Raw genomic sequence first — 72,089 nt, forward strand, 5'->3', positions numbered from 1 at the left:
CTTAATATTTATAAAAAAATGTAAAATTTTAACATATTTAAAATATACAAAAATATTTATAATAAAATATAATAGATTTAAAATATCTCATAATTTTGTTATAATAAATAATTATTTATATATTTAATTATATTTTAACAGGCCCAGGCAGGCCTGACAGGCCAATAAGGCTAATTAGTGAGCCTGGGTCTGGCCTATTAACGTATTAAAGTTTTTAAAAGAGCTTGGGCCTGTGCCTATTTTATAACAGGCCAGGCCAACCCAGGCCAAATATAGGTCAGGCTGCAGGCCTCTGGCAAGTCGCTTGGCCTTTTTCCACCCCTAACCCTAACCCTAGCTCAATCTTGTATTTATTATGGAAAAACTGAAATTGGAACATGTATATGAATTAGGTGTAGATTATGTGGGTATATATGCATTGGAATTTAGTTGGGAGTACTTGAAGGCTTATTGGTGATCAAGGCATGTTTTGGGGCTGTTTTAATTAAGCTTGGAGGGGCTGTGATTTGTATTGTGAGGCTGCCTTGGGTGACACTAAGTGATCGGCCAAGGTATGGTTTAAGTTTCGCACGTTTAATATTTACGGTGTTGCGAAAACTTAGGTTAGAAGAACCATAGGATAAGTTGAATTATTAATTGCATTTAATGAGTAGTTTTGTAATATTGTTGGAATAAGTTGTTGATCAACATATATTGAAATTATGACGTATTGTGGTTATTAATTTATGCTCTTGGACTTGCTTATAATGGGTTGTATTGATGTTGATATGTTGATGGATTATGGTTGGTGTTTGTTAATAAAGAGTTGTTATGTGAAGGTGATGGATTAATATGTATGAAGAGTTGATTTATGTTAATGGCATTTAATTGGTATATGTTGATGGAAGATTGATAAATACATGATGACGGTTGGTATAGGTGAAGAGTTGATATAAACAAGTGAAGGATCATTGATGTATGAAGTAAATGTGGATAATTATTGATGATCAAGGTTTGTTGAGTTGGTTAACGGTTATATTGGCAATGGTTGTTGATGATTTGAGTTGATATGGTATCATAATGTAAGTTTTAATGGTAAGAAACTTAAGTCGATGAAAATGAGGTTTGGTTCGGAATTGGTTAAAAATTAGTTTTTGATTAACTTTGGAATTCCATAAATTACTCCTCAAATTTTGGATTGAGTTGTGGTTTGTTGCAAATGAAAGATGGTTTTGTAAATTTTTAAACAATATCAATTTTGCGAAAAATGGAATTTTGAGGAGAAAGTTATGGATAATGGAAATTTGATATATGAAACTATGAAGCAGGGGTTAAAATCTGGTTGCTGCAAGCTTGCAAAGCATTCTGCCAATTTTTTTTTTAAAATGCTCATCCACGCGTACGCGTGGCATGGAATTTTGGTGACGCATGCGCGAGAGGCATGCGTATGCGTGCGTGCATATTCACGCGTACGCATGACTTACGCGTACGCGTGGATGCTGCCTGCTACAAAAACTGGTTTTGACTATTTTTAAACCAATTTACCACTTCTAAACCTCCATTTTCTTCCCTTTAAGGCTTAGAGTATGGTTTTAGGTCTAGTAGATAAAAGAAGCTCGGAAAATAAGATAACTTGAGGGTGAAAAAAGTTGTAAATAGTGGCTTTTATGAAGAAAATAAGAATATTAACAATGTTTAACGCTAAGGCTTGATATTTGATGATGTATCGATAATAATTGCCATGGCTTATGAATAATGATATTTGAGATACGAGTTTTTCTGGGTAAAAAACTGTGGCTCGCCACCACGTGTTCCAAGTTGAATCTCGATACACTGTTGACCATACGTCGTAAGGGTGACCGGGCACGTATAAATTTCCGGTATGGATAGCCCCCATTGAGTGATTATATGATGAATGAATGTGAACTCTATGCATAGACTCTTGGGGATGCACGACGGGGGACAGTCTAAGGTTTTCAGACTTGTCGGGTTGGCTGGATAACCGATAGATGGGCCCCATCAGCCATAGAACAGGTATGCATCATATGCATTTCTTGGGTTTTCCTAATTGATATATATCACCTTCTACCTGTTATACTTGCTATTTGTATTATCTTCTCATTACTTGAACGTAAACTTGTTTGGTTGCTTGTTTCTGTTACATTAAGGATGATGAAGGGATGGAGGAAATGGAGAAATGGTTTGGTGTTAGGTTAGGATTGAACTTGAGTAAGTTAGGTAGATTTAGAATACCTACCCCTGTTTATGGCTTCTGTTTAGTACTTAAGTTGGATAACTAAATAACGGAGTTCTATGATTGCCTATGGCATTCTCAGGACCTTATTTATTATACGTGTGGCACTTTTACCATGCTGAGAACCTCCGGTTCTCATTCCATTTTGTATTATTGTTTTTCAGATGCAGGTCGAGAGGCTCCTCGCTAGGTGTCTGGATCCTGGGAAGCGAAGTAGTACTTGGGTGTATTTTGGGTTTTCTGTTTGTATATATGTATATATGTATTTAGCTTACTCTCCAAGTAACTTATGTATGCTGCTCCTCTTAGAGGTTGAGGGAGAGATAGGAGTTTACTTTGATATTTTGGTATATTTTGGGAATACTTATTTATGTTTATATGTATATATATATCCTCCGGCCAGCCTTAGCTTCGCAGGCTGAGTCAGGGGCTATTTATGCTATTTCCTTGGCTTTCCTTTATTCTTTTGCTTATTTCTATCATGTTCCTATGAGGTTTCTTAACACGCAAGTAATTCTTTTCGTTGAGCGTTGTGCTTTTTCATTTTTGCAGAATTTGTTTATTGTTTTGTTTCAAGGCTCCTAGTATATTATCCTTTTCTCTATTATGTATTTATTTTCCTGTTTAGAGATCCGTAACACCACACTACTTCTGTTCTACGACTTAAGCGTAAAACTCTATGTAGTAGGGTGTTACATTATTGTATCAGAGCAGTTCGTTCCTATAGAGCCTGAGGGACGGACTGGTTATGCCTCTGAGCATACTCTGGGTATCTACACATGTTATTTTGGGTATCTAACTGATATAAGTAGCATACATGTTCGTGAGCATGCATTTGGCACTGGTGCGCGAAATTGTGAACTATACTTTTTCACAACTCTCATAATCCCCGGTAATGGCTCCAAGAACTTGGTGGCTCAATACCATGGCATTACACAACTTCGCACAACTAACCAGCAAGTGCACTGGGTCGTCCAAGTAATAAACCTTACGCGAGTAAGGGTCGATCCCACGGAGATTGTTAGTATTGAAGCAAGCTATGGTCATCTTGTAAATCTTAGTCAGGCAAACTCAAATGTATATGGTGATGAACGAAAATAACATAAAAGATAAAGATAGTGATACTTATGTAATTCATTGGTAGGAACTTCAGATAAGCGTATGAAGATGCCTTCCCTTCCGTCTCTCTGCTTTCCTACTGTCTTCATCCAATCCTTCTTACTCCTTTCCATGGCAAGCTCGTGTAGGGTCTCACTGTTGTCAGCAGCTACCTCCCATCCTCGCAGTGAAAGCTAATGCACACACTCTGTCACAGTGCTGCCAATCACCGGTGTGGTTCCCTCCCCTACTGGAATAGAATCCAGTGATTCTTTTGCGTCTGTCACTAACGCCCAGTAAGTTACAGGTTTGAAGCACGTCACAGTCATTCAGTCATTGAATCCTACTCAGAATACCACAGACAAGGTTTAGACCTTCCGGATTCTCTTGAATGCCGCCATCAGGTCCTGCCTATACCACGAAGATTCCGGTTAAAGAATCCAAGAGATATTCACTAGAGCCTCTTATGCTTGTAGAACAAGAGTGGTTGTCAGTCACTTTGTTCATGGGTGAGAATGATGATGAGTGTCACGGATCATCACATTCATCAAGTTGAAGAACAAGTGATATCTTAGAACAAGAACAGGCGGAATTGAATGGAAGAACAATAGTAATTGCATTAATACTCGAGGTACAGCAGAGCTCCACACCTTAATCTATGGTGTGTAGAAACTCCACCGTTGAAAATACATAAGCATAAGGTCTAGGCATGGCCAAATGGCCAGCCCCCCAATGATCTAAGATCTAAAGTGATCAAAAGATATAAAGATCCAAAGACTTCTAATACAATAGTCAAAGGTCCTACTTATAGAAAACTAGTAACCTAAGGTGTACAGAAATGAGTAAATGACATAAAAATCCACTTCCGGGCCCACTTGGTGTGTGCTTGGGCTGAGCAATGAAGCAAATTTCGTGCAGAGACTCTTCTTGGATGTCTACTTTCCAAAGCCGTTGAGAGCGCGCCAATTGGGCTTCTGTAGCTCCAGAAAATCCACTTCGAGTGCAGGGAGGTCAGAATCCAACAGCATCTGCAGTCCTTTTTGGTCTCAGAATCAGATTTTTGCTCAGGTCCCTCAATTTCAGCCAGAAAATACCTGAAATCACAGAAAAACACACAAACTCATAGTAAAGTCCAGAAAAGTGAATTTTAACTAAAAACTAATAAAAATATACCAAAAACTAACTATATCATATCAAAAACATACTAAAAACAATGCCAAAAAGTATACAAATTATCCGCTCATCACAACACCAAACTTAAATTGTTGCTTGTCCCCAAGCAACTGAAAATCAAATAAGATAAAAAGAAGAGAATATGCAATGAATTCCAAAAACATCTATGAAGATCAGTATTAATTAGATGAGCGGGGCTTTTAACTTTTTGCCTCTGAACAGTTTTGGCATCTCACTCTCTCTTTTGAAATTCAGAATGATTGGCTTCTTTAGGAACTCAGAATCCAGATAGTGTTAATGATTCTCCTAGTAAAGTATGATGATTCTTGAACATATCTACTTATTGAGTCTTGGCTGTGGCCCAAAGCACTCTGTCTTCCAGTATTACCACCGGATACATACATGCCACAGACACATAATTGGGTGAACCTTTTCAGATTGTGACTCAGCTTTGCTAAAGTCCCCAATTAGAGGTGTCCAGGGTTCTTAAGCACACTCTTATTTGCCTTGGATCACAACTCTTATTTCTCTATTTCTTTTCGTTTTCTTTCTCTTTTTTTCTCTTTTTTTTTCGATTTTTCTCCTTTTTTTTTTTTTGAATAGCTTTTTCTTGCTTCAAGAATCATTTTTATGATTTTTCAGATCCTCAGTAACATGTCTCCTTTTTCATCATTCTTTCAAGAGCCAATATTCATGAACCACAAATTCAAGATACACATGCACTGTTTAAGCATACATTCAGAGAACAAAATTATTGCCACCACATCAAAATAATTAAACTGTTATAAAATTCAAAATTCATGCACTTCTTTTTCTTTTTCAATTAAGCACATTTTTATTCAAGAAAGGTGATGGATTCATAGGACATTCATAACTTTAAGGCATAGACACTAAGACACTAATGATCACAAGACACAAACATGGATAAACATAAGCATAAAATTCGAAAAACAGAAGAATAAATAACAAGGAAATCAAGGAACGGGTCCACCTTAGTGATGGCGGCTCTTCCTTGCTCTTGAAGATCCTATGGAGTGCTTGAGCTATGACCTCATGAACCTCTATTTCTTCTCCAATCATGATGCTATGGATCATGATAGCCCGATCTATGGTAACTTCGGACCGGTTGCTAGTGGGAATGATTGAGCGTTGTATGAACTCTAACCATCCTCTAGCCACGGGCTTGAGGTCATGCCTTCTCAATTGGACCGGCTTTCCCCTTGAATCTTGCTTCCATTGTGCGCCCTCTTCACATATGACTGTGAGGACTTGGTCCAACCTTTGATCAAAGTTGACCCTTCTAGTGTAAGGATGTTCATCTCCTTGCATCATAGGCAAGTTTGAACGCTACCCTCACACTCTCCGGACTAAAATCCAAGTATTTCCCCCGAACCATAGTGAGATAATTCTTTGGATTCGGGTTCACACTTTGGTCATGGTTCTTGGTGATCCATGCATTGGCATAGAACTCTTGAACCATCAAGATTCCGACTTGTTGAATGGGGTTGGTAAGAACTTCCCAACCTCTTCTTCGGATCTCATGTCGGATCTCCGGATATTCACCCTTTTTGAGTGAAAAAGGGACCTCGGGGATCACCTTCTTCAAGGCCACAACTTCATAGAAGTGGACTTGATGCACCCTTGAGAGGAATCTATCCATCTCCCATGACTCGGAGGTGGAAGCCTTTGCCTTCCCTTTCCTCTTTCTAGAGGTTTCTCCGGCCTTGGATGCCATAATGGTTATGGAAAAACGAAAAAGCAACGCTTTTACCACACCAAACTTAAAATGTTTGCTCGTCCTCGAGCAAAAGAAGAAAGAAGAGAGTAGAAGAAGGAGAAAGGAGGAAGAGGGAGATGGTGGTGTGTTCGGCCAAAGAGGGGGAGAAGTGGTGTTTAGGTTGTGTGAAAATGAAGGGTTGAAGAAGGGTATATATAGGAGAGAGGGGGGTAAAGGGTTCGGCCATGATGGGTGGGTTTGGGAGGGAAAGTGGTTTGAATTTGAAGGGTGAGGTTGGTGGGGGTTTATGAAGGATGGATGTGAGTGGTGAAGAGAAAGATGGGATTTGATAGGTGAAGGGTTTTTGGGGAAGAGGTGTTGAGGTGATTGGTGAATGGGGGAAGAAGAGAGAGAGTGATGGTAGGGTCCTGTGGGGTCCACAGATCCTGTAGTGTCAAGGAAAAGGCATCCTTGCACCAAATGACATCAAAATCCACGTTTTGAGCCATTTCTGGCGTTAAACGCCGGGCTGGTGCCCATTCCTGGCGTTTAACGCCAGGTTCTTGCCCTTTACTGGCGTTTAACGCCAGTCTGGTGCCCCTTTCTGGCGTTAAACGCCCAGATGGGTGCCAGACTGGGCGTTAAACGCCCAACTGCTAGGCTGACTGGCGTTTAAACGCCAGCAGCATCTTCCTCCAGGGTGTGCTGTTTTTCTTCCTGTTTTTCATTCTGTTTTTGCTTTTTTCATTGTTTTTGTGACTTCTTATGATCATCAACCTACAAAAAAGATAAAATAACAAAAGAAAATAATTAATTATAAAACATTGGGTTGCCTCCCAACAAGCGCTTCTTTAGTGTCACTAGCTTGACAGAGGACTCTCATGGAGCCTCAGAAATGCTCAGGACCGTGTTGGAACCTCCCAACACCAAACTTAGAGTTTGAATGTGGGGGTTCAACACCAAACTTAGAGTTTGGTTGTGGCCTCCCAACACCAAACTTAGAGTTTGACTGTGGGGGCTCAGTTTGGCTCTGTTTTGAGAGAAGCTCTTCATGCTTCCTCTCCATGATGACAGAGGGATATCCTTGGGCTTTAAACACCAAGGATTCTTCACTCACTTGAATGATCAACTCACCTCTATCAACATCAATCACAGCCTTTGCTGTGGCTAGGAAGGGTCTGCCAAGGATGATGGATTCATCCATGCATTTCCCAGTCTCTAGGACTATGAAATCAGTAGGAATGTAATGGTCTTCAACTTTAACCAGAACATCCTCTACAAGTCCATAGGCTTGTTTTCTTGAGTTGTCTGCCATCTCTAGTGAGATTTTTGCAGCTTGCACCTCAAAGATCCCTAATTTCTCTATTACAGAGAGGGGCATGAGGTTCACACTTGACCCTAAGTCACACAAGGCCTTCTTGAAGGTCATGGTGCCTATGGTACAAGGTATAGAAAACTTCCCAGGGTCCTGCCTCTTTTGAGGCAATTGCTGCCTAGACAAGTTATCCAGTTCTTTGGTGAGCAAAGGGGGTTCATCCTCCCAAGTCTCATTTCCAAATAACTTGTCATTTAGCTTCATGATTGCTCCAAGGTATTTAGCAACTTGCTCTTCAGTGACATACTCATCCTCTTCAGAAGAAGAATACTCGTCAGAGCTCATGAATGGCAGAAGTAAGTCCAATGGAATCTCTATGGGCTCATCTTGAGCCTCAGATTCCCAAGGTTCCTCATTGGGGAACTCATTGGGGGTCAGTGGACATCCAGTGAGGTCTTCCTCAGTGGCGTTCACTGCCTCTTCTTCCTCCCAGAATTCGGCCATGTTGATGGCCTTGCACTCTCCTTTTGGATTTTCTTCTGTATTGCTTGGAAGAGTACTTGGAGGGAGTTCAGTAATTTTCTTGCTCAGCTGACCCACTTGTCCTTCCAGATTTCTGATGGAGGACCTAGTTTCAGTCATGAAACTTTGAGTGGTTTTGATCAGATCAGAGACCATAGTTACTAAGTCAGAGGTATTCTGCTTAGAACTCTCTGTCTGTTGCTGAGAAGATGATGGAAAAGGCTTGCTATTGCTAAACCTGTTTCTTCCACCATTATTATTGTTGAAACCTTGTTGAGGTCTCTGTTGATCCTTCCATGAAAGATTTGGATGATTTCTCCATGAAGGATTGTAGGTGTTTCCATAGGGTTCTCCCATGTAATTCACCTCTTCTATTGAAGGGTTCTCAGGATCATAAGCTTCTTCCTCAGATGAAGCTTCCTTAGTACTGCTTGGTGCATTTTGCATCCCAGACAGACTTTGAGAAATCATATTGACTTGTTGAGTCAATATTTTATTCTGAGCCAATATGGCATTCAGAGTGTCAATCTCAAGAACTCCTTTCTTCTGACTAGTCCCATTGTTCACAGGATTCCTTTCAGAAGTGTACATGAATTGGTTATTTGCAACCATTTCAATCAGTTCTTGAGCTTCAGTAGGCGTCTTCTTCAAATGAAGAGATCCTCCAGAAGAGCTATCCAAAGACATCTTGGACAGTTCAGAGAGACCATCATAGAAAATACCTATGATGCTCCATTCAGAAAGCATATCAGTGGGACACTTTCTGATCAATTGTTTGTATCTTTCCCAAGCTTCATAGAGGGATTCTCCTTCCTTCTGTCTGAAGGTTTGGACTTCCACTCTAAGCTTACTCAATTTTTGAGGTGGAAAGAACTTTGCCAAGAAGGCATTGACTAGCTTTTCCCAAGAGTCCAGGCTTTCTTTAGGTTGAGAGTCCAACCATGTCCTAGCTCTGTCTCTTACAGCAAAAGGGAATAGCATCAGTCTGTAGACCTCAGGGTCAACCCCATTAGTCTTGACTGTGTCACAGATTTGCAAGAACTCAGCTAAAAACTGATGAGGATCTTCCATTGGAAGTCCATGGAACTTGCAATTCTGTTGCATTAGAGAAACTAATTGAGGCTTAAGCTCAAAGTTGTTTGCTCCAATGGCAGGGATAGAGATGCTTCTCTCCATAGAAGTCGGGAGTAGGTGCAGTAAAGTCACCCAGCACCTTCCTTGCATTGTTGGTATTGTTGTTGTTTTCGGCTGCCATGTGTTCTTCTTCCTTGAAGAATTCGGTCAGGTGCTCTAAAGAGAGTTGTGCTTTGGCTTCTCTTAGCTTTCTCTTCAAGGTCCTTTCAGGTTCAGGATCAACCTCAACAAGAATGCCTTTGTCCTTGCTCCTGCTCATAAGATAGAGAAGGAAACAAGAAAATATGGAATCCTCTATGTCACAGTATAGAGATTCCTTTAGGTGTCAGAGGAAAAGAAGAGTAGAAGACAGAAGTGGAAAACTCGAACTTAACAAAGAAGATAGAGTTCGAATTTTGCCTTAAGGGATAGTGTTAGTCCATAAATTGAAGGATGTGAGAAGGAGGGAAGTAATTTTCGAAAATTAAGTGGAAAATTTAAAAAATATTTTTGAAAAACATTACTTAATTTTCGAAAATGAAAAGGGAAAAGAAATCAAATGATTTTCGAAAAAGATTTTGAAATTAGAAATCAGAAACATTTGATTGAAAACTATTTTGAAAAAGATGTGGTTACGAAGATATGATTGGTTTTAAAAAGATGTGATTGAGAAGATATGATTTGAAAACAATTTTAAAAGATATGATTTGAAAACAATTTGAAAAGATATGATTTTAAAAATTAATGACTTGCCTAACAAGAAAAGATATGAATCAAACATAAAACCTTCCTCAACAGAAAAGGCAAAAAATGTTCAATCAAATCATTAATTGTTAATAAGTATTTTTGAAAAAGGAAAGAAATTGATTTTGAAAAAGATTTGATTGAAAATTGATTTGAAAAAGATTTGATTTTGAAAAGATTTTGAAAACTTAGAAAAAATCTGATTTGAAAACAAAATCTTCCTCCCCTAGCCATCCTGGCGTTAAACGCCCAGAATGGTATACATTCTGGCGTTTAACGCCCAAAATGCTACCCTTTTGGGCGTTAAACGCCCAACCAGGTACCCTGGCTGGCGTTTAAACGCCAGTCTGTCCTTCTTCACTGGGCGTTTTGAACGCCCAGCTTTTTCTGTGCAATTCCTCTGCTGTATGTTCTGAATCTTCAATTCTCTGTATTATTGACTTGAAAAGACACAAATTAAAAATATTTTTGGATTTTTAATAATAAGGACAAACCAAAATGCAACAAGAATCAAATGACAATGCATGCAAGACACCAAACTTAGCAGTTTGTATACTACTGACACTAACAAAACGAAAATGCATATGAGACACACAAAACACTCAAGTCAATAGAATTCAAAGATCAGAATAAGGAAATCATCAAGAACAACTTGAAGATCAATGAGGACACATGCATGAATGCAATAAGAACAGAAACATGCAATTGACACTAAACTTAGGATGAGACTCTAGACTTAAAAAAGAAATATTTTTGGATTTTATGATTTTATAAATTTTTTTGGATTTTTCGAAAACTATGTAGAAAAAGAAAATAAAGGTATCAAAATTCTTAATGAGAATTCCAGGAATCATGCAATGTTAGTCTAAAGCTTTAGTCTAAAGAAATTAGACATGGCCGGCCAAGCTTCAGCAGGACATTGCATTCAAGAGCTAAATTGATGAAGATCAATCAGCTTTGGTGATGATAAGAACATCACCTTGAAACACTAGAATTCATTCTTAAGAGCTCTGAAAAAAATACCTAATCTAAGCAACAAGATGAACCGTCAGTTGTCCAGCCTAAACAATCCCGGGCAATAACACCAAAAACTTGATGTTGTTGCCGGATCTTGGCACTGATGTTACCAAAAGCTTGCTCAAAACTTGAACAATCCCCGGCAACGGCGCCAAAAACTTGGTGCGCGAAATTGTGAACTATACTTTTTCACAACTCTCATAATCCCCGGTAATGGCTCCAAGAACTTGGTGGCTCAATACCATGGCATTACACAACTTCGCACAACTAACCAGCAAGTGCACTGGGTCGTCCAAGTAATAAACCTTACGCGAGTAAGGGTCGATCCCACGGAGATTGTTAGTATTGAAGCAAGCTATGGTTATCTTGTAAATCTTAGTCAGGCAAACTCAAATGTATATGGTGATGAACGAAAATAACATAAAAGATAAAGATAGTGATACTTATGTAATTCATTGGTAGGAACTTCAGATAAGCGTATGAAGATGCCTTCCCTTCCGTCTCTCTGCTTTCCTACTGTCTTCATCCAATCCTTCTTACTCCTTTCCATGGCAAGCTCGTGTAGGGTCTCACTGTTGTCAGCAGCTACCTCCCATCCTCGCAGTGAAAGCTAATGCACACACTCTGTCACAGTGCTGCCAATCACCGGTGTGGTTCCCTCCCCTACTGGAATAGAATCCAGTGATTCTTTTGCGTCTGTCACTAACGCCCAGTAAGTTACAGGTTTGAAGCACGTCACAGTCATTCAGTCATTGAATCCTACTCAGAATACCACAAACAAGGTTTAGACCTTCCGGATTCTCTTGAATGCCGCCATCAGGTCCTGCCTATACCACGAAGATTCCGGTTAAAGAATCCAAGAGATATTCACTAGAGCCTCTTATGCTTGTAGAACAAGAGTGGTTGTCAGTCACTTTGTTCATGGGTGAGAATGATGATGAGTGTCACGGATCATCACATTCATCAAGTTGAAGAACAAGTGATATCTTAGAACAAGAACAGGCGGAATTGAATGGAAGAACAATAGTAATTGCATTAATACTCGAGGTACAGCAGAGCTCCACACCTTAATCTATGGTGTGTAGAAACTCCACCGTTGAAAATACATAAGCATAAGGTCTAGGCATGGCCGAATGGCCAGCCCCCCAATGATCTAAGATCTAAAGTGATCAAAAGATATAAAGATCCAAAGACTTCTAATACAATAGTCAAAGGTCCTACTTATAGAAAACTAGTAACCTAAGGTGTACAGAAATGAGTAAATGACATAAAAATCCACTTCCGGGCCCACTTGGTGTGTGCTTGGGCTGAGCAATGAAGCAAATTTCGTGCAGAGACTCTTCTTGGAGTTAAACGCCAGCTTTAGTGCCAGTTTGGGCGTTTAACTCCCATTTGGGTGCCAGTTCCAGCGTTTAACGCTGGGATTTCCTGAGGTGACTTTGAACGCCGGTTTGGGCCATCAAATCTTGGGCAAAGTATGGACTATCATATATTGCTGGAAAGCCCAAGATGTCTACTTTCCAAAGCCGTTGAGAGCGCGCCAATTGGGCTTCTGTAGCTCCAGAAAATTCACTTCGAGTGCAGGGAGGTCAGAATCCAACAGCATCTGCAGTCCTTTTTGGTCTCAGAATCAGATTTTTGCTCAGGTCCCTCAATTTCAGCCAGAAAATACCTGAAATCACAGAAAAACACACAAACTCATAGTAAAGTCCAGAAAAGTGAATTTTAACTAAAAACTAATAAAAATATACTAAAAACTAATAAAAATATACCAAAAACTAACTATATCATATCAAAAACATACTAAAAACAATGCCAAAAAGTATACAAATTATCCGCTCATCAGGCACTCTTAAGCACTAAACTTGAGATATTGAGACTGATCACCTTAATATGAATTATTTGGTATGAATAGGGACCAAATGTCGACTCGTAGATCCGAACGAGGCAACTGGAGGAAAAATCCTAGGACCGAACCGATGCGAGGATCCCGAGATCGAAGCTCGGGTGCTGGTACGAGCAATATAGGTCAATACTATAGGTCTATGACCCTTACTAATTTCCTCAAGAGTGGCCCACCTCGGTTTAACGGAAACGCCAATGCGTTAGAGGCTGATCGGTGGTTTCGAGACGTGGAGAGATTCTTATACACTCAGCACATACCGGAAGTACAGTCGGTGGAAATAGTGACTTACATGTTGGATGGGGATGCTCAGAAATGGTGGCAGAAGTTATATCACACCTTGCAGATGGAGTTAACAAATATTCCTTGGAGAAATTCAAGATGGAATTTTACGAGAAATATTTCTTACATGCAATTTTCATTGCAAAAGAATTGGAGTTAATGCAACTGAAGCAAGAGAATATGTATGTTGCTGACTATACTCGTGAATTCGTCAACTTATGTCATCTCTCAAGAGTTTGTCAAGGAAATCCACCCGACTATGACGCGTGGAAGTGTGTTCAGTATGAGAAAGGGCTTAGAAGAGACATCTTCAACTGCGGGAGTCGGCAAAGCTTAACGAATTTTCTTGAATTGGTTATAAAAATTCAATTTGCAGAATGTTACTCCATGAAATCAGCAATGTTACAGGAAGGCTCTGGAGAGACTACTCCAGATGAGCCGCATAGAACCGGACTAGGCGTATGTTAAGTGTGGGAAGCCGGGGCATATAGCTCGAGACTGTCCACACAAGAAACGCCGGGATGTAGACGAATCCGATTCTCAGACCCGAAGTAACCATGAACTAGCAATGAGTTTTTAGCTACCTTGTATATGATTAATATATAATATCCAATTGTAAAGCATGACAAGTTTTGATGATCATGGAGTCCGAGCCGATGGTTAGCCGAAGACTATTAGTGGTTAAGATGGAGCGATACTTAGCTAACTTAAATGAGTGACTAGGTTCTTAAAGGATGAGAATCAGAATGATACAGTGGAAGCAGGGTGGATTATACCTAAGGGACTGGAACTGTCAAGAGCTATGCGGAGTTACCGTTTGAAATCCAGTAACGTTAAAACTTCGAGGAAGAGGAATAAAGTGAATTCAACCTTCAGTTGCTAATTAATTAAGAGACGAGTCAAGGTAAGACCAAATCCCTATACAAGAGTTTTCACGAGACCATTCTTAAAGATGTACCAGAAATTCCACCATAAGGAGAACATGAATTTGCGATAGACTTGGTGCGAGTTTGCGATAGACTCAGTGCCGGAAGTTGGATCAGTGTTGATTGCACCACAAGTAAAGACAACATCATAATCATTGAAACTCAGGACCGAGTTGAAGGGAGTACTGGAAGGGAGAATCTAAGTGTTTCTTTGCGAGAGCGCACCAAATAATCCTCATGACTTAATCTAACCTTTCTCTTATAGCTTACATTGAAAACTCTATCTTGAGTCTTTCCTGTAAAAGCCCAACTCGTCGTTCTTCTGATTCTATTCCTTACTCATATAAGGCTTGTCTCTTTTGGAATGAGCCTGAACTCGTCCTAATGAAATCACGTGACCCCTGAATTTTGGAGACCTGCGGTGCGTGGAGTTGCTCTCTTGTGGAAATCACATTCCTTTAAAGTCAATTAGAATCTATTCAATTCGACTTGTCCTATTCTTTTTATTCAAGCTTTGATTCGAACTTCTTCTTTGAGATGCAACTAGGTTTCTTTTCAGGTGTATTCCATTAGTTCTGTACAACTCTGGCTAATTATATGCAAGACTCTCTTTTGATTTCTTGTAAACACAGTTCATGTACTCGTTCATCTCTTGAAACCTAACATTTCTTTGAAAAATTAACTCGTATTGGATCTTGCAACACGCGTAACTCTTAGATGCAATTATTAGAGTGTGAATCCTTTAGAACAAGACTTTTGAACATGAAAATGAACCAATGACATTACTAGGAAATTTAGAGCCTTAATTCTCACAGATCATATCGCTCGTGACTAAATAGATGCAATGAGGTGCATCGTGTGACTGAAATACTAAGATACGATGGAAGCCTCCGAGCCATAGAAAGAAGATTGATCTTTATGCCAATGCTTATATCACTTAAGCCTAACGAACCATTTAGGGAATGACTACGAAGTACTATTAGAGGACGTAAGATGCGTACTGATGCAACATCGTGAGGTTATAGTAGACGCCCTAAGCAAGGAGTTTCTAAGGGATTCTTGGACATTAATTTCAAAGGAGGAAATGTTAGATGAGTTAAAGTTCTGAGTTAAAGAATGAGTGTGTTGAGTGGAAATGTCGGACTAAATCCATTATCAGTTTACAACATGGTAACGACAAGATACGAGACGCGTAACGAGACAATAAGGAGCCACTAAAAATATCAAAATATGGTGAACAAAGGGGAACTAAGAAGAGATTTATATGTCTAATGTCGAAATCAGAAGATAAAATGAGAAACTATTGCCCGAAACTTACAAGAGAGGATTTTCGAATTTACCTTAAGATTTCTAAAACCTACCACGAATCCAAGAAGATATTTTGAGTAGCCAGAAGTGAAGAATGAAAAGAAAATCTATATAATTATAAGTTTGACATATGAGAAAGAAATAAAAGACCACCAGAAGCCGTTCGAAATGCTACAACCGTCGAAGGTTCTACATTAAAAGCAAAAGGGAAATAGCTATCAATTTCATAATAAATTGCCAAGGTCTCGGACAACAGGTGATGCTGTTAGGAACTCATGGATCAAGTGATCAAGTTCGTTTGCCCATCAGAGTAAACTACTTATTGAGGATATCAACGAGATTATACATTAGGGAGGAGGTGAGACTTCACAGTACGCTAAACACTTCTGAATTAATCGAAAACTGAAACATCGAACGTCTTAATTCCTAAATTTGATAGCCAAAACAACAGAGAAAAAGTTATGCAAGTTTGAGTTAAGATTCTCGAGATGAAAGTCGACAAAGAGCTAGGTAGAACAAGAGGAAGACTTCTCAAGTTGGAAGGGAGAGGATAAATGCTTCTGAAGATTAAATCAACGAACTAGAATCGGATGAACAATCAAAAACTAAAAAGGTTAAACCCCCGTTACATTGGGCCATTAGGAATCCTGAAGGAAATTGGACCAATGGCATATAGGATCGCGCTACCACCACATCTTTTGAACCTGCATGACGTGTTACACGTATCGTAGTTTCGTAAATACACTTTTGATCCTAGTCATGTCCTAGAGCCGGAATCAGTCCAAGTGAGAGAAGATCTGACGCTTCCAGTAACTCCGGTTAGGATTGATGATACCAGCATCAAGCGTCTACGCGAAAAGGAGGTTCCCTTGGTGATAGTAGCTTGGAGTTGGGCTAGTATTGAAGAATACACCTAAGAGCTTGAGACAGAGATGCGGAAGGACTACCCACACCTATTTTCAGGTAACTTACTCTAAATTTTGAGGACAAAATTTCTAATTAGGTGGGTAGGATGTAAACTCCGCTAAAATCGGTAAATAATTAGTCAATAAATCGAATTTTAAATAGGAAAATTAGAAATACAAAACTAATATCAAAATAAGATAGAGTTCGTCAAAACGAGAATTTTGACATCAATTTCGAAAATTTGACCCAAAATCAGACCGGAAGGGCCAAACCGGTTGAGTCAGAGCCCAAACTGGGCCCGTGGATCCAACCGGACCCATAATATAAATGACACAATAGCTCTCTTCTCCCTCATTAGTTGCTGCAATGCCATAACAGAAGGGGAGAGGAGGAGAGCTCCCTAACCCTAATAAAATATTCCAACCACCATAACTTCCTCGTTTGAGCTCCAATCACAGCACCGTTTGCGGTCACGCGTCCATCACGTTGAGCTCTATGATTCTGTCAGGTCATTTTCACTGGTAAGCTTCATTTTTGTTTCAGAATCTCTATCCCTTTTCTTTCATGAAATTGAAATCTTATAGTGAAATCTTGTCCAATTTTCTATTTTAAGCTCAATTTAGCTTCCGAGACTTTTGGGCTCAAGTTATTGAGCATATGGGTATGGTCAGGGCACCCTAACCCTAGCTCAATCTTGTATTTATTATGGAAAAACTGAAATTAGAACATGTATATGAATTAGGTGTAGATTAAGTGTGTATATATGCATTGGAATTTAGTTGGGAGTACTTGAAGGCTTATCGGTGATCAAGACTTGTTTTGGGGATGTTTTAATTAAGCTTGGAGGGCTGTGATTTGTGTTGTGAGGATGCCTTGGGTGACACTAAGTGATCGGCCAAGATATGGTTTAAGTTTCGCACGTTTAATATTTACGGTGTTGTGAAAACTTAGGTTAGAGGAACCATATGATAAGTTGAATTGTTAATTGCATTTAATGAGTAGTTTTGTAATATTGTTGGAATAAGTTGTTGATGAACATATATTGAAATTATGAGGTATTGTGGTTATTAATTTATGCTCTTGGACATGCTTATAATGGGTTGTGTTGATGTTGATATGTTGATGGATTATGGTTGGTGTTTGTTAATAAAGAGTTGTTATGTGAAGTTGATGGATTAATGTGTATAAAGGGTTGATTTATGTTAATGGCATTTAGTTGGTATATGTTGATGGAAGATTGATAAATACATGATGAAGGTTGGTATAGGTGAAGAGTTGATATAAACAAATGAAGGGTCATTGATGTATGAAGTAAATGTGGATAATTATTGATGATCAAGGTTTGTTGAGTTGGTTAAAGGTTATATTGGCAATGGTTGTTGATGATTTGAGTTGATATAGTATCATAATACAAGTTTTAATGGTAAGAAACTTAAGTCGATGAAAATGAGGTTTGGTTGGGAATTGGTTAAAAATCGGTTTTTGATGAACTTTGGAAGTCCATAAGTTACTCCTCAAATTTTGGATTGAGTTGTGGTTTGTTGCAAATGAAAGATGGTTTTGTAAATTTTTAAACAATATCAATTTTGTGAAAAACGGAATTTTGAGGAGAAAGTTATGGATAATGGAAATTTGATATATGAAACTGTGAAGCAGGGGTTAAAATCTGGTTGCTGCAAGCTTGCAAGGCATTCTGCCAAATTTTTTTAAAAGACACTCATCCACGCGTGAGCCACCACGTGTACACGTGGCATGGAATTTTGGCGACGCATACGCGAGAGACATGCGTATGTATGTGTGGATATTCACGCGTACGCATGACTCACGCATACGCGTGACTTGATTTACGCTCCACGATGCGCGTGGCCTACGCGTGGATGCTGCCTGCTGCAAAAACTAGTTTTGACTGTTTTTAAACCAATTTACCACTTCTAAACATCCATTTTCTTTCCTTTAAGGCTTAGAGTATGGTTCTAGGTCTATTAGATAAAAGAAGCTAGGAAAACAAAATAACTTGAGGGTGAAGTTGTAAATAGTGGCTTTTATGAAGAAAATAAGAATGTTAACGAAGTTTAACGCTAAGGCTTGGTATTTGATGATGTATCGATAATAATTGCCATGGCTTATGAATAATGATATCTGAGATACGAGTTTTCCTGGGTAAAAATTTGTAGCTCGCCACCACGTGTTCCAGGTTGAATCTCTATACTCTGTTGACCCTACGTCGTAAGGGTGACCAGGCACGTATAAATTCCCGGGTATGGATAGCCCTCATTGAGTGATTACATGATGAATGAATGTGAACTCTATGCATAGACTCTTGGGGATGCAAGACAGGGGACAGTCTAAGGTTTTCGGACTTGTCGGGTTGGCTAGATAACCGACAGATAGGCCCCGTCAGCCATAGGACAGGCATGCATCATATGCATTTGTTTGTTTTGATTGATATGCATTTCCTGGTTTTGCCTAATTGATATATATCACCTGCTACCTTTTATACTTGCTATTTGTATTATCTGCTCATTACTTGTGTGTGAACTTGTTTGGTTGCTTGTTTCTGTTACATTAAGGATGATGGAGGGATGGAGGAAATGGAAAAATAGTTTGGTGTTAGTTAGGATTGAACTTGAGTAAGTTAGGTAGATTTAGAATACCTACCCCTGTTTATAGCTTCTGTTTAGTACTTAAGTTGGATAACTGAATAACGGAGTTCTAGGATTGCCTATGACATTCTCAGGACCTTATTTATTATACGCGTGGCACTTTTACCATGCTGAGAACCTTCGGTTCTCATTCCGTATTGTATTGTTATTTTTCAGATGCAGGTCAAGAGGCTCCTCGCTAAGCATCTGGATCTTGGGAAGCGAAGTAGTACTTGGGTGTATTTTGAATTTTCTGTTTGTATATATGTATATATGTATTTAGCTTACTCTCTAAGTAACTTATGTATGCTACTCCTCTTAGAGGTTGAGGGAGAGATAAGAGTTTACTTTGATATTTTGGTGTATTTTGGGAATACTTATATATATATATATATATATATCCTCCAGCCAGCCTTAGCTTCACAGGCTGAGTCAGGGGCTAGTTATGCTGTTTCCTTGGCTTTCCTTTATTCTTTTGCTTATCTCTATCATGTTCTTATAAGGTTTCTTAGCACGCAAGTAATCTTTTCCGTTGAGCGTTGCGCTTTTTCATTTTTGCGGAATTTGTTTACCGTTTTGTTTCAAGGCTCATATTATATTATCCTTTTCTCTATTATGTATTTATTTTGCTGTTTAGAGGTCCGTAACACCACACTACTTTTGTTCTACGACTTAAGCGTAAAACTCTGTGTAGTAGGGTGTTACAGTAATAGCAAATATTATTAACCACAAGATTCAAACATTTGTATTACTTTGGCAATTATTTGTTTAGGTTGATCAAATTGACCTTTATGGTCATCGTGATGTTGAGGCATGTAGTCCTGAAAGGAAAAAAAGGGAAAGAGAAAAAGAGAGGATTCTATTGAAAATGTGACTTGTGTGGGTATTGCAGAGCTCCTGATTTTTCTTAGGGTCTCTTTTTTGCTATTTTTCAATTCCTAGAATAAATTCTTATACAATATGTCACTATTCTAAAATGTTGATTCCTTGATTGTAAGATTTAAATGTTAATGATCTTTCATTTAGAGTTTGGAGTGCCTACCTTAATTACAATTCTCAAATTGTAATTTAACGGATTCCTTTGCATGAATCAAAATTTATATTTTTTTCATCCAACCCTAATAACTGTTAGTCTGTTACTTTATTATGGTCTTTTATCCTTTCTGTCGCACATGCTATATTTTATCCAATCACAATCATAAATTGTTTTTATCTTGATGCAAAGATACATAATAAAATTACCAAGCTCACTTTCACTCTAAAAATATCAAAATTAGGTCAATAAATTACTATAAAATATCCACTACTGTATTAATCTCTAAAAATAAAAATTAAATTACAGTCTTGAATGTATTAAAAGTTATTGTGCTTATAGATTTAATATTCCCTTTTTAGTTGTTTGTAAACAAATAAAATTTCAATTTTGTAAATATAAATACTATTATATTAATCTCATCAGTAGGTTTTTTAAGATATTTATATACAAAAAGTTTAAAAGAGTTGAAAATTATTATTCTTTTATTTCTCTTTGCATCATAGTTAATTATTTCATCTTGTATGCACCATTTTTTTAATAGAATGATTTTTACTACTTGATCTGTTACTCAACTTAAAATCTACTTACAATTTTTAGATTGGGATTTAAAATATTTTTTCTTAAAAATGCATAAATTTTACACTAGCCAAAATACTAATGCACCTAAAAAACAAATATCATTTTTGTCACGTCCATGTTTTAATTTCATATTTTTCACAAATTCTTTTTCTCTTAATATTGGCTTGGAAGTTTCTTGTCATTTCTTACTTGCTTAACAAAAGTTAAAAATAAAAGAAAATGCCTTATATTCCCCTTAATAAAATTAGAACTTTATCCAAAAGTAAAAAAAAAAATATTCATAAAATATTCTCGAAATACATTTACTTTGTTGAAGCTATCATTTATTTTTTTTAGATTTTTATGTATGCAAGTTTTTTTTTAAATTATATGAATTTTTATTAATAATTAATCTTTCAAACTAAGTTTAGAATCAAACTTTTTAGTATTCCTGCCTTTTGAACCTACTGTGTTGTTGCGAGAGGCCAACAGGCAAAGGGTTAATGTACTTTGTTCCAATTGGACTAATTTTCATTAAGGTGTTTATAATTCTTATGTTATTGTACCAGTTTGAGTTTTTATTATTCTGATTTATATATTGACTAATCAGATTTTGGACAAAGTTTTTTTCTTTATAAATTCAGGGTTTGAATTGAATATCTGATCTTTTATTTAATTTGTTTGTGTAATAGATAAAATTTGATTTTTTTTTTAAGGAGATTTACAAATAAATTAAAATTCGAATCTAGAATATTATCTATTAAGTTTTACAAATAAATTATGATGGATGAATATTATTTTTGAAATTTTTCATTTTATTCAAATTGATCAGCATAAAGTCAATATATACTACTTTATAGTTGTTATACTTCAAATACAATTTTCTAATGTCAGTAATGTTCAATTAATAATTTATCTTACTAGATTTTTCTCTATATAAGGAGACTAAATATATAATAACTTAAGTTCACTATGTTAGTAAAATTATGTATTATTAAACTCAAAAATATTATGTTTGAAAAATATTAAAATAGTTTTGGTGGTTATTTTTTTTATTTTCAAATAATATATATATATATATGAAATTTTAAAGAATTAGTAGTGTAAAATTTATTCTCTTTTAAAATTTGTATTATTAACTAAGATTCTAATTATCATCTGAGTTGATCAACTAATTTAGTTGATCAATTTATTTAGTTAAAAATTTTGTATAATAATTATATAGTAAACCTAAAAAATAATATATAAAATTGCGTTAAATAACAAAATTTATCTTCATAATTATTTTATTTTTTAATTATTAATATTAATTGTATTGTTCATATTTTTCAACAAACTTGTATGATTGTTGATGAGAATGAGAAGTTAAGTAATGTTGCAGATCTTAAATAGTATTTACTATTATGTTTGTTTTGTTTACATGAATAAATTTGGATATTGCTGATTTTCAGTTATTGTTACGGATGATCCAATTCAATTAAATATATTGATGGATGTAATATTAAGATATCATATTTAGTTGAAAAATATGTATTTTGTTTGAGTTCATGATAACATGATAATTTTTAGTTTTTATCACAATTTTGCTTTAATTTATCTTTTTTGTATTTGTATAAGTATATACTTTAAAATTATCTTTGTCATTTTTTATTAATTAATGTAATCAGACGGTTTATTTAGAATCTTAGGTGAATGTTATATTAAATAAACGAGTTAAGTATTTTTTTCGTTCCTAAAATTTTGGCTCAAAATCAAAATCGTCCCCGATCTTTTTTCATTATTAAAATCATCCTCAACATTATAAAACGTTATAAAATCATCATTTTGTCCAAAAATAATATTTTTTGGACAATTTTACCCTTAAACAAAAATTAAAAAAATGTAACCAAATACAGATTCCTTTTCTCTTCCTTTCTCACTTACAACAATAACCCTTCATCTTCTTCTTCTCATAACAACCCATCTTCTCATATCTTCTTTCTTCTTCATCTTCTTCTTTAGTCTCCACACAAATCTTCAATAACAACAATATCAAGTATTTTTTTTATTTAAAAAAATCAAACAGAATCAACAGTAACAATATATCCAAATTCAAAAATCCATAACAACAACACCACTAACTATTTTTTTAATTCCAAAAAAATCAAACAAAACTAACACAGAATCAACAACAACAACATATTTAGATTCAAAAATCCATCAACAACAACACTACATTCAAATTCAAGACAAAAAATTCAAAAATCCAATCCTTCAAACTCAAGAGAGAACGCAGAAAAGAGAGAAGAGAGAACAGAGAAAAAAGAGAGAACATGAACCCCAGAAGTTCCATATATGAAGAACAAGTCTTCTCTTTTTCATCTCCTTCTTCCCAGAGGTTCCAGATCCACATGCCACATGAACCCCAAACCCTCTCTATCCCAAGAAACCCTCTTCAAGCAGAGAATATGAACACAACCCTCGATCTCTCTCGCTGAACGGTGATCATGAAAGAAAGCATTTGCTAGTCCTCACCGGAACCTCCACCGTAACTCGTGACTCGTGACCGAAGCAACGACGAAGACGACGGACAGCTGCAGCGACTCGTGACTACCTGGCTCATCTTCGCCAGAACCTCTACTCATGACGACAGAAAGCTTCCTCCCCTCCCGTATGTTTCCAGTTCCACTCCGATTTAGTTCTTGCGGACAGATCTGAACCGTTATAACTTCTCCAGATCGAGTCTCCGCTTCGAGTTAAGGCTCCATAAGAGCTCTACACGGCGGTGATTGGCGCCGATGACTCAACACCGACTATTGCTCTGCTTTGTTTCCTTCTTCTTTATTTCCTTTTCTTTTTTCTTCCTTTTTGTTTCTCTCTTCTTTTATTCTGCGTCTTTTGGTTTCTTTTTTTTTTTGTTTCTCTGTTTTCGATGGGAGGGATGAGATGTGGTAGTTTATTTTTTTAATATTTTTTGTTTTTGTTTAAGGGTCAAATTGTCTAAAAAATATTGTTTATGGACAAAAAGATGATTTTATAATGTTTTATAACGTTAGGGATGATTTTAATAATAAAAAAATAAAAAATAAATTTAATTTTCAGCCCAAAACTTAGAGACGAAAAAAGTAATTAATCCTAAATAAACTAAAGATTTTTCATTCATTGTGTAACTAATATGCATACATTGTGCTGTATTTTTTTTGGATTATTTATAAATGCATGAAATAAAATTTATTTTATTTCAGCTAATCCTATTTATTTACTCATTCTAATTACATAATCAAGTTATTTATCTTTAATATCATGCAATAAAATCGTGTAAAATGCACAGAGCATAATTTAATTATAAATTACATGCATGCCTATCTACATGTATATAAACTATTTTATATTTTTTTACAAGAATTATCAGCTAATTATAAAAAAGACGGCTTTGAAATCTTTAAATTTTTTTGTTGTTGCATAAGACGAAATTTAAATTTCTAATGAATGAATAGACTATTTAACCAAATCAAGTTGGTTTTGGAATTTTCAATTTTATTAGAAGGGCATGATGATGAGCAGGGTTCATATTTGACAATTGGACCACTACTATGACATCTGAAACTAATTGGGCCTAAAAGCCCAAAATGGTTTCCATGTTACTCAAAGAAGGGCTTGGCTAACCATCTCTCCCGGGTTCGATACTCACTGGAGGATGGGAATGGAGTTTGCTTGCTTGGGAGGGTCGCCCACTTTGTGTGCCTCTGCAGTACCCGAGGGATTAGTCATTGGGCTTCCGGCCTGATGGATACCCTGGTACACACCAAAAAAAAAAAAGAAGGGCTTGGCTTGTCCCCTCTGGCACGTTTCCTTTTGAGTAGTAGAATCGGTAATCGGCGACGTCGCTCCTGTTGGAAAGCGTTAGCTAATAGATCTCTCAGCTCAGCTGACATCCATGGTCATGGTATGTATACGCCTCTCTCGATTCCTCAACAAACTAAAATTCGAGTAGCTTCAGATCTTATAATGTTATTCTTGCACTGTAAATGCTGTTTAGTTTAGTTTACGTCGATGGAGCTGCCGCGCTGAACTATCGCTATTATTATTATCAATTATTAATAGCAGTGGCGAAATTCCGATATTTGATATTATATGATTGGAATTGGGACAGGGAAACTCGGGGAATTTAGATGCGGCCATAGAGAAGTTGTTGAATGAAGAGAAGCATGGGAGGCTCGCCGGGGACGTTGCCGTCACAAGGAAGGCCGTCACCGATATTCTCCGGCTCTGCCTTGAGGCGCGAGACTGGAAAACTCTCAACGACCAGATTGTTCTCTTGTCCAAACGACGTGGTCAGCTTAAGCAGGTACACCGTACACAGGATCCTCCATTCTTTTTTATTCTTGATTATGTAATTGAAGTCTTTTAAGTTGTTTAGGGATTCAGCTGCTGCTGCTGCCATTTCTTTTATGACGGGTTGCTATATGTAATTAAGGGTATTTTGTGTCTGCATCTATATGTTGTAATATATATTGTGTGGATGAGAATGGAACTTCTGTTCTGAAAATCGATGAGAATCTAGGGCTGGTAGAAAAGAAGGTTAAGGTTTCTATTAAACGCGTCATGTTGGGAAATGTAATTTCATCTGTTATGGTTTGTCTGTGAAGCAAAATGCTGGATTGATATGCCGGAATGCAATTTGGTTGTATTTTAGATAGTATAAAGATAAAGGTTTCTTTTAAGTGGAGCAAGAAACATGATATGCTCTGCCATTGAGAAACCTGTTCTTTTTGTTCACAGGCTGTCACAGTAATGGTCCAGCAGGCAATGCAATATATTGATGAAACACCAGATATTGAAACACGTATAGAACTCATCAAAACCTTGAACAGTGTATCTGCAGGGAAGGTGAGCTTGTGATGTTTTCACAGTTTTCCTTCTTATTAACTTCTGTTGTTGTCTGCTGAGTGATATGTACATATGACATTTGTATCATTTATTAGATATATGTTGAGATTGAGAGAGCTCGATTGGTCAAAAAACTTGCCAAGATTAAGGAGGAACAAGGGCTTATAGCTGAAGCTGCTGATTTGATGCAAGAAATTGCGGTTGGTGTGGATGCTGAATGTTGTGATGGTTTTGATTATGCAATTAGTAGTCAGTTGACTCATGTAATGGTCCTTCATAACAGGTGGAAACTTTTGGTGCCATGGCAAAAACTGAGAAAATTGCTTTCATTCTTGAACAAGTATGAGACATCATTCTCTTTCCTTTAGTGATGACATCTGCCATAATTTGATGTTGCATTTTAGCTGTGGAATAAGGATTTTCTTGCATTAAATATTGCAGGTTCGTTTGTGCCTAGACCGTCAAGATTATGTTCGTGCACAAATACTTTCAAGAAAAATTAGTACGAGAGTATTTGATGCTGATGCTTCAAAGGAAAAGAAAAAACCTAAAGAAGGTGATAGTGTTGTTGAAGAAGCTCCTGCTGATATACCATCTCTGCCAGAGTTGAAGCGGATGTATTACGAATTAATGATTCGGTAAATTAATCAATACTTTCCGTTATGTTGCTTATTGTTCAGTCTAAATAGAAATTTATTACTGGGCGATGTTTTGAATCTTGATGTGGTTTTGATAGGATCAGGTAGTAACAGAATCGGTAGGCTTTATTGATAAACTAGGGATTGCAAATCACAATCCCTTATTGGAACACACTGTTGGAACTACCAACTATGGAGGGAGTTCTTCCTCTCCTATTCTAACTGATCTAACAGAATTACCAAAACTAAAACTAACTAATCAACTAGTATTTATAGGCAGCAGCTAGGACTAAAACTATTTCCCTAGACTATTTCCCTTATGCCTGCTAGTGCATCTCAAAGGGAACAAACAGAGAGCCAATTAACAGCAATTAGGAACTAAAACCAGCAAGTAGACTACTTACCTCTCCTCTTGTAAACTAAACCAAACTTGTTTCTATCAGGTTTAGTAACAAATATTGTTGCTGACCCTTATGACTCTACCGTCTCTTTCCATATTTTTTTATTTACAGTTATATATTTAACATTGCATAGATATTCGAAGTGCTCTGCTGTATTTTTTCTGGAGGGATGGGGGAGGGTGCTTTAACATTTGAGAGTGTGTTTATTAGTTTAGGTTTTGGAGGGGAAGGGACTGTTCTAAACTGTCCCTTCCTTTCATAAACTCAAATTCACAAGCACATCCAATATATATGCTTTTGTTTCTTGCATTATGAGGCATAATGTGAAGAGAGATCCAACCAATCCCCCTCCTCAGCGTCAGGTTCCGTAATCAGCAATTTGAATTCCTTTTCTTGCACACATGCTTTGCTGAGTATGGTTTATCGCAGAAAAAGCATTTGCCTCGTGCATGTTTAGCTTTGTACTCCTCATTGCTAAGGTGCCGCACTGCCTGTTGTTTTGGAGGCTCCACCCCTGACTCCGGACCCTTGCTTGCCGAACCCGTCGACGCCGCTGCGAGTATTGGCTTGTTATTAATGAAGTTCTGTGTCATAGGCGTATCCACAACGCAGACAGGGGCAGTCCACAGCACCATGTTACTTTCTCCACCTTTTGCGCCAATTCCATCAATTCATCCACAGTCTAGAACAAGAACAGCCTGCATTCTTCACTCACCTCAAGCCTCAACCCATTCAAGAACAAATCCATCAACAACTCTGGAGCTAGACCCTGCAGACGCAGAGGATGCGCGTGCAGCACAAACTGATCAACGTAGTCTCGCACGGTGCCTGTTTGTCTCAGCCTCAACAGCGATTGATAGGAACTTTGCAACCGCTCAGGTTGGAAGTGACACAGTAACACCATCCGGAGGGACTGCCCCTACAGTGTCGGTGCGGTTGCCTCCCACCACCAGAACCATGTGAAGTGCGGCCTTCCATGGCGAACGATGACACTGCGAGCCACTCCTCCTCCGGCACCTCTGAGCAAGAAAAACTGCTCCATACGCTCGATACATGACATGGCATCCTCGCCACGAAAAATTGGGAGCTCGAGTTTCCTCCACTGCTCCGTCGTGCTTCTACTCCCCTACGAGCCACCGGTGGCCTGGTGCGACGCCAAAGAACTCCACTGGTGACGGACTGGAGCACTCTGCTCCATGGAATCCACGCGCACGTCAATCCACTGCAACATCTCCTGCAGCATGCGACACAAACCCTCAAAGCGATCAAATTGCGATTCTGTTGCATCCATTCTCCCTTCCGTTTTCCGCGATCGTGGTTGCACCGTTCACCACAAGCTTCCAGGATCTGTGGACTTCTGATACCGGTTGCTAGGATCAGGTAGTAACAAAATTGGTAGGCTTTATTGATGAACTAGGGATTGCAAATCACAATCCCTTATTGGAAGTCACTGTTGGAACTACCAACTACGTCTCCTATTCTAACTGATCTAACAGAATTTTGACCGAAACTAAAACTAACTGATCAACTAGTATTTATAGGCAGCAGCTAGGATTAAGACTATTGCCCTTATGCCTGTTAGTGCAGCTCAAAGGGAACAAACAGATAGCCAGTTAACAGTAATTAGGAACTAAAACAACTAAAACCAGCTGATAGACTATTTGCCTCTCCTCTTGTAAACTAAACCAAACCTGTTTCTATCAGGTTTAGTAACAAATATTGTTGCTGACCTTTATGACTCTATCGTCTCTTTCCATTTTGTTTGATTTACAGATGTATTTAACATCACATAGATATTCAAAGTGCTCTGCTGTATTTTTTTCAGAGGGATGGGGGAGGGTGCTTTAACATTTGAGAGTGTGTTTATTAGTTTAGGTTTTGGAAGGGAAGGGACTGTTCTAACCTGTCCCTTCCTTTCATAAACTCAATTCACAAGTACATCCAGGATATATCCTTTTGTTCTGGCATTATGAGGCATAATGTGAAGGAGGGATACAACTCCACCCCAATAAATAAACAGGCGTCGCTAATGACTTTCTGTTTATATAAAAGTACTTACCTGCGTGTGTTCTTTCACTTTTTGTCTCTAGCTCTTGTTTCTTAAGGTTTACTTCAGTAAGAAGTGAGAACTTGATCTAAATGATTCTTATTTGAGAAACATAGTCTAGAAGGGAAGGAATCTGTTGGAGCATTGAATGGTAGTTCTTTTTTATTTTCTATCATTTTGAGGGATGAAATTAGATGTAAAGGACTTCATTTCCCCTGGGATGCTTTTAGGCTTTCAAGGCACGAATTTGATATGTAATAATCACTTGTTTTCCTTCCAGCTAGCCAAGTTTGTGTCTATATGATGCTTATGGTCACTTATTTTCTTTCCAACTAATAGCTTTTTAAATGGCAATGGCTATGTTCTGATCATAAAAGCTTGTTGTCTTATGGTTGTTTTTGTTACCCTTGAAGGTATTATTCCCACAAAAATGATTATCTTGAAATTTGTCGTTGCTACAAGGCAATATACGAAATTCCATCTGTCAAAGAAAATCCTGCCGAGTGGATTCCAGTAGGCCTTCCTTTCTTTCTCTTCATCTGCTTTATATGTTATTGTTTTGTGACTGCTTTCTAAATAATTCCTTATACACGTAGATCCTGAGGAAAATATGTTGGCACTTGGTTCTAGCACCACATGATCCAATGCAATCAAGTCTTCTCAATTCCACCTTGGAGGATAAGAATCTGTCTGAGATTCCAAACTTTAAGTATGTCTTCCTTATTTTGTTCTTCCATGCTATCCTGCTACAGGTTTCTGTTTATCATTTCCTTGTAATCGAGTGCTTATCTTTTATGGTATGCCATAGATTACTGTTGAAACAGTTGGTCACCATGGAGGTTATTCAATGGACAAGCCTTTGGGATGCATACAAGAATGAGTTTGAAAATGAAAAGAATCTTGGAAAGTCTTTGGGTGAAAAAGCAGCAGAAGATCTGAAGGAAAGAATAATTGAACATGTAATTATCTCTAATTTTACATTTCCTTTTGCCAAGGGTCACCCTTCCCATATGGTTGGGAATTTGGGATGTATTTTGGGTATGTGTTGTTTTCACACTTCATCATGTAGGATGCGAGCATTAACGAGGATATTTCTTTTTTCTTTTTTTGGTTATTATTCAGAATATTATTGTCGTATCAAAGTACTATGCAAGGATTACTTTGAAGAGACTTGCAGAGCTTTTGTGTCTCAGTGTTCAGGTTTGTAATGCTTGTTCTTATTATATATTAGAAGTTTGTTGTGCTAGATAATTGCTTTACTTCTGTTTGGGCTTACATATTGGTATTTACTGCGGTATAGTGTTTCAGACAAGAAGTATCCAAGTTCTTGTACACTGGCTGTTAGGGAGAAAGAGGGGATGGGGAGACGGGAGACAACTGAGGTTGTTTATTATTATTATTGGTAGAAACTCATATGCAGATGTTTTCATATGAAGTTGATAATTGAGAATTATTAGATGACAATTTAGTCAAACATGTCAAAATCATCCGACGGTTCTCAATTATCAATTTCACGTGAAGACAATTGCACGTAAGTTTTACCATTATTATCATTATTGAGCAGAGGTTGTTTGGCCTATGTTATTATGCTACTTTAGTTCATTGGCCACATAATGCTGGTTATTTTCTAGTTTCTTAATGAGATACAGGCAAATTGTTGCAAATGTTTTTTAAATATAAAGATCCTAACCGATTCTGCCTGCTGAATTCAGGAAGCTGAAAAGCATCTGTCAGACATGGTTGTGTCCAAGGCACTGGTTGCAAAGATTGATAGGCCCACCGGAATAGTTTGTTTCCAGACTGCTAAGGATAGCAATGACATTCTCAACTCATGGGCAGCAAACTTAGAGAAATTGCTTGATCTTGTGGAGAAAAGTTGTCATCAGATACACAAAGAAACTATGATTCATAAAGCTGCTTTGAAGGCTTAAGGACGCCCATATCACCAATTAAAGTTGCAGGTACAACTCTGTCCTCCTCCTCTAACTCCATATTTACTTGGTTTGTGCTTTTGAGGTGGGGTTATAGAGGGGGAAGGTAGGGAAAAAGCGGGCTTAAAGAGTAAATTGATTCTATTTTGTTCCTCATTCCTACTAGCCCCTTCCCGTCTTGATCACAAATTCACAATGTTCGTGTCTTGGTAAATTGCAGGTTGAACCCCATTATAGATGTGACTTTGACTTGAGGTGCCTTACATGTTCTTTTGAATTGTGACTGATTACATTGGTGAGGATTTTGCATTAAGCGGTATGCCTCTTTTGTTTTTTTATTTCCTTTTGTATTCGTCATTCATGTAATCAGGGTAGAGCTGGATATATTCTTCTCTTACTGTTGTACACTACTCGTACATACCTTAACCGCTGACTTGTGACAGGATTCTCAAACCGGATTAGTTTGTAGCATTGGGCAGAAATTGAGCCCTGTTCATTTATAATTATCTATTTAATTTTCTCATTCTCAGTCCGCTCACTCCGAGTATCTTGCTATTTTTTCTTTATTGTATCGTTTGATTCGTACAAATATATTAATGCTTTCTGTAAAAAAAATTCAAATAAGTTAGCGAGAAAGAGTTAAAATTATGACCCCACAATTAATTATAGTGAACGGAGAAATTGTTTCATTGAAATATTCTATTAACACTTTAGTCAAGAATTGTTTCGTAGAACTCTTCTATTGTTTAATACTTGTTTGAAAGGCTCTCAATTACTTGCACAAGAATATGATTACTTCGGTGTTCAACACTTCACCAAGCTCTTTTGCGTGCAAACATGTTGGATCCTAAGAGGTCGTATAAAGGTCAAAAAGAACACTTCAAAGCAAATAATGGCTTCATATTACTTTGCTCATACGCAAGGAAGAAATATACTGAAAGGCACCTCAAGCATTGTTCTCTAATTAATAGTAATTGATTAACTGGGCGAATCTTCCCTTGTCTTGCAATGTTGCATGGAATCCGAATAATAATCAACATCTACATCTACCCTAGAACTAATTTCTATTGGAATAAGTTGATTTCTTAGATTCTTTGTTAAATTTTGGTCAAAATCAATCTTATTTGAATATGAACTATCTTGATTTATATTCTTAAATGCCAAGTTCAGTAAAATAAAGATCAACAAAAATAAAGTTCGTCATTGTACCACACCAAATAAACGGGAGTTTACTTCGGGACCATTTGAGTCATCTATTTTTCAGATATGAATGAAAGATTCTAATATTCTATGCTTGACAAGACGCGAATTCAAATAAAACCAAAACCACATGCGCAATTGAAATAATATTCATGAACGGAATTAAAAGATTGAATTTCAATTTGTGAACTTGATAAAGTCTGGGCGTAATATTCATAGGCAGAACTATTAAACTCTTTAAGAACACGATTCAATAGAAGTCCTTTCAAATTGAGAATAAAAGAAAGAATAATATTATATTATACATCTTTCTTATAAATCTTTCATTTTTATATTATATATAATTAATAAAAAATAGAAAAAATAAAAAATTTATTTTTTATATACCATGAGTATACAATAAATGTGTAAAAAGAATAGCACAAAATAACAGTAAACTTAGTGTTGATTTATTTATTACGAATGAACAAAAAATAACAAATAAAAAACTAAATTAACATATTAAATACTTGAAAAGAGATTATAGAGAATCAAGATTTATTTACATTTAAACAAATCACATAATTCTTTATGTTTTGTAGAAATATTAGATAATTAAACTTTTTTTTTGAACCAAGGCCAACCAAATTAAATTTACATATGTTTTTTTTTCTTTTTCTCCACTTTTATTATCATTATCGTAATCATCATCATCTCCTTGTTTTTACCATCTCTTCTTTTTCTTCTTTTTTATTTTTCTTTTTTTCTTCTTTTTCATTTAATTTTTTTTTATTTTTTTTTATTATCATCATCTTCTTATTTTAATATTATACAATTAATTTAACGATAACAAAAGCACATCGTTTAGTTAGTCATAAATAACATAAGAATTTTTGGTGAATGACACAATTTTTTAAAAACTATAAGTTCAGAACCTTGACTTACTCAACCAATAAAACATATTTAAATGTGTTTTAGATTCAAAAGACATATCAAATTATTACAAATAACATAGAAACAGTTAAATCTCTTATATATTTATTCAATATCACACAATCAATTCAATAATAACAAAATACATCATTTAATTGAAAATAACATGAAATTTTTTTATAAATGACACAAAAAATGTTTAAAAAACCACAAGTTCAAAACATTAATTTACTCAACCAACAAAATACTTTTAAATATAGACAAGAAATATATTAATTTGTTGCACATGATACAGGAATGGTTAAATTTCTTATAAGTTTAATACCACTCAATAAGTTCAATGATAGAAATACACAACATTGTTTATTTAAAATGATACAGAAATTTTTGAGAAATGATACAAGAAGTTTTCAAGGAATCACACGAGTTAAGAAATTTTTTGATAACTTTTAATTAGTTAAAAAATTTTATGTGTCGTGATTGAGAAATTTCGATGTCAAAATTAAAAAAATTTTTATGATGGTTAAAAAGTGTCAAAATTAAGAAACTTTCTCTGTTATGATTAAAATGTTTTCGGTGCTATTTTTTTAATAAGTTTTACTCAATTCAAAATTTCTTTTATTCGACTTCATCGTCTTCTTATTTCACCTTCTCATAATTCTTCTTATTTCAACTTTTTAACAAAAATTTGTGTCACGATCAAAAAATTATTATGTCAAAATTAAAAAACATTTTGTGTCATAATTAACAAAGTTTAGTACTATTATTTTTTATAAATACTGCACAATTCAAAACATTTATCCTCTTCTTTTTTTTTCTTGTTTTATCTTTTCGTAATTTTCTTTTATTTCACGCTCTTAAAAAAATAAAAATTAAAAATTAAACAAAAAAACTACAATAACACTATATAGAAGAGGAAGAGAAAAAATAACAAAAAATACAACAGCAGCTACAATAAAATAAAAAAAAACATGCGAAAAGAAAAAAATCGTGAAGAAAAAAAGTGTATAATTTATACACACATTATATGAGTAATTTTTGTTAAATTTAAATCAATTTAATTAAATTTAATTGTTAAAAACTCTTAAATATTAACGAAATGGTATAGTTTATAGGTTTTCATAGTAAATTTATATATATGCACATAAATTTTGTAACACCCTACCACACAAAGCATTACACCTAGGATATAACACAGAGGTGGTGAGGCGCTATGACATCTAAAATAAATTGTGTACATATAATAGCAGAAGGATTATAATATGCTAAGAATCTTGAAGAATGGAGGGAATAAAAATCGCGAAATAAAAGCGTAACGCTCTGGAAACGGAATAACTTGCGTGTGAAGAAAACCATAACCATCAAACATAAAATAAAAAAAGTAGGAATAGAGAGCCAAAGATACAAAATGACAAGCTCCTAACTCAGCCGCAAAGTCAAGGCTGGCCGGAGATTATTTACATATATATATATATATATATATATATATATATATATATATATATATATATATATATATATATATATATATATATCCAAAATCCAAATATACATAAACAAAATCCTGCCTCTCCAAAAACCTCTAAGAGGATCAAAATAACATGTTATGCGGAGAGAAAGCTAAGTACATATATATAAATTACTGTACAACAAAATAACCCAGTAACCACTTCGCTTCAGGAGCCCAGATGCCTAACGAGGTGCCTCTCAACCTGCATCAGAAAAATAACAAAATAGTATGAAATGAGAACCGGAGGTTCTCAGTATGGTAAAGGTGCCACACACATAATATATAACGCCATGAAAATGCCAGAGGCAATCCTAGAATGCCAACACTCAGATTATAGAGCTTAAAGTATTAAACAGGAGCCAGAAAAGGTGGTTTTCTATGAATATTTAAACCTAACTTAACCTTAAATCTGAGTCCCATACTGCCATTCCTCCATACCTCCAACTCCATCATGCATTTTCACAGACAAATAGATAGATAAAGGCAAGCACAAGAAGGTTACAATTACTGCAGGTAACAAATACACATTTAACATGGCAAGTACATATAGGCACACCCAATTAAAACACAAGAAAGTAGTTCAAATAATATGCATATGATGCATGCCTGTCCTATGGCTAATGAGACTCATCTATCGATTATCCAGCCAATCTGACAAGTCTGAACTGTACTTAGACTGTCCCCAGACGTGCATCCCCAAGAGTCTATGCATAGCTTTATCTCAAATAATCAATATTACTCAATGGGGGTAACATTCCCGGGAATTTATATAGTGCCCGGTCACATTTACGTCATAGGGTCAACAGAGTATTGAGTTTTTAACCTGGTACATGTGGTGGCAAGCCACGACACTTTACCCAAAGAATCTCGTATCTCAGATCATTAAATCATTCAAGCCAAACTTCATACATAATCTTTCATCAGAACATCCAATCAAGTATCATATATGCCTCATCCATAACATCTCACAATCAAATCATCACTTTTCAACTTTACTTTACCTCCAAGTTATCCTCATTTCCTAGCTTCACCTGATTACCAAGTTTAACACTAATATTCATGACTAAAGGAATGAAAATAGAGGTTTAGAGGCTTGAAATTTAGTTTAAAATATTAAAAATCATGTTTGCTGAAATAGAAATCACACGTACACGTGACTCACATGTGCACGTGGAAATGTAAAACTGTAGCTCGTGCGCGTGTCTTTTTGTCATGCGTACGCGTAGGTGTAAACTTCATGTCACGTGTGCGCGTTGGTCATGCGTATGCGTGAACAGGCTTGTTTACTCCTTACGTGCACGCATGGAACTCGTCGCGTACGCATCGCCAAAAATCCACTTCACGCGTACGCGTGGGTGACGCGTACGCGTGGGTGACGCGTACGCGTGGGTGTACGTCTTTTAAAAAAATAAGGCAGATGCAGTAGTGATGCAACAGTAACTGAATTGAGAAAACAAAGCTGCAGAATTTGGTTTAAAACACAGTTTATAAACTCAAACTTTCAAAGGGTATATCTCGGTCATTTTAAATCATTTTTCTTCCGTTCTTCGAACGACATAAACTTCACAAATCGAATTTTCATTTAAAACAAGTTGAAGTCAATTTGAGGTTCCGGAAGCCAAGTTATATCCTGCCAAAGTTCAGCCCAAAACCAAAAGTTGATAAACAATTGAAAACCTCATTTTCGTTCCATTCCATTCTTCTCCAATTCTAACAATATCAACTCAAATACCAACATTAATACTCAATAAATTCTACATCATTTCATCAATCTCCATTCCATAATATTACACAATTCCCAGCAACAACACTCAACCAAATATATTCATTAACAACAACATTCAACATATTCAATCATAGTTCTTTCCAAATCAACATAAAAACCACCATCCATAATCAATCACTAATTATCCACAAACACAACCAAGTATATTTTACGACAAATTACTAAACATTAAACATACACCTGCAGTCCAACTTATCTTATGGTCATCTAGCCTAAGTTTTCACAGAACATTATATATTAAATGTAAGAAACCTAAACCATACCTTGGCCGATTCTCATGTAGCGACCAAATCAATTCTCTCTCACAACAAACACAGCTCCGAACCCAACAAAATACTAATCCCAGCCTCCACCAAAAATTCCAACGTCCACAATTTCAAGCTCCAATAATTTATTCACAACCTAATACAAATTCATAACACATATATATCCAATTTAATACTCAAAACTCAAATTCAATGAAATTAAAATAAAATTATCATATCATCACCTTACCCAAGCTTCACATAAGCAAGAATGAACATTTTTCTCAAGCTAATTCCATCCTAAAAGATCAGAAATCAAAGAAATTCAACCTTCCCATTGAAAATGAGAAAACTGGGGGAAAAGAGGGTTGAGAGTGATTAAACAAGTTACCAATAGAATTGTTCTGGTAGAAATGTAGAGCTCGACCCAATGAACGCGTGGTCGCAAACGGTGCGGCGATTGGATTTCGGACGGAGAAGTTACGGTGAATTGAATTTTGCCGAGGGTTTTCGGCGTTCCTTTCTCTCCTGTGTGCTTCACGTTGCTGTAGCCAAAATCGAGAAGAAAAGGAACGTGGGCTCATTTAAAGGCTGGCCCGGTTGGGCCCACGGTCGGATTTGGGTCCGATTCAACCAGTTCGGCCTGTTCGTTCCAATCTTGGATCGCTTTTTCGAAATTAGTGTCGAAATTCTCGTTTTGATGAACTCTATCCTAATTTAATATAATATTCGTATTTCTAATTTTTCTTATTAAAAACTAATTTATTGACTAATTATCTACTAATTTAACGGGGTTTACAAATTTGCCATAATTTATACCCATATTATATTTAGTTTTATACACAAATTACCAGAAAATACATCCATATAAACCATTATATTTATACTCTTTTTACAAGCTCACTATTAATTATATTAATCTAATTTTAATATACTATAAATATAATAGTAAAAATAACAAATTTTTACATTAATTGTTTGAATAACCAGTTAAAAAAATAAATGTAATTAAATAATTATTTAAAATAATTTATGGCAAAATTAAATTCTAATTATATATATTAAACCTCAAAATAAATTGTCTCAAAACTTCTTGAACCTTAAACCAAATTGTATCTTATTCACAATTAACCAAATTAAATCCTTAAAAAATAATAGTCAAACAAATAAAGAACACAATCTTAGTCGGAACTAATTTAAATATGTTTATAAATAATTTTTAAAATTAAATTTATAATTTTTAAAAAATTCTTTAAATGTTTATGAAGAAGTTAAAAAAATTTTTAAATAAAAAATTTTGAGTAAAGTACTAAATATGTACTCTACGTTTGGGCATAATCATGTTTTGATTCTTAAGATTTAAAATGACATATTTGAATCTAAAAAGGTTTTATTTAGTTTTAGTGTAGTTTTACTAAGAGGTCAAAGTTAAATAATCAATGGAATGTCCTACATAATAGGAATACAAGAACAAGGTCGATCATTTTCAAAATAAGTACAAGCTCCAAAGGCACAAAATCAACTGTGCTATATTAATACATTTATTTATCATTTTTCTTAGTTCTATAGAAAATATTTAATTTAAATGGTAAGAAATTGATGCACTCACAGTTAATTTTTGTGCCTCTATAATTTGTACTTATTTTCTAAATTATCGACGTTATACTTGTATTACTGTCATATAAAATACTCCATTAATTATTTAATGTTGACCTACATTAAAACTAAATGAAACTCATTAGAATTCAAATAAGATACCTTAAATTAATCTATCACGAAGTTAAGTGGTTTCATTTCATATGATTGCCAAAAACTAGAAACTCAAGTACGCATTTATTCACGCAAAATTAATAGTTAATAATTCTCATCCCTCAACCTCACTTTTCAGCTTGCCAAAACAATAGATTGGGACAAGAATTATGAGCCAGTAAACATTTCCTACGGCACAAAATAATAAGGGAAATCTAAAAAAAAAGAGAAACGTTCATATATCTTAATCGGCAACGGTGGAAAAACCTATCCCGACGAAGAAGAGCTGTTACCGGAAGCCGATGACCACGCCGCCGGCAACTGCTTAGTGGAACCGAACGCAGAAGAGGAAGACAAGAACGGCGGCGAAGCTTGCGTTGAAGACAGAGAAGAATGACGAAGATGAGAAGCCACACTTGAAGCCATAACCGTCATAGTGGAATCCATGGTGGGAAAATTCCCATACAAACCCGCGGAAGAAGAAGAAGAAAAAGAAAAACCATGCAAAGTAGTGCTAATAAGAGGCTCACTGTGAACAATGGCTTCGGTGGAAGTTGGAATGGCCACGAGCGAAGAAGCAGTGATTTGCGGTGGCGCGTGGCGGAGGAGCGTGACATTTTCGGGGAAGTTGAGTTTGGCCTTGTTGCCCCGGAAACGGAGGGCGGCTTGGTCGTAGGCTCTGGCCGCGGCCTCGGCAGTGTCAAAGGTGCCTAACCAGACTCTGGCGGCTTTGAATGGGTCTCTGATCTCGGCTGCCCACTTGCCCCATGGCCTCTGCCTCACGCCTCTGTATTTCCTTCTTGGCTCTTCCTCTCTCACATTCTCTTCTCTTGCTCTGTATTCATAGACTGTCCTTCCCCTGTTTTCTCCTTCCACCTCTCCACTCCCACTTCCACTTTCTCTTGAACATTCTCTATTCATTGCTGCATAATATACACAATTCAATATTAGGAAGAGTTTGTCTTGTGTTACCACTTCATTTTAGAATTGTAAACTATAATGTCAATAATATTTTTTTGTTAAAAATTTTTTTCTTTTATTGTAAAGTAACTAATTTTGTAACCTTAAAAACCATATGACTAATATGATCTTATAAAGTAAAATAGATCGACAGTTATCTTCGTATAAAATTAATAATCAAAATTATTAAATAATTTAATTAATTATTATTTATTTTTTTTAATTATCAATTTATATAAAAATAATTTATATTTAAATTAAACTCAATATTTGATATTAAAAGTTTATCCTTAAAAAGTTAATTTTGTATACATGTTAAATAGTTAAGTTAATATTTATTTAAGGCATGTTAAATGAAATGTCTATAAATAAGAATATAAGATATCAAATTAAATGTAAAATTAATATTTAATCTATTTTTTGTGTTGATTTTGGTCCTTAACAGTAATGTCAAAGGAGATTAAATTTAATTACTTGATACTAGTATTCTGTACTCCCTAAAAAAAATCGAATTGTTCACTATTGATCTAAAAAAATAGTTATTATTGTATTTAATCTATGATTTAGAGGGAAAAAATTTAGATATGAGGTGCTTACTTGTATGAATAGTAGTAGGGGATGAAGAAGTTACACCATGTGATGAAGAGAAGTGGTCAACAAAGGATATATCATCTTGCTGCCTAGTTCTCTTGATAGAAGAAGAGCCGCTTCCAACAACATAATTAGAAAATGTTGAAGAACCATAAGCCATGTTACTTGTTGGAAGTGAATAATCGTCACCTGCACTGGTTGGAACTTCACCAGAGACAACATGGGTCAAAGCCGAAACCATGGCAGACATCTCCTCCTCCCTATTCAAACCTGGGAATATCATATGCATTGATGATGACAACGTAGAATTGTTGTTGTTTATCCTCTCATCAACTTCCAATTCCCTCTTCTCAACAACCTTGTTTCCTTTCTCTTGAGGATTCGCCACCTTTGCAATACACATTCAATGCAATCCAATAATAATAATAGCTTAATTAGCTTGTTCTATAATAGTAAGCAACTAAATAAATACATGCCTTCTCTAAGTATCAAATTTCAACAACCTTATGAAATTGTCTTCCTTATATATATATGCAAGAGAATGATGGAAAGGTTCAAATTGGTTTCACAGCCGCCATTGAAGAGTCAGTCGGTGTTAATTAAGAGTATGAGAACTTCTACAAGAAGTAATTTCAAATGAGATAAATTCAATATTTAAATAAATATACAAAAAGCAAAAATTCCTTTTTATCCTCCAATTTTATCTTAATTATTAATATTCCCTATACGTGATGGGGCAATTGGCCTAGTGTGAACACAGAACCTTGCCGGCGCAAGCCTCCATATATGGTTTGTGTTGTGTGTGGAGAGAACCATATTGCCGGTGGGCTAGTCGGTGGTGCCAGAGAAATGGAGAAGCAAGTTGGAACCGACATCAATACCAAATTAAATAATATAACAATGCACATTGGAACATGTTTTTATTGTAATATCTATGCTAAAATAACTAAATGTTTCTATTTATATACGTACACAATACAGGTCCTTTCTCTTTTGGCTTTGGCCAATGGCCAAGTTTATTTGATAGGTGGTTTGTACTAGCAGGAATCAATTACTTTGATTAACCCTATTAAATTGTCTCTCTTTCTTTATTTGGTTTTGACGTGGACATCTTGAATTGGTAGATTCTATCTTAATAATCCAACATTAATAAATTAAACCCAATTTCGATAATATATATAATAAATTAAAATAATATTTTTATATTTTAGTCGCATCTTTGTAGCAGGACGTTTTAGAAAGCGTTATTATAAAAATATTATTTTAATTTTACCAATATTTTTTGAAATATCATAATAATCATAACAATTATAATATAAATATATTAAAATAATCTTATATATTATTTAATTTATTTTTAATATATATTTTATATTTTTATATATTTTTTATTTAAATAATTAATTTAATATACACTTATAATAGAGATCAGTGACATAGGTAGAAAATAAGAAAAATCATATTGAGAATAAGGTTACCATGAAATTCTGTAAAATTTGGTAATTGAAGAAAATGAAGCCGGTAATTAAATTTGAGCATGTCACGTCCCAATCATAATAAAGGGAATATTTGGGATGATCCCACTTGGCATTTGGTGTTGCCGATTTAGTTAGCCATGAACAATTTCGCCACCCCATTTTAAGGTTCTTATTCTCATATATAGGATAGTTATCGCAACCAAATCAATAATCAATCTCATATCAACCGATAAATTAATACTCAAATTGATTGAATCGATAATAATTAAATAAAAATATAAAATTATAATAAACTATAAATTTACATAATAAAAATAAATAATACTTTTATAATTTAATATAATTACCGTATGATAAATTTATAATACAATAATATTAATAAAAAAGTAATTAAATTATATATAAATTATACTTTAAATCATGTATTCGTATAATTATAAAAAATAAAATAATATTATATCTTTGGTTATTATAATTTTTTATTTAAAATAATTATCATTCAATCTTTTTTATAAAATCATTTTAATTGGATATATTCATTAAAATATACTATTAATATGACATATATCAAATTGAAAAATAAATATGGTTAATATAATTAAAAGCACAAAATGTATTCAAGACAAATGTGGTTCAACAGAAAAGAGAGTAAAAATCTTTAAATTATCTTTAGTTTAAACCTCAACTCACTCAATTCTTTTGAATTTATTCAAAAGGCAAATTTGGATATACCCCATGGATGCTCACGCAGTGAATGCAGCGTATATTTGTTCGGTTAGTTAGCCTAAATCGTACCAATTCATAAAAATCGTTTAGTTTTTAATGAATTTGATCGCTGTTGACCATGTTGTTAGTATTTTTAGTTCTTATAAAAAATTAAATTAGTTAGACTGTTAGTTTATCGTTTTTTTTATCAAACTGATTCGTTTGATTTAATTTTGATAACTATGATATATAATGAAATTATGCAGTAATTACAAAAAGAAAAATTAAGAATAAATTATGTTATGTGAATTTTATTATTTTTTAAATAAAATATAATTTTATCACCAAATATACCTATATTTTATATTTTATATATTTGTTTCTTACGGAATATTGATACATCTTAAAAGACTTGGTCTACCACAGCCCCTCCACCCCCCAAACCAAACCAAGGAGGCGAGGGGATTAAAAAAATGCCACAGCCCCTCCCCCTCCCCCCCCCCCAAACCAAACCAAGGAGGCGAGGGGATTAAAAAAATGCAAAATTTATCAAACATGGGTCCACCTTTAAGATTGTCCACTCCATGTAGCTTTCTCATACTTTTGAGTGTGAAGACTACTTTTTAACAAGTACATAATTTAGTTCACTTATTTTGGTGTTAAAAAATCCTAGCGGCATAATTACGTGAAGGAATCATGAATTTTGAAGGCTGACAAGAGGTTGATCAATAAGTGTGTGTTTAGATTGATTTTTATTAAATTAGAATTTAAATTAATAAAATTTTATAAAATTAATTTTAGATATAAATAAATTTGTGTTAATATAATTTATATTTGATAATTTTATATTAAAATTAATTTTAATAAAATAAATATTATTTGACTAATATTAATTAAAATTATACTTAAATAAATAATTACTAAAAATGATATGATAATAAATTATAATATTATTTTTTAAATATGTAATTTTTTTTATATTTTTTGTATATTTTTTATATAGTATTTTTTTAATATTTTAAGTATTTTTTTAGTATATTATAATTTATTATTATTACTATTATTATTATTTATTGTTAATTTTTTATTTAATTTATTTTATCTAATAAAATCAATAAATTATATTATAAAAAAATAATAATAAATATAATACACAACAATTATATATAATCATAAAAATGTACAATATCAAATAAAAAAATCAACAATAAATAAATAAATAATAATAAAAAGAATATTTATATAAAAAATAATAAAAATTTTATAAATAAAATAATAATAACAAATGATAAAATTGATAAAAATAAATAAATTTTTATAATAAAATTAAAATTTTTATGCATTATTTAAATCACGGCATACAAAAAATACATATGCATTTATAGAAAAAATCAAATAAAAAAATTAAAGCGTTTAAAAAATTTAAATGTGTTTTTCATATTTTAAGTACTAAATTAAATATTCTAGGATATGTTTGGGATTCACATTGAAAAAAAGAAAAAGTTGGTTTGAATGTCTTGAACATTCCATTTTTATGCTTGGCAATTATGTGAAACACTAAATCTAGAATTGCTTTCACCTTTGAACATACGTGAAGTATAAAAATTTTAGTTTTTGCGTGTAGTTGGAGAAAGTTGACTACAGTTGAGAAATTAGATGAAAAATTCATTCATTTTCTGCCAATTCTACTTTTTATTTTCTTCTATAGAAAGAATGCAAGTAACCATATAAATTTTATGGTAATTTTTGTGTATGTTCTTAGTTCCAATTTTTTTTCATCAAAATCTTTTAATTTTTTTCAATCATGTTAAGATAAATATTTTAATTTTTTTATTATTTTTAGTATTCTCTTTCATAATTTGATTTTTTTATATTTTTATTGTATTTTTTATTTATATGATAAATATTTTATATTATTTTTTTAGTATTCTAATGTTATATTATTATTGTATTTTTTATTCATATGACAACTATTGTTGATATAAATTCTTATTTTTATTAATTTTTATGATATTTTTATTATTTTTTGTTTATATAAATTTTTTTATCCCTTACTGTACTATATTTTTGTTGTGTATAATTTTTTTATTTTTTATTTAATTTTTTTATATAAATTTTATTTACTTATTATAATTTTTTTATTCATATGATATATGTTGTTGGTTGTAATTATTATGTACTATATTTGTATGAAATTTTTTTCATTTTTTTATTGTACTTGTCACTGTACTTTATTTTTGTTTTTAATATATACTAACTAGAATTAATAAAAGAGTCATAAATAATAAAAAATTATATTCTAAAATAATACTAAATTAAAGAGTACTAATAATACTAAAAAAAATTATAAAATATTTTTTTGTTTGATATTATAAGATATATAGTACTCTTTTTCATATTTTTTTTATTATATTTATTTTATTTATATGATAAATATTTTTTATATATTTTTTAGTATTTTACTTTTATATGCATATTATTATTTTTTATTATTTTTTAGTTCATCTAAATTATTTTTATTATATAAATTTTTTTATGATATTTTTATTATTTTTAATATATTTTATTAGTATTTTATCTTTTAATTTAATATTTATTGATATTTATATGTATTAAAATATATTTTGTCAAATTTTATATGTTATTTTAATTTAATAAATAAATATTAATTTTATTATAAAATAATATCTCTTAATAAGATCTATTTAAATATAAAGTAAAATGATATGATAATATAAAATATTATTTAAATTGATATTTTTTTAGTAATTTTTTTTAAAAATAATTTTAAATAGTATAATTCAAATAATATTTATTTTATTATAACTTATTTTAATATAAAAATTACTAAACATAAATAATATTAACACAAATTTATTTTTTATTAAAATTAAATTTATAAAATTAATTTTATAAAAACTCTGATTCAAACATATACCAGTTCGATTTGGATGGCTTTAGCTCAATTTGACAAACAAAAAAGATAATTTGATTTTCAGGCACACATGCTACTGTATTTCGGTCGAACAATCTTCAGGCACGCGGTGTAATAGATATAGATCTTAAATAAATAAATAAGAAAATTCAAATGAAAACTAAATAAATAAAATTAGGCATACCGTGACCCTTATGTGGAGGCAACAGACAGAGATTTCGTGTATAATGTTCTAAAAAACAAAAGGGTAATGCTACGGTGAGGAATTTAAATTTTTTCTATAGATGAGGAACTTATGTGTCAAAATTCTGAGTTTGACGCGTGTTTTAAAACCGTGAATACTTGTAGCAGGTTTCTGATTCTCACTGCCTGCTATAGTAAATGCGTCAGTATTTGCTCCCTTTTTAACTGAAGTAATTAATTATAATTCTATTATTTAATTTGTAATTTAAGTTTTGGGCTTTTTGGATTGAAATAGAATGATTGGATTTCAAAATCACTCTATTAACAACAATGCATTTAGACTATGAGATGATGGTAGTAGTAGTACTAATAATAATAATAATAATATTACCAAAATAATAATAATAATAATAATAATTTTACCAATAATAATAATAATAATAATAATAATAATAATAATAATATAATAATAATATTACTTTTAAGTTATGGGAGAGTTTGAAAAAAAATTAGATAAGTGTTGTCTAAAAATTAAAATGTGTTTTATATATTTTTGTATATCCAAATGTGTTTGGAGCTAATAAATTTTTTTGTTGTAAATTAATCATGAATCATCAAAATGATATCTAATGTAACTAGCAATCTTTATGAAGTAACTTTTTCAATTTAGAAGCCTGAGCAATCTTTGTAAGTAAACAAAATTTGTATCTTCTTTATAGTGTTTGTTAAATTATGTGTAATTATGTACCTTTAATTGAAAGACATATATATATATATATATATATAGTTTAGAGATTTACTTGAACTAGAGTTTATCTCACCTATTTCAAGTTGATATAACAGCTAAAATTTGGATTATGTTATTATGAGACTAGTACCTAAGTAAAAAATATGTTCTTAAGAATTATGAATAGAAAGTTACAAAAAAATATTTAGAATTCAACAAATAATACAATATGGTTGAATCTTTAGGTTTAAGTGTGAAAAAAGAAGAATCAAGGGCGTAGGTGTCCAAAATAAAAGAAAAAGTTTAGGAATTTAATTGTCAAAATTGTTTTGGTGTGACATTAAGCGCTTAACAAGAAGAAAAGCATAGTTTTTAAATAATTTTTTTAGAGCTTCACTCAAATAAAACATTTGTTATATTTACAAGAGAAAAAGTTTTATAGTTATAAATAATATTAATTTAATATTAGCGCTGATCGACATAATTGTTTAATGAAAGAATTTGGATTTGTAATATATTATGTATTGTCATTATCTACTATATATGACATAGATAATATATAAATGTTCTTTACTAATATATTCTTTATTAATATGTTCTCTGAGAGTTGAATTTATATTATTATTATTTTTATGTTAGTGTAACACGTGATATTTTGATTAATCTTAAATTTTATTATTAATTATATTTAGTGGATAATTATATCAATATTATTAATAGAATAATTTTTTTTTAATTTTACAATAATAAAATTCTGTGGTTCATTTTTATATTGTATTATTACTTGAGATGAATAACGCAAATTTAAGTACTACGTGAGATAAAACCCAATTACTTTTGAAATAGAATGCAACTAAAAGGAGAGAAAGAATTTCTGAAAGAATTACTATTATTGTTATCATTATTATTATTATTATTATTATTATTATTATTATTATTATTATTATTATTATTTTGACCCAAATATGTTATTGTCAAGTGCCAATTGATAATTTTTGACCCAATAATTCATTCAGACAAAAAAAAGGCCACAAATTAAATTAGACATTAAATAATGAAATTATACTTAATTAGTTTATGGAACAAATTCTGACGCATCTGTAGTAGCCAGAAAAAATCAAAAACCTGCTACATGTGTCTCACTTTTAAAAAACAGGTGTCAAACTCAGATTTTAAACACATAAGTTCCTCACATGTAGAAAAAATTTGTTTTCCTCACCGTAGCATTGGCCAAAACAAAAACATATTAAAACAATGAAAACAATGTGTCCTCTTCTAAATGATGGATAATGCTACGTTGCGATCATATAAAGAAGTATATACATGCAAGTTCATTAATTTTTTTTGCCACAGTATCAACTATTAAGTCAAAAAATAATTTATTATAAATTAAAATTTTATTTAAAAATTTACTATTAATTGATAAATTATTATATATAAAATAAAATTTAAATTTTTAATATTTATTTAAATAAATTAATAAATTATTTACTAAACTAACTCAAATTATTTATACGAAATCATTATTTGATGAATTAGTTCAGTAAAATAAGATTATTGGTGTAATGTTATCAATTCGTTAGTACTCAAATTGAGTATATTGATTTATTATCCTTGACTTCATCAAAGGAGAATTAATTAATATTAATGGTCCTTAAATTTGGTGTCCTATATTGAATTTATTCATCCGTTTGAAATAAGAGTACTAACCTAAAGTAAATTGGTCTAAAATGATGATTCCCTACTTTTTCAACTCATCGAAAGGATAATCACGCATGTCAAATCGGTCATGGTGATTAGATTCCCTCAGTTGAGTTTTTTTAATTAAATTTTAAATTTATTTTACCATTAGTTTATTATTTGATATGCACAAAGGCAAATTTGTATTCAACATTGAAATGAATTTTATTGCAAAGTATTTAATTATGTTAGTTTTGAATTCATGCAATTCTCTGAATAACAATAGATTTATTTATTTATTTAAGTATTTATATTTTCAGAACATTTTTTAGTAACTGTTGAGAAAATTCAACAAAAATTTAAAATAAAAATCTGTCTAACAGCAGAAGGATTAGAAATAATTTTTTTATTACCTGTGCGATTAAATAGGTAATACTAAAAATACTCTAAGTAGTAAATATAATGGTAGAAATTAAATAATTAGACACCAAAATTTTAACGTGGAAAACTCTCCAAAAGAAGGACAAAAAATCTATGAGACCTAGTCCAAAAAATCTTTCACTATCAGAATAATAAGTACACAAACAATCTTCTTAGTAACACTAGGACACCTCAACAATCAACAAAATACATCACCAAAACTAGTGGAATCAACATAAACTTTCACAAAGTGGGTATCTCAAATCAGGAAAAAGAGAAGGCAATACAACTAGCAAGTTATATTCTAATGTTCATCTCTACACTAAGAATAACATACTAAAATTTCATAAGAAATGAAGCGAATTTACCAGTTTAATCAGATCAAATTGTAACTGCCCTTTTCCCCCAAATTCTTCTCCTCTTCCTTGACGCCGAAGCAAGCTTTGTTTGCTTTCTTTTTGAAATTGAAAGAAAGCTCACACCCTGTCTCTCTCTCTCTCGGTGGCTTATAGCCACTTTCTTTCTTTATTTTTTTTTGTTTTTAAAAAACTATGGGCCCCACTTAGTTTGGGACCTACCAACAAATCTCTCCCTCACCAACTCAAGTGGAGATAGACTGCTCCACCAAGTCCGCCTTCTCTTTGCAGAAATTAAACTTCACTGCAGGTAAGCTCTTAGTAATCATATCTGAACCATTATCATCAGTATGGATCTTCTCAAGTGCATATAACTTCATCTCAAGCGCTTGACGTATCTACCTCACCTCTATGTGCTTCGATCGGGAATGAAACGTCGGATTCTTGCTGAGATGGATAACACTCTGACTGTCACAAAATAACACAAACTTCTCTTGATTGATGCCTAACTCTTGTAGAAATTTTTTCATCTACAAGAGTTCCTTAGAAGCTTTAACAACAGCAATGTATTCTGCCTCTGTAGTAGACAAAGCAACACATTTTTGAAGTTGAGATTGCCACGACACAGCCCCCTGCAAAAGTCATTATATAAGCAGAAGTAGACTTTCTTGAATCTAGATCCCCAGCCATATCTGCATCTGTGTAACCATCCAACATAGGTTGGCCACTCTCAAAGCATAAACAAACTCTGCAAGTACCATTAAGGTATCTGAGAATCCACTTCACTGCTTGCTAGTGTTCCTTGCCAGGATTAGAGAGAAACCGACTCACAACTCCAATAGCATGAGTAATATCCGGCCTAGTGCAAACTATAGCATACATCAAACTGCCAACTGCAGATACATATGGAATCTTCTTCATTTCTGCTTTCTCTTTCTCACTTGTAGGACATTGCTGCGAACTCAGCTTGAAATAACTAGCAAGTGGAGTACTAACAGGTTTTGAATTACTCATGCTAAACCTCTCTAAAACCTTCTCAATATAATTCTGCTGCGACAACCATAGTTTTCCATTCTTCCTGTCATGAGTGATACTCATGCCAAGGATTTTCTTTGCAGGACCCAAATCCTTCATAACAAAGGATCTGTTCAAGTCTTTCTTAAGACTTTCATTCTTCTTAATGTCATGACCAACAATCAACATGTCATCAGCATAAAGCAAGAGAATTATAAAATCACCATCAGAGAATTTCTTAACATACACACAAGGATCAGAAGAAGTCTTACTATACCCATGACTTTCCATAAAGGAATTAAATTTTGTGTACCACTGCCTTGGTGCTTACTTCATCCCATATAAGCTCTTCTTCAACTTGCATACAAGGTGCTCCTTTCCTTTAACCTCGAAACTCTCTGGTTGCTCCATATAAATTTCTTTATCTATGTTACCGTGAAGGAATGCAGTCTTCAAATTAAGCTGCTCAACCTCTAAATTCAAGCTAGCCGCCAATCCAAGCACAACTCAAATAGAGGACATCATCACAACTGAAGAGAAATCTCCTCAAAATCAATACCTTTCTTTTGCTCGAAGCCTTTCACAACCAATCGAGCTTTGTACCTTGGTCGTGAGATATTTTCATCCGCTTTCAGTTTGAACACGCATTTATTCTTGAATGTTCTCTTACCCTTCGGTAACTTCACCAATTCAAACGTATGATTCTCATGCAAGTATTTCATTTCTTCTTGCATGGCCTTCAACCAATCTTCTTTATGCTCATCAAACATAGCTTCTTGGTAGCTCTCTGGCTCCCCAGTCTCAGTGTTCATCACATACTCATGAGGAGAGTATTTCTGAGAAGGATGACGCTCTCTAGTAAATCTTTTCAATTCAGGCTTAACTTGTGGTTCAGGTGGAACTTCAACATCTGGCACCTCAGGTTGAGGTGTAGGTTCATCATGTAAATCATGACCATCATTATCAAATTGTACATCTCCCCCATCAACAAGAGGTCTAAGGGAAGGACCAGGTTCATCATTAGCAGAACGTCTAACAGTTATTAGCTTATCTGTTTTTTCAAGATCTTCAATAGTTTGGTCTTCAAGAAAAATCATATCTTGGCTTCTAATTATCTTCTTGCTCACCAGATCCTATAATCTGTAACCAAAGTATTCGTGACCATAACCCATGAAGATACACTGCTTTGACTTTCCATCAAGTTTAGACCTTTCATCTCTTAGAATGTGAATAAAAGCCCTGCAGTCGAACACTCGCAAGTGACTATAGGAGACATCTTTCTCTCTCCAAACTTTTTCTAGAACATCAACATCTAGTGGAACTGAAGGAGAAAAGTTGATCAAATCTACTGCAACTCTCATCGCTTCATCCCAAAAGGTTTTAGGCAACTTTGCATGAGAGAGCATACACCTGACTCTATCATTGATAGTACGATTCATTCTCTCTGCGACTCCATTATGTTGAGGAGTCTTAGGAACCGTCTTCTCAAGCTTGATCACATGTCCTTTACAATACTCTTCAAACGGACCCCTGTATTCACCACTATTATCTGTTCGAACACATTTCAATTTCCTTCCTGTTTCTCTTTCAACACTTGCATGAAAGTGTTTGAAGATAACGAGTACCTGGTCTTTAGATTTCAAAACAAACGCCCACACTTTTCGCGAATAATCATCAATAAAAGTAACAAAGTATGATGCACCACCTAGTGTCTTAGCATCCATAGTGTAAACATCAGTGTGAACTAAATCTAGAACATATGATCTCCTATGAGGTCCAGAACTATGAAATGATACTCTAGCATGCCTTCCAACAAAACAAGGAGTGCCAGTATTTAAAGTTGTACATTTCACGAGAAGTGAGTGCTTCTTGGCTAAGACACTTAGTCCTTTCTCGCTCAAGTGACCAAGATGTATATGCCACAAATCAGAAGAGGAATCATCAGCTACATTCATCTCTTCTTTGCACAACTTTGCTTGCAACCGGTAGAGAGTAGTGAGACTAATGTCTTCTTTAGCAACAATGAGAGCCCTTTGGTAATCTTACATTTTTCACTACCAAAGGAAGTGCAATACCCTTCTTGATCCAATGCCTTCACAGAAATAAGATTGAACTGCATATCTGGCGCATGCCTAACATTCTTCAACTGCAATTTGCATCCCATGTTAGTTTCAAGCTACAAACCACCCATACCAATGATATCGCACACTCCTTTATCTCCCAATTTGATCTTGCCAAAATTTTCAGAAGTATAGGAAGTGAAAAATTTATGCGTCGGAGTGACATGACATGAGGCACCAGAGTCCATAATCCAAAATTTTCTTCTGACTTCTTCATTCAACATGCTCTCTTTAACCATTGCTAACGTCAGCTTCCCATTTGAAGCTGATTTAGTCAGTCTCACAACCAGAACTTCCCAACTATCAGGCAAAGAGCTCAATAACAACAAGACTTGCAATTCATCATTAAAAGTGATTTCATTATTTGTCAATTGGTTCAATGTCTCTTAAAAAAAGCTCAAGTGCTCCGGCATTGATTTACCTTCAATATACTTCATATTGACCAACTTCCTAATCAAGAATGCTTTGTTTTGCACATTCTTTCTCTCATATAACTCCTTCAATTTATTCCATATCTTCTCAACATTCCTTTCAGTGTCAACAAGTGGATACACGCTAAGATCAAGCCATTGCCTAATCAAAACAATTGCCTTCCGATTCAGCTTCTTCCATTCAACATCGAATTTAGTACCTTTGGATTTATCTCCCTCCACAGGACCATACAAGTCTTTGCTATACAACATATCTTCCATGAGGGTCTTCCAAATTGAATAATTTTGAGAATTCAATTTGACCATATTTGGCCCATGAGTATTTTTCTCCATTTAATCAGCACAGAGATAAACAACCAAAGCTCTAGATACCACTTTGTTGGGAAAACTCAACAAAGGTTTAAAACAAGAGCCTGTCTAACAGCAGAAGCACTAGAAATAATTTTTCCACCACCAGTGCGATTAAATAAGTAATACCAAAGATACTCCAAGTAGCAAATATAATGACAGAAATTAAATCATCAGACATCAGAATTTTAATGTGGAAAAACTCCCAAAAGATGGACAAAAAACCCACAGGACCTAGTCCGGAAAAATTTTTCACTATCAGAATAATGAGTACACAAACAGTCTTTCTAGTGACACTAAGGCATCTCAACAATCAACAAAATACATCACCAAAACTGGTGGAATCAACATTAACCCCCACAAAGTGGGTATCTCAAATCAGGCAAAAGAGAAGGCAATACAACTAGCAAGTTATATCCTAATGTTCATTTCTACACCAGGAATAACATACTAAAATTTCATAAGAAATGAAGCGAGTTTATCAATTTAATCGGATCAAATTGTAACTGCCCTTTCCCTCAAATTCTTCTCCTCTTCCTCGACGCCGAAGCAGACTTCGTTTGCTTTCTTTTTAAAATTGAAAGAAAGCTCACATACCCTCTTTCTCTCGGTGGCTTAAAGCCACTTTCTTTCTTTCTTATTTGTTTTTAAAAAACTGTAGGCCTCACTTAGTTGGGACCCACCAACAGTAACTTAGTGAATTATTAAATACCAACAAATCTAGGGAGTGGATCCTGTCCATTTTTTTTAACACTTGAGAGAATAAAGTGTGATCTCTCACCTTTAATTCTATAAGTGGGACCAAAAATAAATAAGAGAGAGAACAATAAAAAATGAGATTAAACACTTGACACCTATGATGCACGGACACTGACATGGACACGGGACACAACACGACACGGGACACGCCGACACGCAAATTTTAAAATCTTATAAGACACGGGGACACGCATACATATAAAATATAAAGTATCTTTTAGATAAATTGTAATGATATTTTGATATTTTACTGATATTAAAATATAAATTAATTTTTTTAATTATTTTTAATGTCTTATTTTAATTATATAAAGTATTTGAAATATTTTTTGTTATAATAAATAATAATATATACTATATCAAAATTTATTTTAAAAATATATTTTAAGAATAAAACTGGACACGCTGACATGTGATGGTATTTAGGTGTGTCCAAATGTGTCCGAAAAAGAACTTTTTATTTTTTATTAAGACACGGTTTGAACACAGCAGACACGCGTGTCGGATAAGTATTGGTGAGTGTCGTATCCGAAATGTATCCGACACATGAACACAACAACTCAACAAAGTGTCCATGCTTCATAGCTTGACATCATCTAATTTTTTTTTCACTAAAAAAAAATCCACTTCCTTGTGGTTAGTAATATTTTTATTTTTCCACAACTAAGGTGGTGTTCCAAGTTGTTCAGTTGAACGGTTACCGGACGATTCGGGTGGATATTTGAGGAGGTGGGAACGCTTCAATCGCGGTTGTGCTGGGATCAGATCTGCCGGGTAGCCGAGCTCTCGTTGCGGAAGGAAAGAGGGGGTGTCACCTGCAAAGACACTCCGACGCTCTAGTCAGCTAGTATGCAGGTGAGGAATGGGTTAGGTGGAATGCGTGACGTACCTCGTGGGAGGGTAGGACCCCTTCCTTATATACCATGTCAGGTGTGGATCCCAAAAGGGCAGAACCCACCTTCTTCGAAGCTTCCTTGTACAGCTGTGGTGGCCAGCTATCCCGGAAGGTTGTGCGGGTAGGGCAAGGGTGCGTCATCTGACCGTTGAGGTCGGGTGGTGATCGGGTCGGGTAGGCCCAAGTTCTTTCTTGGGCCAGGCCGTAACAGTGCCCCCGATACGTGAGCAACAGTCGTGTGGGCTGTTGGTGACGCGACATTCCTGACCTCATGTGTTGTCGCCAGCTCGGCCGTCCGTGGAGGGGACGTGCCTCTTGCGCACGTGTTTGTTTGTTGCTGGGGCGATTAGTTACCGCCTCGTTTTCCGCGCGGAGCATTAAATGCTCATAATGGGTTTAAAATCCTTTATGCAAAGACTAATATGCCCCTCGACTTTCGCGCTCCTTTTGGTGGTGGTTTTAAAACTGTCTTGCAGCGCCTTTGGGATCCATTTGATGATTATCTCTCCGCTTCTGATTCTGCCAACCTCCATCTTCCTCTCCCTCTTTAGTTCCCGAGCCTCGTTGTTGCTTTCCTTTCAAATTTTTGCTATCAGTGCAGGTAATTTCTCTTGTCTTCTTGTTATTTGTTGCCTCTCTGCTATTATCTCCTTTTTTGTGCATGCCGTATGTTTATCTTGCATGGTGGCTGATCTCAGGTCCTAGGTGTGTTAGGGGGATTGCCATTCTAGAGTAACTTCGTTTGGGTCTTATCGTTTTTAATCGTGTTTAGCCTTAGTTGTGGAATAGGCTGAGTGTAGCTTCTGTATTCTCTCCGAGCACCCGACCTCTTAGACTGACTGGATGGTCCCCCCATGTAGGTATGGCTCGCACCGCCTCCCGGGCTTCCCCTTCTCCCGCGGCGTACGACCCCTACGCCTAGGTTGTTTCTGATGTAAGGGACTCCCCCAATCAAATGGGCGAGGAGGATCTCACCGAGTTCCGTCAAAACGAGTACTTATGCGGAGGAACCGACGAGGAGTCCAACTACGACGTCTTCGTCCCGGCTCCTCACGAACGCTTGTACGAGCTGAACTTCCACGCTCCCCGAGTTGCCGATTGGATTTGGTTCTACAAATCCATGTTTACTCAAGTGGGGGTCCGTATTCCGTTTTCCGCTTTCCAAATGGCGCTTCTAGGTCGGGTTTCCGTGGCACCGTCACAGCTGCATCCGAACAGTTGGGCTTCAATCCACTGTTTCGAGATGGTTTGTGAATATCTCGAGCTGCCGGTGTCTGTAGATGTTTTTCTTTTCTTTTTCAATCTTACAAACCCTTCGAAGGAAGGGAAACATAAGAAGGGGTTCATGTCCTTCCGGTCTGCCCAGGGTCGGAGGATTTTTGGTTTGTTTGAGGACTCCTATCACGGATTTAAAGATAAATATTTCATGGTCCGCCCTGTCAAAGGTCGTCATTCCTTTTGGTTGTTGTTGGAGGGGGCACGCCTCATCCCGACTTATTGGAGCTTCGGGACGGGGTCCAATGCCTTTGTTAAAGTATCCTACAAGGGCATGTCTGTGGTGGACAGGAAGATTGCCGATGTGTTACTGGCAATCTTCGGGAGGAATCACGTGAATCCTCACCTCCTCATGGGTGACCGGGAGGCCGGTCGGAGCTATATTTGTGAGAAGTCTTTACTTGCTTTGTCTTTAGTTTCTTGCTTTTCCTAATATCTCATTGCGACTAACGGACTTCCTTTTCTTGTTACAGTGGGAATGTCTGCCGAGATAACGGGTCTCCCTAATTTGTTCCAAACCTTTCTTTGTGCGAGTGATGACGAGGTGGCTAACGAGAAGTCGACCACTCTTCCGGAGGACAAGGGTACAACTACTTCCGAGCAAGGGACTGTGGTCAGTGGAGTCGGCACCTCGGCCCAGGCTGCCTTAGCTCAAGGTGAAAAGGAAGTGCACGTTTCCCCCTTCCGCGAAGTGGTCGGGACTGGGGGTTCGACATCCAACCTGGTGGCCGATGATGAGGTGGAGGAGGTGCCCAGCCTCAAGAAGAAGAGGAGGGTGTCCAGCAGTCCCGAGGGGGTTCTTACGGTGATGGAGAAAAATTTTGATGCCGGAAATTTTATAGATTCTCAGCTGATTCCCGGCACTGAAGAACACTTTCATGAGACATCACTTGCCGGGCAAGCGAGGTGGATGTATCGCACCCTCTTGCGCGGTGTAGTGATAGCTCGAAAAGCCGAGTTTGAGTTGTCCAGGATGGAATCTCTTCACAGGAGGTTGGAGTCTGCTGGAAAGGCTAATAATGAGCTCAAAAGCGAAGTTAAAACTCTCCAGGAGCAGCTCACCCAATCTAATGAGAAGCTTGACGTTGCCGAGAAGAAAGCATCTGCTGCTGAGAAGAAGTTGGAAGAGTCGGACGCCACGGTTTCACGTCTTGTTGAGCGGGAGATGACTTTAGAGAGTCAGGTTGGCGTGGCGCAAGGGCGGTGGCCGCGTTGGAGAAGGAAAAGCAAGCTGTCGAAGCTGAGCTCGCAGCGTTGAAAACAACGTATAAAGACGTCGTCAAGCAGGGGAAGGGCGCGATCCTGGCAACCGAGGAGGCCCTTAAAGCTCAGGTCAAAATTGTTGCTCCTGATTTCGACACGTCGGCAATTGGGGTCTTCAAGGTGATCAAGGACGGCAAGATCATTGACGTTCCTAAAAAATGATTGCTCTTGTTTTGTATGTAGTTTTTTGGTTGGCCGTTTTGTTTTGGCTTTGGTGAATAGTTGTTTTACTGGATTGTTTGCCCGTGTTATCATAATTCTTCCTTTTTTTTTATTTGTGCGGTTGTGTTGTCGTTCATATTCACCGTCATTGGTTTACGGTTGCCATTCGTTTTACCGTATCGATGGTATTCTGGCTAAGCCGGTTGAGCCATGTCGTGGCTTGTTAGTGTAGCCGTTTGCTATTGTGGTAATTGATGGGCTTCCGGGGTGATCAGTCCCGGGGCCGCACATCGTTGTCGAGTTGTGGGGGTTCGCTTGCGTAGTGGGTTGTCCGGAAAAAATGAGCAAAAGAAAAGAAACAAAATTTTGCACAAGTATATCTTATTCGGTAATTGCATAAAAGGCCCATAGACCATAACGAAAAGTACAATTCCACGAATTAAATACTTAGCTCAATTGGTCGGCATGTCGCCTCCTGTGCTAGGAGTAAAACCTTCTCAAGTTGCTCGCGTTCCACGTTCTTGGGACTTCTTTGCCATCGAGCCTTTCTAACTTGAAAGCGCCTTTACCCATCACTTCTTTGACTCTATAGGGACTTTCCTAGTTTGTTGCCAGTTTGCCCGCTCCCGGGGTCGGTAAGCCGATGTCGTTGCGCCTTAGGACGAGATCGTTTGGTTCAAACTCTCTTTTGAGCACTTTGGTGTTGTAGCGTAGGGCCATTCTTTACTTCAGCGCTGTTTCCGTCAAATGGGCCATTTCTCTGGCTTTGTCTATCAGGTCCTTCTCCACGGCTTCCCTTACTCCTTTCAGAAGTAGTCGCGGGCTCGGTTCCCCGACCTCCACGGGTATTACCGCGTCTAATCCGTATGTTAGTCGGAAGGGGGTCTCCTTGGTGGAGGACTGTTCGGTTGTTCGGTAAGACCAGAGGACCGAGGCAAGCTCGTCTGCCCAAGCGCCTTTTTTATTATCCAGTCGCTTCTTAAGCCCTAACAAGATAATCTTGTTCGCGGACTCCACCTGTCCGTTCGTTTGGGGGTGTTCTACCGACGAGAACTTCTGTCTTATACCAGGCCGGTGAGGAACTCCGTGAACTTCTTGTTGGTAAATTGTGTGCCGTTGTCCGAGATAACGATCTTCGGGATCCCGAATCGCATTATCACCTGCCTCCACATGAATTTCCTGCAATTTAATGAGGATATGCTGGCCAACGGCTCGGCCTCTATCCATTTGGTGTAGTAGTCAATGACGACTATGAGGTACTTGACTTGTCCGGGGCCAACTGGGAAGGGTCCCAAGAGATCGACTCCCCATTGTGCGAATTGTCGGGAGGCCGTTAACAGGCTTAGCTCGGAGGCTGGTGCCCTGTAAAAACTGGCATTCTCTTAACACTTGGTGCATTTCTTGACGAATTCTTTAGAGTCTGCCATCATTGATGGCCAATAGTACCCAGCTCGGATTAACTTTCTTGCTAAGGCTTTGCCCCCTATGTGATGTCCGCAGCAACCTTCATGGACTTTCCTGAGGACGTAGTCCGTCTGGTCGGGGTGTAGGCATTTCAGTAGGGGCTGGTTGAGCCCTTTCTTGAATAGCTGTCCCTGGATGATCGCGTACTTGGCCGCTTCCCTTCTCAGTTTCGCGGCATCCTTTTCGTCGTCGGAGAATTTGCCATTTTCTAAGAAGCTGGTGATGGGGTCCAGCCATGAAGAGCCTAGCCTTGATAGGTGCAGGGTGACCGCCGGCTCCCTCGTCATACCTTGGATGAGAGACCGGTTACCTTCTCCCGGTTTGGTGCCCGCCAGTTTTGATAGGAGATCTGCCCGTGTGTTCCTTTCTCTAGGCACGTGGTGGATCGTGACCTCCTCATACTTTTGGCTCAGATCCTTGACTTTTTCCAAGTACTTTTGTAATAATGAGTCTCTGGCTTGATAGCTCCCGTTTACTTGGGAGGTGACGACTTGCGAATCGCTGCATATTTCCAACCTCGTCGCTCCGGCTTCCTTTGCTAGGGCTAAGCCCCCTATGAGGGCTTCGTATTCTACCTGGTTGTTCGAGACGGGAAATTCGAACCTGATCGACTGCTCGTATATGACTCCAACTGGGCTTTCCAGAATGATCCCGGCGCCCCCGGAGGTCTGGTGGGAGGCTCCGTCCACGTGGAGCTTCCACCGTGCGCTCGTCTCTTCGGTTGGATCTCCCGTTACTTCTACTAGAAAATCTGCCATTACTTGCGCCTTGATTGCTTGCCGGGGTTCGTACCGTATGTCATACTGGGAAAGTTCGATGGACCAAGTCATCATCCTTCCCGCCAAATCGGATTTTTGGAGCACTTGTCGGATCCCTTGGTCCGTTCTTACGACGATCCGGTGACTTTGGAAGTATTGTTTTAACCTCCGTGAAGAGGTCAAGAGTGCCAGAGCTAGCTTTTCCAGTTTGTTGTACCTTAGTTCTGCCCCTTGTAAGGCTTTGCTCACGAAATAGACTACTGGACGGTTCGGGTGGATATTTGAGGAGGTGGGAATGCTTCAATCGCGGTTGTGCTGGGATCGGATCTGCCGGGTAGCCGAGCTCTCGTTGTGGAAGGAAAGAGGGGGTGTCACCTGCAAAGACACTCCGACGCTCTAGTCAGCTAGTATGCAGGTGAGGAATGGGTTAGGTGGAATGAGTGACGTACCTTGTGGGAGGGTAGGACCCCTCCCTTATATACCATGTCAGGTGTGAGTCCCAAAAGGGCAGAACTCACCTTCTTCGAAGCTTCCTTGTACAGCTGTGGTGGCCAGCTGTCCCGGAAGGTTGCGCGGGTCGGACATGGGTGCGTCATCCGACCGTTGAGGTCGGGTGGTGATCGGGTCGGGTAGGCCCAAGTTCTTTCTTGGGTCAGGCCGTAACACAAGTTTTATATCGCTCTTAGTCACATTGCCAATATTGGGCTAGAGAAGTAGATTTAGAAGGGTTAATAGTTTAAAAAATTCAAAAAAAATTATTTTCTCTTTGATCAATTTGGTCATTTAAAAATTAAAAATTTTAAATTAATTTTTAGAATATACAATAATAAATTAAATTAATCTTTTTATTATTAAATGATAATACATCATAAAATAATTATAACACATATTATCATCTAACTAATAAAAAGACTAATCAATTCATAACTATTCTCAAAATTAATTCAAAACATTTGATTTTTTATAACTGAAGTAAGGCAACAGTAAAAAATATTAAGAATTATTAAAAATTTATTATTTATTATTATTATTTAATTATTAATTTAATTTTTTAAATTTAATAATTAAACAATCACTTTATTTTATATTTTTAAATATTAATAATTATTTAAGAATCAAAAACAACAAATTCTAATAATGTCTGACTTTTTTGCGACAGTATAAATAGTGTATGATATGCCAATGAATAATAGTTCAAATGACATAGTCTCTCCATATTCAATTAAGAAATTGCGAGTTCGAGTCTTCTATCTTTAGTAAATAAATAAATAAATAAATAAATAAATAAATAAATAAATAAATAAATAGTGTATGATATGATCGGCCTTTCTAGATTGCTTTTAAATTTGCAACCACAATTTGACGTATTCCTAAAGTCAAACTAAATGTGGCTGAAATATGGACAGCACAAACCGTTAGCTCAACTTGCACATGGTTTTTGGACTGTTTGAAAATTAAAAAGTCAACTCCAATGGATACATCGTAGCATGGCAATTACAACTTACAAGTTAACAACGTAACGACAAATAAAGAAAAAAAGAGGTTCAAAGATAAATTGCATGCCACAACGGCGATTCCGCTTTGCAATGGCAAGTTTCAAATGGTTCTAATAGCACATATTTTGGATTATTATTTATTAGATTATATGGGTTTTGACTCAACGAACCAGCTATAACCTTGAATTGCTTTACCAGTTTTGACTTTTGAATTTTTAATTTTATTTTATTACCTTTTAAATTTTTACCATCCAGACTCTCAGAGCAACAATTCAACAAAGCCATTTGTCAAACCGTGAATATCTTTTTCAACTTATCAAGCATTCATACACAAAACAAATTATCATTAAATTAATTACGTATAAAATATATATTAAAAATAAATTAAATAATATATATTTTATATATAAATACATAATAGTTAATTTAATAATTAATTTTTTTATACGCATAGCATTTTTATTTAAACATATAATTAAATCACAATGTGAATCTTGCACAAGACTTCTGTATGCTATCCTTAGAATTGTGTAACTAAAGAATGATATTTAATAGAAATAAGTTGTACATTATATATTCTCTAAATGTAACCTCATATATAGTTGAACTAGGCAAAGTTGCTAAATTTCACCTCTCACAGTAGCTGGTGTCCTAATTCAGAATGTCTTATAATTTAATTTAATTTAGAGAAAAATAAGTTTTTTTTAATATTTATATTTTTTTAAAAAATACTTCTAAAGTTTAATTTCACTTAATTGTTGTCACTGACATTTTTTTGTTTTTATCGAAATTATCCCTAGACATTAATTTTATGTAAAATATTAGAGACAAAATTAAAAATATTTAAAAATAATTTTAACACAAATTAAATATGTTAAGGAATAAAATTGAATAAATCTAAAATTTTAAGGATAAAATTAAATGACAAACATGAGGAACAAAAAATATTTTTACCTTTTAATTTAATTTAATTTTTCTTAAAAGAAAAAATACTTGTCATATACCACAAGCTCCAAATGTTAAACTCATCGGTTTCAACGGTGATAAACTATGTAGTGTGGGACAAATGCATAAATAGAAAGCAAAAAACACAATAAAACTGCTACAAACATAAAAAGTTCCAGCATTTGCTATTTTTTATTATGAAGAAAAGAAACTTAAGACGAGAAATTAAAGCAATAAGTGAATTCGATCAAAGTAGATAGTACTAGATTTAAAATTTTTGTTGACTTATTAATTATTAGTGGTTAATGGAAAAATTAAGAAGCAGGCTTAGACATTCGGCAAAAGAGCCGGCCCACCAATTATGGTAGCCGTTGGGTGTATGTGTATTGTTAAGACTTTGTCTGGAGGTTATTAAGTTGAAAAAGATTTTTTTTTGTTTTATTTATAATGTGTGTGGCAAAATTTTAATAGAAAAAATAAAAATATTAAAAATATCTTTTTTTAGAAATTATTACGGACTAATTTGAATTGGCTTTAAAAAAAATATTTATTTTTTATCCTTTTTAAAAAGATTTTTTTTAATAAACAAAAGTGATTTCACATTTAATTATTTAAATAAACTTTTAAAAAGATTTTTTTTATCTTCTGTTTTTTTTTTAAAAGAAACGTATTGATGGTTTTAAAAAAAATAATTTGTTTTTTCTAATAAAAGTATTTTTCTTAAAAAATATATTTAAATATGTTTAAAATTTAATAAAATATTTTATTTTTTATAGAAAGTATTTTTTTTACTCAAATAAACCAATATTATATTTTTTTAAAAGATCTTTTTACTTTAAAAAGGTATTTTTAACATTATAAATAAATAAAAAATACTTTTATATTATCGTATCCAAAGATAATAATTATTAAATAAAAAATATTTTTACTTTTTTAAAGGATCTTTAAAAAAAGACTACTTAAAAAAAGACTTTTTTGTAAAAGTTCATCCAAATAAAAAAGTCCTAAAGATTTGTGTAAACTAAAAAAAAAAAGATAAATATAAAATTTTAATGTCCCAAAAAATATAAAAATTTGTAGCAAAATATTAATATTTTAAATTTTTAGAGTATATATTGTATGAAATAATAGGAGTTAAAATAAACTTTTTAAAAATAAGTAATATTAACTAAATGCCCATAACACTGTTAGAGTGTCAGCGAAACCTATAAGAATAATATAATAGATTTTGCTTACAAATGAAATATAGTATTATAGTTAAGGTTATTAATTAAAAAATTACATTTTTTTATATATTTGTTAAAAGTTTAAAAAACTTCACTAATAAAAATACTTGTTAGTTAAACCCTAATATAATTACTATGAAATTAGATAGCAAATACTTTAAAAAATCTTACATTTAAATTTAAACTCTACTTGTAGAGACAAAAACTGAAGGCAAAATAAATTTTAAAAATTGAGGTTAAGAAAAGAATAAACTGCTAGGATCAATTTAAAATGTGTCCCGGTAATATAAAAGTTCTCACTATTCAATGAAAGAAAGTTGCACATCAATATGCCATTAAAAAAAACTTTACTTAACTTTTTATTAAGATTTTTATATGAATTTTTTAATATATTCTCATTTTTATATTTTAAAATATATTTTTTATATTCTCACACTTCTTATCATCACAATTAACACTAAATATAAAAAAATCTTGCTATGTATTAGAAACAAAATAGTTATCAGAAGAATGTATTATTCAGTTTGTGAAAAGATATAATACATAGGGATATATATAGATGCTAGAAGAATTAAAACAATAAAAGCATATAATCTTATAATTAATAACAGGTATTCTATATAAATATAAATGATACTAATTGATTTAAATTGATTCTAATTATTCTCTAACATCCTTCCTCAAACTCAAGTGGGAGCTAAGGATACCATCTTGAGTTTGTTAGTAAAGTCCGGAAACGAGTAGGATGACGAGCCTTCGTGAAGATATCGGCAGTCTGATCCAGAGTTCGAACAACAACGAGGCGAATAGTATCAATAAAGATACGTTGCCGAACAAAATGACAATTAATCTCAATGTGTTTGGTGCGTTCATGAAACACATCATTGTGCGCAATCTAAATAGCACTGCGATTGTCACAAAAAACATCGGTTGGGGATGACTAATGAGGACCCAAATCTGCAAGAAGCCAACGAATCGAGACAACATCAACAGTGGTGTCAGCTAGAGCGTGGTATTCAGCTTCTGTGCTTGATCGAGCAGTGAACGTTTGCTTCTTAGCTCGCCAAGAAATGAGTGCGTTGCCAAGAAACAAACAATAACCAGTAGTAGAACGACGATCAGTGAGATCACCAGCCCAATCACCATTTGAGTACGCCTGAAGGGATAAAGATGAATGGGCAGAAAAATAAAGGCCATGAAATAGGGTGCCTTTGATGTAGCGAAGGATGCAAAGAACTGTCGCATAGTGAGTAGTACGAGGAGATGACAAGAACTAGCTAAGAACATGAACTGGATAGATGATGTCTGGTCAGGTGACAGTCAAGTAGACGAGACCTCCAACTAACTGTCGATAAAGAGTAGGATTATCCAAAATAGTGCCATCCATAGGGATAAATCAAACATTAAGCTCAAGGGCAATAGACTCAGTGTGACTATCTGTAATCCCGGCCCGAGCAAGAAGATCTGAAGCATACTTAACTTGAGAGAGATAGATACCATCATCTGTGGATATGACCTCGAGACCAAGAAAATAACTGAGAGAACCAAGATCTTTCATCTCAAAAATATGGTGAAGGGAGGCTTTGAGATCAGAGATACCATCAACATCATCTTCGGTAATGATCATGTCATCAACATACAAAAGCAGAAGAACAACTTCATGTGAACTTTTACGAATAAAAAGAGCATTCTCATAAGGGCTGCAAGTGAAACCGAGATTACATATAGTGGAGCTGAACTTGCAAACCATTCACGAGGAGCTTGCTTAAGATCATAAAGTGTCTTGCGAAGGAGACAAACTTTCCTAGAAGAACAAGGATAACCTGGAGGTAGTTTCATATAGACCTTCTTTTTCAAATCCTCATTAAGAAATGCATTCTTCATGTCCATCTGACTGAGAGACTATTTTCTGACCGCAGCAATGGCAAGAAGAGCTTGAATAGATGTGAGACAAGCAATAGGAGCTAAAATCTCTTCATAGTCAATATCATACTCTTGCGTACAATCTTGAGCAACCAATCGTACTTATAACGGTCAATAGAGCCATCAGAGTGAGTCTTGATCTTGTATACCCAGCTACTACCCACAACTTCTTGATCAGAAGGAGGATCCACCAAATTCTAAGTGTGTGCTTTTTCAAGTGCCTGGATTTCTTCCTGCATTGCTTGCTGCCAATTTAGATTTTTGGAGGCTTCTCTAAAGGACTTAGATTCATATTGATGAAGAATAGTAGAAAAATAATGATAATCAAGAAGATGAGGAGGTGGATTTCTTACCCTAAAAGAACGAGTGGAAGGAGGAGGCATGATGGTAGAAGCAGGATCATCGTCCGGTCTGGAACCATTGGGAGATGGAGAAGGCGGAAGAGCAGGAGGCTGTAGAGGTTGAATTGAGATAGAACCTACAGAATCATCACTAGAAAAAAGATCAACATTAGGGTTAGGAAAAAAGGGTGATTGAGTAGGAAGAATAGATTCAAAGGAGGAGAACAAAAAAAAACATGCGATGCTCCCAAAAGACAACATGATGAGATATACGAATACGTCCAGACAGAGGATCCCAACAACGATAACCCTTGTGGTCAGTGCCATAACCAAGAAAACAACACATGCGAGCGAGCCTGAGGTTCAAATTTACTATGTTTATGAGGCCAAAGAAGAACAAAACAGACTCAACCAAAAACTCAAAGAGAACTGTAATCTAGAGAGGTATGATAAAGATGCTCAAAGGAAGTAATGTTACTAAGAACGAAAGAAGAAAGTCTATTGATAACATAAACAACAGTAAGATTAGCTTCACCCTAAGTATGCTCAGGACCCAAAGAAGAAGAAAGAAGCATTGCATGAACAAAGTTAAGAATGTGACAGTGTTTGTGTTCAGCTTGTCCATTTTGTTGAGACGAACCAGTGTAGGAAAACTCAGACAAATTATCCGTTTTGCAAGAAAGTTTAAAAGTTTGGAATCATGGTATTTCATAGCATTATCACGTCAAAAAACCTTAATGACCTTGGAAAACTGAGTTTTAATCATAGTGTCAAAGTTAATATAAATTTGAGGTAGCTCATGGAAATTAGTCATCAAATAAACTCAAGTAAAGCGTGAATAATCATCAATGAAAACGACAAGTATCGAGTTTCTCCCATAGAAGTGGTGGAAGTGGGGCCCAAAACATCAGAGTGGATAAGATCAAAAGGAGAGCAAGCAAGAGATGAATTATCGTGAAAAGATAAAGTAGGTTATTTGGCAGTTTGACAAGAAATGCAATCAAAAGACTCATTATCAACCTGACCCGAAACACCCTGAGACACAAAAGGACACAATTTTCCTAAGGAGCTGTGGGTAAGACGGTGATGCCAGAAGTGAAGAGTAAATAGAGAAGAAGCAGCACAGAGATTTGGTACAGAGAAATATAAAGATTCTTGAGTTCAAACAACCTTCCGACCTTACGTCCAGTTTCGATAATTTGTCCTGTCCGATGATCCTGTACACGACAACCAGAAATAGAAAAATTGACATCAAAACTGAGATCAACAAGTTGACCAACAGAAATAAGATTAAAGTTCAATGTGGGAATATAATAAGTATCAGGGAGATTAAGAGTTAACTGGAAAATAGAACCCTTGTGTGTTGCGTGCAAGAGGGAACCATTAGCAGTATTGACAGAAGGTGCATTTGTAGTGGTAGACAAATATGAGAAAAGATGATGCAAAGGAGACATGTAATGCAACCAGAGTCAATACCATTTAGAATTACTTGGAGGAGTCGAAAAAGTAGTAGGAGTATTACCAGAAAGGGAGAGAAGATACTTAAGAAGAGACGCAATATCAAATAGAGAGACAAAAGATGGGTTGAGAGGAGTAGAGGTGGTATATTCAGTAGAAGCAGCAACAGCAGAAGCAGACACATTTTTGGAGAAGTTGGGATGAGAATGATACTTGAGGTGATCAGAACATGGTGGGTGAGTAGGACAAGTAGTAATAAAATATCCGGAGAGCTTGCAGAAATGGTAGAACACTTGCGGACAATTGTAGCTAATGTGACCTTTCTGTTGGCATTTGTGACATTCACCAGAAGAACAGTTTGAGAAGAGGTGCACAGAACGGTTACAATTTCAACAGAAGTTATCCTTTCTGTCTGTGGCAGCAAAAATATCTAAGTTTTCCATAATAGTAGATACAAAGATCAAAGAGAGGAGAGAAAATTACAAATTCAGGGCCAAAAACGAGAAAACAGACGACAGAATTGAAAAGAGCTCACCGAAAAATTTTAGAGAGGGTCCCACTGTCTACAATATTAGCTGCCACATCAGATGCCACGTCAGGAGGATAGGCCACATGGCAACGCGTGATAGGAGAAGGGAGATGCGTCAGTGTTGACGTGGACAAGGAGCTGGCACGCGGGTCGGATAGGCGGGCTGGGTCGGGTGCATCGCTTGCTGGAGCAAATCCACAGGTGTTGGAGGCTTCGACATGTGGTGCTGTTTGGTGCCGTTCATATTGGGCGTGGATCCAACTGTGCTGGATGGCATCTAGAGAGATGAAAAAACTAAAGCGGATAGCAGCTTCAGGCGGCGTGTGAGGGTGCATCCGGTGGTAGAAGGTGGCGACTTTGGAGGCGTTGGAATCTTGACAATGAGACGAACACACTGGTGATGGCGGTGACAAATCAAAGCATCAGGAAAAGATAAAAAAATAAGGGCAAAGAGCACTGCTGGAAGAGAAAAGCAAAGGGACTATGAACAAATTTTCGTGGAAATAAAAAATCTATGCTTTTGATACCATATTAGAAATAAGAGAGTTATCTAAAGAGTGTATTATTCAATCTTTGAAAAAGGTACAATACATAGGGGTATATATAGGTGCTAGAAGAATCAAAGTAATAAAAGTATACAATCCTACAATTAATATACAGATATTCTATATAAATATAAATAATACTAATTGATCTAAATTGATTCTAATTATTCTCTAACACTATGCATTTTTACATTTGCAGCTTGGGTCTATCTCTATTTAATTTTTCTTTTCAATAATTGTGTATATTCTGTTGTCCAACACCAACATTTTTTTTCTCTAAGATATTATATTTCATGAAAAAGTATAGGGAACTAACACGGCAACATCCTAATCAACTAGCTTTAAACAACTCTAATTAATAATGATTAATTTTATACTTTTTAAAAATTTATAATTTGAATAATCAGCATTAAAACACATTTTGAATAATAAAGATTAGTAAATGAGAAACTCTAGGAAAACAACCCTTCTTTGTATCTAATTTTGAAATTCCAGACAATAGGAATAGTGGGGAGTTGTTTTATTTTTTTCTTACGTAACTAGCATATTTTTCAATTAATTGACTATAATTCGCTATAACGCAAGTTGGTTCCCTAGTGAAATCTTTAGCAAATTAACCGCCCCATTATCATGTCTTCTCTCCTTCCCATCGCTGACCTCCGTGATGAAGCCCAGCCCCAGCCCCATGGAGTTGCTGTCGCTATTGCTGCATTGTTGCCGCCACATCTTCTTTCTTTCTCCATCACAGACCTCCACAAAAGAAACATTGACAATCTTATAATTAAAAACATCCATCTACAATTAAAAGAAACATCCATTAGTAGAGAAAACCAGTAACAAAAAATCTATATAAAAAATATCCACGTATTTCAAGAGACGGAAAAGGGTGAGGTAGTGGTTACGCGGCGACGTGGCGTGGAGGTAGAGACGAAGGAGGTCTGTAATGCTGTGCGCAGGGGAGCAGGCGATATAGGAATGATGACCAGCCGAGGTGCTTTGTCAGATGGCACAACATAGTAGGTTGACGGTGCGGCGTAGTGAGTCGACATGCGGCTTCCTCTATTGGCGGGAATGCGCGACATAAGGGCTTAGGTGTGCGGCGCAGCTGTGGGGAGCGGAAGCGGAGTGACGCGTTGCTTGGTTAGACGGTGGCGGCGTGATGCTTCATTGATGAGAGAACTTATTGTATAGTTTGGAATCAATCAAGACAAGCATCAATTCGTTGGTAGCATAGTCCAAACCAACAATGAATTCGCTTAATCAAATGTTTTAATATTTAAATAACCGAGATCGAGAGTAATTTAACCTCGGGTCGTCTTCCCTAGGAATTGCAACGAAATGTACATTTATTGGCTATGAGAGAGAGCATGGGAAATTAGGAATGCAAGAGAGAGCAAGTAATGTAAATGGCAAGAAATTAAAAAGAGAGCAATTAAAAGAGAAATTAAATGCTAAAAAGGACTCTTGGCAAGAATTAGCTAATTAGGGATTTCTATCCTAGTTGTGGACCACAAATATGACAATTGTGTAGAATCAATCCAAACTAGTCAATCCTCCTTGAGAATTAGTCAAAAAGGTGCAATTGATCTCAGTCCATACGTCCTAGTCAACTCACTAATTACTTAGTGAAAGACTAGCGTCAATGGAAACCAAATCAATTAACTATTTCCACACAATGCGGAATGGACATCTACAACTCAATTCCACCCAAACATCCAATTTCTCAACAAAGAGTGTGAAAACTAAACATGCAAAAAATTAAACATCAAAGCAATAAAAGTCAAAGCAATTAAATGTCAAAGCAAGGAAAATTAAAATGCAAGAAACCTCTTGGCAAGTAATTGAGAACTAAGGCTACCTATCCTAGTCATTGACCACAAACATATGATGATTATGAAGAGTTAATCCTAATTAGTCAACCTTACATCGAAGATAAGTCAAATAGGCACAATTAATTTCAATTCCTAAGTCCTATGTCAACACTAGGGGTCACATAGAGTCAAGGGAAACCAAATTAACTAACTACTCTAATATATCAAATAAGAATGGACATCAATGACTCAAGGGACACCAAAGTCAACAATTCCAAGCCAAGAATGAGGAAAAAACTAAGTGAAAACTAAGCCAAGCATTTTATCAAACACTTGGTGTGCATGAAAATAAAATAATATTAAATTACAATAAAATAAATTCTAAAACTACCAAAGCAAGAAAATAACAATAATAACTAGAGAAAGCAATAAATGACATGGAAACATAAAATTACATTAATTGGAATTAAAATAACAAAAGTGTTCATAACATGAAAATTGACATAAAACAGAAAATAACAAAAGAGATGAAGAAGATAAAGACAATAAAGCATAGAAACATAAATGAAACTACACTAAGACAAGAATTAAAGTGCTGAAATTAAAAGGAAACTAAGCTAAAAATCCTAATTCTAGAGAGAGGAGAAACTTCTCTCTCTAGAAACCAAGAGAAAACATAACAAAAACTAAACCTAATTGCCCTCTCTTCATTCCTCTTCACTTTTGCCTTAAATAGCTTCAAAAAATGTGTTGGATTGGGTTTTGGAGGCTCAGAAATTGCTGCCAGTGAGTTGCAATTAATGAGGTCACGTGTGATGGCCGGATAATTTATACGCTTTTTGGCATTGTTTTTAGGTAGTTTTTAGTAGAATCTAGCTACTTTTAGGGACGTTTTTATTAGTTTTTATGCAAAATTTACATTTCTGGACTTTACTATGAGTTTGTATATTTTTTTGTGATTTCAAGTATTTTCTGGCTGAAATTGAGGGACCTGAGCAAAAATCTGATTCAGGCTAAAAAAGGACTGCTGATGCTGTTAGATTCTGACCTCCCTGCACTCGAAATGGATATTCTGGAGCTACAGAACTTCAAATGGTGCACTCTCAACTGCGTTGGAAAGTAGACATCCAGGGCTTTCCAGAAATATATAATAGCCCATACTTTATTCGAGTTTAGATGACGCAAAATGGTGTTCAACGCCAGTTCCATCCTGCATTCTGGAGTAAAACGCCAGAAACATGTCACAGACCAGAGTTAAACGCCAAAAACACGTTATAGCTTGGCGTTTAACCCAAAGAGAAGCCTTTGCACGTGTAAAGCTCAAGCTCAACCTAAGCACACACCAAAGTAGGCCCCGAAAGTGGATTTCTGCACTTAGACTAATTTCTGTAAACCCTAGTAGCTAGTTTAGTATAAATAGAACTTTTTACTATTGTACTAGGCGTCTTGTATTTGGATGGATCTTTAATCAGTGTATGCGATTTTAGACCTTCATGGGGGCTGACCATTCGGCTATGCCTAGACCATCACTTATGTATTTTCAATGGTGGAGTTTCTACACACTATAGATTAAGGTGTGGAGCTCTGCTATTTCTCGAGTATTAATGCAATTACTATTATTCTTCTATTCGATTTAGCTTATTCTTATTCTAAGATATTCGTTGCACTTCAACATGATGAATGTGATGATTCGTGACACTCATCATCATTCTCACCTATGAATGCGTGCCTGACAACCACTTCCATTCTACCTTAGATTGAGCGCGTATCTCTTGGATTTCTTAATCAGAATCTTCGTGGTATAAGCTAGAATTATTGGCGGCCATTCCTAAGATCCGGAAAGTCTAAACCTTGTCTGTGGTATTCCGAGTAGGATCTGAGATGGGATGACTGTGACGAACTTCAAACTCGCGAGTGTTGGGCATAGTGACAGACGCAAAAGAATCACTGGATTCTATTCCAACATGATCGATAACCGACAGATGATTGGCCGTGCTGTGATAGAGCATTTGGACCATTTTCACTGAGAGGATGGGAAGTAGTCATTGACAATGGTGACGCCCTACATACAGCTTGCCATAGAAAGGAGTAAGAATGATTGGATGAAAGCAGTAGGAAACCAGAGATTCAGAAGGAACAAAGCATCTCCATACACTTATCTGAAATTCCCACCAATGATTTACATAAGTATCTCTATCTCTATTTTATGCTTTATTTATCTTTATATTCAAAAACCATTATAACCATTTGAATCCGCCTAACTGAGATTTACAAGATGACCATAGCTTGCTTCATACCAACAATCTCCGTGGGATCGACCCTTACTCACGTAAGGTTTATTACTTGGACGACCCAGTGCACTTGCTGGTTAGTTGTTCGAAGTTGTGACAAAGTGTGATTCACGTTTGAGAGCTCCAAGTCTTTGGCTCCATTGTTGATGATCACAATTTCGTGCACCAACGTGCAGGGACCTGTGCGGATGCACAGATGTGTGTGTCCGCACACTTGGCTGAAAGTTGACCAGTGCGTACGTACAAGTACCTATGCGTACGCACACTTAGACTTATGTCTACTATATCAAATTGTATATCATTTTGAAGCCCCAGATGTTAGCTTTCCAATGCCGCTGGAACCGCCTCATTTGGTCCTCTGTAGCTCAAGTTATGGCCAATTTAGTATAGAGAGGTCAGGGCTGGCAGCTTTCCAAATCCTTCATTTCTTGAATTCTTCCCTTTTGCATGCTCTTTTCCTCACTTCTTCAACCCATACTTGCCTTGGAAACCTGAAATCACTTAACAAATACATCAAGGCACCAAATGGGATTAAAGTGAATAAAATTGACTAAATTAAGCACAAAAGAGCATGTTTCCACTTTCAAGCACAATTTAGAAAAAAATCTCAAAAGCATGCTATTTAGGTGAATAAATGTGGGTTTATGTGATGAAATCCACTCAAATAAAACCAAAATATATCGTAAAATATGGATCTATCAATTCCTCCACGCTTAAACAATAGCATGTCCTCATGCTAACCACAACCAAAGGAGATGAATGAAAGGGTAAACATTTTATTCAATGCAACTACTTATATGCATGCAACTATACTAAATATTATTTACCTATATCTATATTATGATTCCTATTGAGTTTGGTAAAAATCAACAAAAGAATCTCAATCAATCCAAAGTAAAAATTTAGGGCTAAGACAAAGCGAATATAGCAATATGATCAATGTCCAAAGATTTGATTTGAAATTTTTCAAAAATTAAGTTCAATAACTTACAAGAAGATACAAGATAAGGGATGGAAACATAGAATTGAGCGATCGAACCCCTCACCGGATGTATTTTCACTCTAATCGCTCAGTGTTTAGGGTTTAACTACTCAATCCTCCTTTAATCATGTTTCTCAAAGACTTGCAAGTCGTCTAACAATCAACCAATATTTGATGAATGAATGCAAATATCATGAGGACTTTTGAGGGTTGTAATGGGGCTAAGGTAAGGGTAGG

At 35.3% G+C, this 72,089-nt stretch overlaps 3 protein-coding genes, 1 long non-coding RNA gene and 1 other non-coding gene across 10 annotated transcripts; 2 read left to right on the top strand and 3 right to left on the bottom strand.

Annotated features, from left to right (window-relative positions):
* Window positions 1–8,799: 8,799 nt before the first annotated feature.
* Window positions 8,800–8,907, top strand: LOC112719014 (small nucleolar RNA R71). Its single transcript, XR_003161338.1, has one exon. It is a non-coding gene; the product is annotated as a small nucleolar RNA R71 (small nucleolar RNA).
* A 15,140-nt stretch (window positions 8,908–24,047) lies between these two features.
* On the top strand, window positions 24,048–30,902 carry LOC112715859 (26S proteasome non-ATPase regulatory subunit 12 homolog A). 2 transcript variants are annotated; one of them, XM_025767678.3, is made up of 12 exons: window positions 24,048–24,418; window positions 24,626–24,820; window positions 25,255–25,362; window positions 25,458–25,562; window positions 25,646–25,702; window positions 25,804–26,000; window positions 28,862–28,961; window positions 29,045–29,157; window positions 29,257–29,407; window positions 29,571–29,648; window positions 30,161–30,409; window positions 30,600–30,902. In XM_025767678.3, the coding sequence occupies exons 1-11, from the start codon at window positions 24,410–24,412 to the stop codon at window positions 30,377–30,379; spliced, it is 1,332 nt and encodes a 443-aa protein (XP_025623463.1). In that variant the 5' UTR covers window positions 24,048–24,409; the 3' UTR covers window positions 30,380–30,409; window positions 30,600–30,902. The 2 variants fall into 2 exon arrangements, 1 of the variants encoding a protein (XP_025623463.1); XR_011866724.1 differs by having other exon boundaries at window positions 24,075–24,418; window positions 29,571–29,830.
* Window positions 30,903–34,019: 3,117 nt separating this feature from the next.
* On the bottom strand, window positions 34,020–37,016 carry LOC112718284 (uncharacterized). Of its 3 annotated transcripts, none has more exons than XR_011866326.1 (4): window positions 36,424–37,016; window positions 36,278–36,332; window positions 36,051–36,189; window positions 34,020–34,203 (listed from the first exon to the last, which is right to left on the bottom strand). It is a non-coding gene; the product is annotated as an uncharacterized lncRNA (long non-coding RNA). The 3 variants fall into 3 exon arrangements; XR_011866325.1 differs by having other exon boundaries at window positions 36,283–36,332; window positions 36,424–37,014; XR_003160740.3 differs by having other exon boundaries at window positions 36,278–37,010.
* A 786-nt stretch (window positions 37,017–37,802) lies between these two features.
* Window positions 37,803–40,253, bottom strand: LOC112715861 (ethylene-responsive transcription factor ABR1). Of its 3 annotated transcripts, XM_025767681.3 has the most exons (4): window positions 40,096–40,251; window positions 39,836–39,949; window positions 39,339–39,720; window positions 37,803–38,704 (listed from the first exon to the last, which is right to left on the bottom strand). In XM_025767681.3, exons 3-4 carry the CDS (start codon window positions 39,619–39,621, stop codon window positions 38,049–38,051), a joined length of 939 nt encoding a protein of 312 aa, XP_025623466.1. In that variant the 5' UTR covers window positions 39,622–39,720; window positions 39,836–39,949; window positions 40,096–40,251; the 3' UTR covers window positions 37,803–38,048. The 3 variants fall into 3 exon arrangements, with proteins under 3 accessions (XP_025623466.1, XP_025623465.1, XP_025623464.1); XM_025767680.3 differs by having other exon boundaries at window positions 39,836–40,253; XM_025767679.3 differs by lacking the exons at window positions 39,836–39,949; window positions 40,096–40,251 and having other exon boundaries at window positions 39,339–39,828.
* A 16,553-nt stretch (window positions 40,254–56,806) lies between these two features.
* LOC140175688 (uncharacterized) lies at window positions 56,807–58,305 on the bottom strand. Its single transcript, XM_072204222.1, has 2 exons — window positions 57,471–58,305; window positions 56,807–57,243 (listed from the first exon to the last, which is right to left on the bottom strand). Exons 1-2 carry the CDS (start codon window positions 58,303–58,305, stop codon window positions 56,807–56,809), a joined length of 1,272 nt encoding a protein of 423 aa, XP_072060323.1.
* Window positions 58,306–72,089: the final 13,784 nt, after the last annotated feature.

The sequence above is a fragment of the Arachis hypogaea genome, chromosome 10 (assembly GCF_003086295.3).
Source record: "Arachis hypogaea cultivar Tifrunner chromosome 10, arahy.Tifrunner.gnm2.J5K5, whole genome shotgun sequence".
NCBI classification, from domain to species: domain Eukaryota; kingdom Viridiplantae; phylum Streptophyta; class Magnoliopsida; order Fabales; family Fabaceae; genus Arachis; species Arachis hypogaea.

Bases quoted from the DNA above. Each gene is read 5' to 3' on its own strand.
- LOC112715859 (XM_025767678.3), top strand. The intron at 29,408-29,570 runs GTAATTATCTCT...GTTATTATTCAG, and splicing joins AGGAAAGAATAATTGAACAT to AATATTATTGTCGTATCAAA. The intron at 29,649-30,160 runs GTTTGTAATGCT...TGCTGAATTCAG, and splicing joins TTTTGTGTCTCAGTGTTCAG to GAAGCTGAAAAGCATCTGTC.
- LOC112715861 (XM_025767679.3), bottom strand. From the start codon at position 39,735: ATGTGTATTGCAAAGGTGGCGAATCCTCAAGAGAAAGGAAACAAGGTT. The intron at 38,705-39,338 runs GTAAGCACCTCA...TATATTATGCAG, and splicing joins CCCTACTACTATTCATACAA to CAATGAATAGAGAATGTTCA.
- LOC140175688 (XM_072204222.1), bottom strand. From the start codon at position 58,305: ATGGCAGATTTTCTAGTAGAAGTAACGGGAGATCCAACCGAAGAGACG. The intron at 57,244-57,470 runs GTTAAGAGAATG...ATGTGGAGGCAG, and splicing joins CGTCAAGAAATGCACCAAGT to GTGATAATGCGATTCGGGAT.